The sequence below is a fragment of the Rattus rattus genome, chromosome 17, assembly GCF_011064425.1.
Source record: "Rattus rattus isolate New Zealand chromosome 17, Rrattus_CSIRO_v1, whole genome shotgun sequence".
NCBI classification, from domain to species: domain Eukaryota; kingdom Metazoa; phylum Chordata; class Mammalia; order Rodentia; family Muridae; genus Rattus; species Rattus rattus.
The window spans coordinates 14,314,490-14,373,843 of record NC_046170.1 but is presented as its reverse complement, the minus strand read 5'-3'; the positions used below and the strand labels follow the sequence as shown (position 1 = coordinate 14,373,843).

The window sequence follows — 59,354 nt, the reverse complement described above, 5'->3', positions numbered from 1 at the left end:
TAAAACCTCTGTTCCTGCCTTCTTGTCCAATGGCAGGCCTCATTTTAGCTTGTATCTGCCTTCACCAGCATAATGACATCAGCCTACAATTTTAGTCCCTATGGTAGATGCTCTCAAGTAGCTTCATGTACTTGAGCATGGGTCCCCAGTTGGTGGCACTGTTTGGAGAGGCTTAGAAGATGTGACCCTGTTGGAGAAAGTATATCATTGGAGGTAGGCTTCGAGAGTTAAAAGATGTGTCATTTCTGTGTTTCGTGCTTGTGGTTTGAGATGTGAGCCCTCGGCTTTCCTTACTGTCACCATGCCTGCTGCTACTTGCCCTCCCTCTGCTTCACCATTATAGAGAGAAACCTCCAAAGCTGTGAGCTGAAATAAACTCTTCCTTCGGTTGCTTTTGGTCATAATGTCTTCTCACAGCAACAGAGGAGTAAGTGACACTTACCATGTGCAAGCAGTTCTGTCCCCAGCTTTAACTGGGTAGGTCCAAGTTCTTCTCGTCCAAATGAGGACTTGTCACTTCTTTCTGTTCCACTCTCTCTTCTCTCCCTGTAAATATTGGTAAACAAGTAAGCAAAAACATACCGTAACCAGGCTCTGGCCTTGGCGTTGCTATCTTGAACCTTCCCCAGCCAGGCAGCTTTGCCCATCACTTTTTGGTTTTTATTGTTTGGTTTTGGTTTTTGATGGTGTCTGTGTAGCCCCAGCTGTTTTAGAACTCACTGTAGAGACCAGGCTGTGCTCAGACTCATAGAAACCTTCCTGTCTCTGCCTCCTCAGTGCTGCCTCCTGTGTGCACCCCATGTCTGGCTTTGTCCCTTGCTTTTGAATTCAGCCTGATTCAAGTTTCCAGGACACAGGCAAAACACCGATTCTTTGCCAGAACACAGCATGAATATCAGGGTCCTCTAAAGCATGTGATTACTGTCCACACTTCCTCCAACCTTCTGGTCTTTTCTCTATCCGTAGATCCGATCTTCAGCGTTTCTTCTAGAAAGCCATTCCAAAGGCCCAAGAACATGTGTCGGAACGTGGTCCGAGAACAGAGTCCTGTAAGGAGATTTCTGAACACTCGTAAGGAAGCTTCGATAAGAGTCTTGTGACCTCAGCCTCTTCAAAACCATGGAATTGTTCTTGGAATACGCCTTCATGACCCTCCCAGATGTGAGTTTACTTCAAGTCATTCATTACAACTAGCTGCTATTCATTTATATGCCTTTATGGGAAAACATGTTTTTGCCACGTGTAGCTTGTCCACCTCGTGTGGCTTGTCATCCACCTCGTGTGGATTGTCCTTGTGATTGTAGCTTTCCTCATGTGATTCTTCTTAACCCTCAATATAAGTTAGCTGATGTTCTGAGTAAGGTTGTCTATTGTATGAGACTTTAGTCCACCTCCTTTTCAGGCCTGGCTACAACCACCCACTCAGGTTTATCACAGAAACCACCCTCTTTTGGTACCACTTTTTTTTTTTTTTTTTTTTTTTTTTTAGCATTTGTACTTTTCTCATCACTGTGACAAATACCCAATAGGAAGCAACTTCTGGAAGGGTTAGCAAAATAGCAATAATCAGGTAAAAGAGAGCAAGAGGAGCTTCCAACCCCAGTCATGGGGGCAGTGATAGACAGCGGACCCACCAAGAGAAGAAAGTAAAATAGCTTAAGGATAAGATCCAGCAGTTGTAGAATGTCACGAGAGATGGCGTAAAGAAGGAAAATTAGGCAGATGGAGAAAAACTGGATTTGGTCTGGAGTGTACTGGATAGAAGTTGCGGGGGTTTGGCTCAGTGGTAGAGCGCTTGCCTAGCAAGCGCAAGGCCCTGGGTTCGGTCTCCAGCTCCAAAAAAAAAAAGAAGTTGCCAGGAGGGAAACCCAACTGGTGACAGGTCCTGGCTTCAACCAAAGGTCATTCTGGAAGTCCTTGAGGAAGGATAGCAGAGAGCAAGCAGTGGGGTTAGTTCTGTCTGACTGTTCTGGGATGGAAAGGAGCTAAGTTTTAGCTTCCTGGGTTCAGTGGGGGCTGCTCTGTGCAAGCAGATAGGTCTTCTAAGATGGAGACGTGTTCTGGTTTAGCAGTTGTGGTGTGAGGAGAATCATTTTGTGAGGTCCTGACCATAAGGGCCCAGGTGGAGCGGTAGGCCTCTGCCAGGTAAACCAGGTCTCCTATCTGGAAGGCTGTGTCTCCCTTCTCAGTGGGGCAGGAGGAAGGAGTTAAGTTCTTTCCCATAGCTGCTGAGACAGGACAGGAGTATGGAATAAATGCCCAAAAGAGAATACATGACCTCGAAGGGCCTGAAGTTTGTGGGATGTGGCGGGAGGGAGCAGAACCTCAAAGAGGCTAGCGGAAGAAGCTTTATCCAGTCCAATTTCAGTTCTAGGAGAGTTTGGTCAGTTTCCTTAACAGTTCAGTTCGTTCCCTTTGCAGAGACTGTGGGTGATAAGGGATGTGGAACTCCCAGTGTGTGTTAAGAAACAGGGTGTTACGAGATAGCGGAAGTGAACTCGTTGGACAGAATAGAGGTTGGGAGGCCAAGAGGGGAATAATCAGAGAGAAGGATCTGGGTGATGGTAGAGGATCCTATGTTGGCGCTCGGAAACTCCTCCACCCATCTGGAAAAAGGGTTGATGGCTGTGTCTTTATCTGCATATGTTATCACCAGTCCGTGGCCAGCAAAAGGCCTCACTGGCAAATGGGGGAAGGTGGTGGCCTGAAGTTAATATGCGAGCAGATGCCTCAGCCTGGAAAAGCTACCCGTAAAAACCCTTACCTTCCCGCCTCAGCCTGACGGGGTATTGTGAGGAACACGAGAGTCTGATTAGCTGGGTGGAATAGGAAGTGTAAGTGGGTAAGAACCTCTGGGGTAGAGGATGGGGAGCTTAAGGGCTAAAGTTTGTGTTACCATTATGGGGGGCGGGGGGTCCTGGTGGGTGAGAGCAGCTTCCCTAGCCAGTTTATCCACCATTTTATCAGCCAGGGAGATATACAGTCTTTCCTTTCGGTGTCCCCTGCGGAGACAATCGTAGTGAGTAGCAATGCGACTTCTAGGAGTTTCTGTGTATGGGTGGCATTGGTAATGGGTGTTCCTCTCTGTGTTAGGAATCTGGGTCTCCAGATTGGGGGTGCTGGAGTAGATAATGTCGTAGGCATACGTGGAGCCAGTATGGATGTTAACCTGTTTTCATCAGCCAGGATGAGGTCCCTTGCGAGGCCTGTCAGTTCTGCCTGTGGAGAGACGGAGGGCTTGCGGTGGGGGAGCGGGATGTCCTTGGATAATGGCATATGCAGCTGCATGTGTGTGCAGATATTGTTAGAACTGCCACACGAACCAGTGCACAGTCTGTGTGCAGAGGTGAACAAGACGCATGAGAGTGGATTTGTGGGAGACCCAGGATCTCAGAGCAGAGATGATGGGAGGCAGTGGCTGAAGAGGTGGTAGGTTCAAGGGAGCAGGGTTGAGTGAAGGAGAGAGCTCAGGGGTAAGGTTCGGATGCAAAAGAAAGATATGGAGGACCTGCAGCCCAGGGCGGGGGGGCAAGGAGAGGAAACCTCCTATGGCTTTGGAGACCCTTGATTAGCCATAAAGTAAGTTCATAAAACAGATCGCGTCGTGAAATTTTGTAAACTTCTGGAAGTTGGAATGAAGCGGTAGTCAAGGGTTGTAAGCACAGGGCCAAGCCTTTTGCAAGCATATCCGGTCGTTTCAACAAATAAGCTATGGGAGAATAGGAATCTTCTACTGCTTAACAACTGCTAGGACTTGCCTCTGAGTGGAATGAAGGAAAGAAAGAAGAGTCCAAGGAGACCAGACGTGACGGTGTAGGGCCTGGGACAGGGTGTTTAAGCTCATCTATGGAGCGCTGGTAGGACTGCAGAGAGAAGAGGTTCCTGAATGAGCCCTCTAGTGGCCTCATAGAGGGGGTGTGCTGTACATGAGACATTAGGGATCCAGGTATGGAAAGAAATGAAAGGCCCAGTAAAACTATGAGGTCTCCCTTTGTCTTGGGTAAGAGGTTTGTGAGTAGCTCCTGAATCCAAGAAGAGGGTGGAGAGACTCCTAGTGGGAAGAGACCTAGATAATGAACAGCGAGGGATGCAGACCTGGGAGGTTGAATGTCCTACAGAAGGGAATATTGACCACATAGTGCAGAAAGAAAGTGGGAGAAAGGTCTAGGGAAGATAGATCCTTTTGTAGGAATTGACCAAAGAAGTGGGGCCTGGGTAGGACCATCCTAGTAAGTTGTTAGAGTATTGGGGTCTTCTCAGGCGAAGGCATACAGAGGAGTGGAGGCAGGGTGTACAAAGAAAGTCTTTTAAGTCAAAAACTGAAAACCTGAAAGGAAAGGGGTGCTGGTGGGGATAGATGAAAGGGGGTTATAGGGGTTGGGGACTGTGGGGAAATAATTAGCCTCCTTAATTTTTCTAAGGTTTTGGACCATGCAGGAGGACCCATTAAGTTTTTTAACTCCCAAGATATCAGTGTTGTGTGAGAACAGGGAGTCCTGCCTGGAGGAGGCAATAAATGATGAGGTTTTAGGCCTCTCCAGGTATTTGGGGATAAGGAAGTATTGTTCTGTGTAGGAAGGGTCTTTAAGAGGGACAAGGACCAGGCAATGATAGCGGGCTATGGAAGGATCAGCTGTGACCTGTACCCTAAGTGAATAGAGGGTGGCATAAGATGAGAGGGGCTTCTAGGAGACAGTGGCCTGCTACCTGGGTCTGGTTCCATGTTAAAAGAAAGATGGAGGTCATTTCCAGGTGAGGTGTGTGAACAGAGGCTTTAAATTTGGCGAGAAGCTCTCATCATAGGAAGAATAGGGGATAACTTGCCACGGTTATGACATATGTTAGAGACAAGGACCCAAACTGACAGGACAGCGGGACTCTGCACACTCCCATGATTGTAAGACTCCAGAGTGGAATGTTATCTCCTAGCCATTCAGTTAGCAGAGAAAAGGAAGCCCCTCTGTTCAAGACAAAAGAGACTTATGTCCTGGACATTGTCCCTGTCACCCTGAGTTTAGAGGAGCCCGCAGATGCCCCAGTTTGAGCAACTGTTATAACCTAACATATGTGAAAGGAGCTGATAGGAAATCACCCTCAGAATGCAGTACAAGGACAGAGCCTTGTAGCTATAGTGGGTGCTCGGGCTTTACAGTGGGAGAACATTGAGGGAAAGCATCAGATCATGGGCGGCAAGATGGAGCCTTGAAGGAGAGAGTCCTCTCTAAAACTCCAGAGATCGAAGGGGTCAAGCTTCCTCTCTGTCATGTTAGATCATGGGCCCATCCCTTTAAGACTCCAGTCGCTCTAAGCTCAGATGCTATGACCTGAGCTTACACGTAAATAGCAGTAGAGGAATAAGTTCTTTATTTTTATTTGATATTTTGGGTGTTTTCCTGTTTATGTCTGTGTACTATGTGTGCCTGGTGCCTGTGGAGGTGAGAAGTCAAATTCCCTAAAGCTGGAGTCACAAACAGTTGTGAGCTAACATGTCGGTGCTAGGAATCAAATCTGGGTCCTTTGGAGTACACAACTAGTGCTGTTAACCTCAGAGTCATCTCACGTGCCTCTAGGGTCAAAGTTTTAACACAGGCTGACTTCAAAATCCTGATCCTTTTGCCTCTCTCTCCCAAGTGTTGGAATTCCAGACCTGGGCTACCGTAACTCCTGGCTCATTTGCATTTCTTTGTATAGGGAACAATTCATATGAAATAGAGGGGAAAACTTACACAGAAATAGTGTAAGCATGACTTAGTACATTTACTCAAGGGAGTGAAAGATCTGTACCCTGAAAACTAGAAAACACTGAGGGAGATGAAAAAGCCGCAAATGAGGAAGATATTTCATGCTTATGGACTTGAGTACAATGTATCTAAATGGTAACACAATTCCTATCAAAATTCCAATGACATTTTGCACAGAAACTGAAAACGGTGTTAACATGGGGGCAGAGAAAACTCCTCCCAAAGCCAAAACAAATGGCAGGTATCACATTTGTCTTTATTTTATGGACGTTTGGCCTGCATGTATGTCCGTACATCATCCGTGTACCTGGTACTCCCAGAAGCTGGAAGGGGCATCAGATTCCCTTACAGATGGCTGTGAACTGCCAAGTGGGTGCTGGGAATTGAACTCAGTGCTTCGGAAGATAGGCAGGCTCTCTTACTAATCGAGCCAGCCATCATTCCAACTCCAAAATTTCATGTGTCTTGATTTCAAAGTCCATTACAAAGCCCCTGTAGCCTTTGTGCGGCTGTGGTGCACTGATGAATGTGACAGGATACAGAGCACGGAAACAAAGCCACGGACCATGAGTAGATGCTGCCGTACTGTGCTTGTTACACTGCACACTACAGATCCTTAATGTTTTTTAGACAAGCCTACTGCAGGTTGTTTTGGAACTCACTGTGTAGCTGAGGATGGAGTAGAATTCATAACGGTCCTCCTGTCTCGGACCTCTGAGTGCCAGGATTACAAGTGTGAGCCATTATGCTTAAATGCTAGTATTTGTATGTGTAATGCACGCACACACCATGTGAGTACAACAAGCATGAAGGGGAGGAGCTCTGCTCCATCACTCTCTGTCGGGGTTGGGCATTTCTTGACCAGGGGTTACCTTGTTTGTCCTTTGTTGATCTACATACATTGGTCTTTATTCCAGTGTCGGCCTTTGTCTATTCCAGAAGGCTGGGGCCTTCTCTCTGGATTTTCACCAGCTAGGGTCTCTCACAGAAGCTGGAGCCTGAGTAATTCTCTCCACCCTGTCCACAGTGCTGGGGTTACAGGCACCCAGGCTTAAATTTACATGGGTGTTTGCATAGCAAGCTCTCTTCCCCACTGAGTCATCTCCCCATGCCCACCCACTGGTTTTTCTTTAAAAATGGAAATTTGGAGGCTGAGATGACTGGGCCAGTGAAGTCTCTCCCACACAAGCAAGAAGACCTGAATTTGGACCCCCAGCACCCATAAAAGCCAGGAACGGTGGCTCATATCTGTAACTCTAGTTCTTGGTCAATGGGGCTCCTTGGCTCATCAGGCTCAAGAAAGGGTGAGCTCCAGATAAAGGAAGAGACAGTCTTAAAAAATAGGTATGATCAGTAATAAAATGCCCAGGGCCTCCCTGTGGTTTCCACATAAGCACATGCATGGCCGCATATACCCACACACCCACAAGCACATATGTATAAACATATAAACAGCACACATATACAGGCAGTGTACCCACATACACACATGCTTGTGTGTATGAGTAAGCACACTCTTGTCGAATGTGGGTATTACTTGCAATATTTCAAACTCATTATTTCTAGTGTTGGGGTGATCTGTGACCTCCACAAACCACGCCCACACAAGATGTCAAACGATGTTGTGTGTGCTCTAACTCCTCCACTAACGGGCCGTTCTGTTCAGTCTCCTGGGAGCAATCTGAGACCACACTGTAGTAAGACCGATGAATAGCTCACAGTGGCCTGCTGGTGGTCAAGTGAAAGGAAGAGTCACACATTTCCCGAATTAAATCAGAAGCTAGATTTGATTTATTCTCAGTTGAAAACAGCCATACAGACTAAATGTTGGGGCTCTTTGAATACCAGTAGTTAACCAAGCTGTCCGTGCAAGAGGAAAGGTTCCTGAATAGGAGGCAGAAAATTTGCTTACAAGAAATCTGAGGCCAGCAGAGGTGGGCTCTCGAGGTTCAACATCCACTTCCAAAAGCGCAGGCACAAAGTGAATGGAGCAAGTTATTAACAAGACCTAGGGAGGGGGCTGGAGAGATGGCTCAGTGGTTAAGAGCACTGACTGCTCTTCCAGAGGTCCTGAGTTCAATTCCCAGCAACCACATGGTGGTTCACAACCATCTGAAATGGAATCTGGTGCCCTCTTCTGGTGTGTCTGAAGACAGCAACAGTGTGTTTATATACATTAAATAAACAAATCTTAAAAAGAAGAAGAAGAAGAAGAAGAAGAAGAAGAAGAAGAAGAAGAAGAAGAAGAAGAAGAAGAAGAAGAAGAAGAAGAAGAAGAAGAAGAAGAAGAAGAAGAAGAAGAAGAAGAAGAGGAAGAAGAAGAAGAAGAAGGACAGCGACCTAGGGACAATCGCTGTTGAAGTTAGCTGCAATACACTCATTTTCAACATAGCAATCAATAGCCTTATATTGCAAGATAATGTCTAGGGCTTTCATACCTGTATCTATGCTTGGTTTCAGAGTTCTAAAAGATCTGCTGAATGACACTAGGGACTAGGGTAGTTGAATATGCTTGGCCCAGGAAGTGGCATTATTAAGAGGTATGGCCTTGTTTGGAGGAAGTGTGTCACTGGGGGGATGGGCTTTGAGACCCTCCCAGCTGCCTAGAAGCCAGTCTTCTCCTGTTTGTCTTCAGAACAAGATGTAGAACTCTCAGCTCCTCCAGTGCCTACCTAGATGCTGCCATGCTCCCACCTTGACAATAATGGACTGAACCTCTGAACCTGTAAGCCCCAATGTTGTCCTTTTAAGAGTTGCTGTGGTCATGATGTCTCTTCATAGCAATGAAACCTTGAGCCAGGGACCACTACAACTGGGAGCTGCATTTAAGGCAACAATAATCATTCTTGAAAACATGCACAATGAATCTACTGTGTATTGAGAAAATAAAACAAGGCCTACATGACATTTGCTTTATAGCATGGTATTCTGAATCTGTTGAGCCCACTGTTGAGATCTAATGCTCAGAATTACTGCTCTTTTGACAATGCCTGGGGTCCCCTAAGACTACTAATAAAAATGTTTTCTTACTCTCACACATCCATTCTGCAGACCACAGGTCAGGAGCAATTGTGACTTTCAAATCACAATTAGTTTTGTAAGGTGCTATAGTTGTGGATTCCACTCTTGGAATAAGCCTGTTCTAGATTCGTGGAAGGTAGTGATATATCAGTAAGCATTTGGAAAAAGTTGATCCCATCTTTCATAGCTGACTTGAAGCAGAACCTAAGATGTGACTGAACAGCACAGATTAGACTTTCATAAAGGGCTGGAGAGATGCCTCAGCAGTCAGGAATGTTTGCTCCTCTTCCAGAAGAAGGAGTTCAGTTCCCAGCCCATGACCACCTATAACCCCAGCTGCAGGATCTCTCACCTCTCACCTCCATGGATCCCTGTATAACTGCAGGTTTTCCACCCACGCCCCAATTCCCAAAATAAAAACTCTGATACTTAATTATTTATGAATAAATGCCGGGGTCATAAGCTTGGGCTTGTTCCCCAACTAGCTCAGAACTTAATTAACCGTTTATTCTATGAGTGCCACATGGCTGGTTACCTCTCCTCAGCTTCCTGTGTCGGCCTCCTCAGACACCTAACTCTATCCCAGAGTTCCTCTCTCCCTGCTGGAACTCCCACCTCCTATTTCCTGCCTCAGCTCATTGGCCAATCGGCTTTTTATTGACAGATGATGCTTCCATACAGTGCACAAGAGATTCTCTCTACATTTCCCCGCCTTAGTTCAAAAAAAAGGGCCCTTTCTCTTTCAATAATAAACTATAAACAAAAATAGCAAGTATGAAAACTATCAGGTAAGGTTATGTTGAGGTCTGCTCCCCACCGCCAGCATAGCTGCAGCCATTTTGTTCCATGCCCGCCAGGTATCTCATATTGTTGCTGAAATGTGCCTGCCAGTCATCGACGCAGACAAAGAACTTGACTCAGAGCAAGGCCCTGCTGATCACGTATCCTGTTGTGATCTGTAAGTTCTGAGGTTTGTTAATCTTAAGAAATTCCATAAAGCTTTACATAGAACTCATCAAATTAAACGCCAATATGAACTGTTAATGTCTAAAACATCTTGTGTCAGAGCTGACTACTGGGCAACCCTTCCTGCAAAGCTGTGAGTTTTGTGGGTTTTTTCCTTTATAACAGAGAAAGATGTCCAATGCCATAGCTGAGCCTACAGTCTTTGTTTTTTCTTTTTTTTTTTTTTTTTTTTTTTTTTTTCAGAGCTGGGGACCGAACCAGGGCCTTGTGCTTTGGAGCCTACAGTCTTAATCAAACAGAATTAGGGTGTGCATTCGATAAACTATCTCTGTCTGACTGAGATCAATGTTTGTATGGTTTGTGGGTGACTCACGGACTCCAATAATTACATTCACAGTGTCCAGTCCATCTGTATTTGGCAAGCTTGGAGAAAGTACTCCATTGTCTATCTTGTGAGTTCAGAGTTCTGTACCTAAATTAATTCCTATTATAACTTGCATTACCAACCTAAAAAACATCTTAGACCTTAAAACATTTTCCTAAATCCTAAACAACTTTTGTTTAATGAGAGACTATAGCTAGCTAGTCAATCCAATCAGAGCCCTGAGAAGGAATAAATATTCCCTCAGTTTACAGGCAGTGCAGGCAAGCACTTGTGTAACTACAGAAGTGACAGGGAAAGCCGGCTGCCTGGACAGCCCCCCAAATTTCCCTGATTGACTGGAGCATCCATCTTCAGCCTTCTGGCCTAGAATATTGACAGACTTTTCTATGAAGCAGTAATTATGAAGGATGCCTTACTCCGTAGAATTAAATAATTGAGTAGATACTCACGGCAGGTCCGCTACCTGCCTCAATGCTTAAGGTTTCCAAAAGAAAGACACACACACACACAGCCTTTATATTTTAATATGCTTTAATTAGCATAATAGCTGGGCCACTGCCTAACGTCCTTGTGGTTAACCCACCTCCCGCCGATAATCCAGAGTTATCACTTACTAAATTCTGTACTCTCCCTTGGCTGCCCTGGACTTGGCTGGGCAGCCTTCTGGCCACACCCCCTGGGCTCGCGCATGGCAGCTATGGCGCCCTGTCCTCCACTCTTCTCAGTCGTGCGTGGGTCTCCACTCCTCCACACTCTCCCAGCGTGGTGAACCTCCTGCTCCCTCTTCTGTCTCACTCCCAAGGCCCAGATATTCTCAAGTCCTGCTTCTGTCTGCCCTGCCCAGCCATTGGCTGCCGGCATCTCTATTTACCAATCAGAATCAACTGAGGGCAGATTTCCAGTTTTGGCGGAGCATGATTAGCATTTGTAATATAAGCAGCTACACTACCCTGTCTTGACAAAGCTTCGCATCGACGGTCCTGCCCCGTTTGTCCAGTTTGGACAGCATACTGTCAACAGCTAAAGCAAGAGAAGTTTCTTGCCTAGTGACAAGCTTGCCACTTTTGAAGCAAGCTACATCTGGAGGCTCTTTCGATGCTCGTAGTCTTCTTTGAAGTAGGATAGGGTTGCTGCAAGGAACAGACCTGTCTCATTGTCAAGGAAGCCTTTTGTTAATAAAACATCCTTAAATGCCATTTTCTGTAGATCTCTGGGGTGTTTGCAGACCATCTGTCTACCCACAGTATATCTGAATACTATCTTACTATCTGTTAGCTACATACTGTTTGTTCAAGCTTAAAATCATCGAACTGTAATTAACTAGACTAGCATCTAACGTGACCATGAGTTTGACTAACACTTGCATTTTTTAATTATTCTAAAAAGGTTGCAATAGAAGCATTCCAGGACTTGAACTTCACATTACATTGGTACAATACCTTAAACAAGAGTTGAAACATATATACATAGAATGTTGTGGCAAAATATAATCCTAAATCTGTATCAATATATAAAGTATATGCCAGTGTAAAAACATATTTTATTGATGTTCTTTGGTCTAGAAGTACATCCAATAATCTACATTTTTATCCTATTACTTCTATGTCCCCATTTCTTCCCATCCCCTTCTCCTCCTCCCCTCCCCCAACACTAGATAGGAGAGAAGGAATAGCACAAAGAATGAAAAGAGGAAATCCCTGAGTCTAATCTCCAATGCTTGTTTCCTCCCCGACTGAGACCATTAACAACTTTCAAACAACCCCTTTAAATGATAACATCCATTACCCATTAAATGACCCTAACAGTCTGTCTTGCTGGACAATCTGGCTAGTCATCTAGAAATTATCTCTGATGTCGATTTTTGAGGAAAGAGCAGTGAAGCAGTCAGGTAGGATCAAGCAGGATGCTGGAATATATGTCTTAAGTGTTTCAGCACCTTCTCAGCATTCCCAAGGGTAAAAACCTTTTCAAGGTCATTTTAACTTCATTGGCGCCTGTAAACATATCAACGCTCACAGGTATTAATTAATATACATTTCTACAATAACGTATGTATGTTAAATCTTTTGATATTTGCTTGACCTGCAGGACTGTAAGATACAGCTGTAAAAAGTTTCACGCCGCGCCTAAAATACTTTTGTATTCTAATGGATACATAGGCTTGGGTATCATCAGCCTTAATTAGAAAAGGCAAGTCCAAGAGAGCCGCCATCTGCAATGAGTGCGCAATCTCAGAAGCATCTTTCTCAGAACTTAAGGCAAAATCCCATTGGAAGTCTGGATATGTATCGATAGTATAGCACATCAGCATGTCTACAAATCTTAATTCTCCAAACCCTACACACTGAGACATATAATCTATTGTCTGACATTCTAAGGTCTCATCAAACATAATTTGTACTCTTAATTCAATATATTGAATCTCTACGGGTTGCCATTCTAATTCTTCAAGCCTTTGTGGATTTTTCTCATCTGGAACTGCACTTTTTGCTGTTAACGTAGGATCTAGATTGGATTCTTCTGAAGGCTCTTTATTCTAATTTAAAGACTCCTCTAATCTCTTTGCTATGGCCTCCAAACTAGCATTTAATTTTTTAATCTTTTTCCCCCCTCTAAGTCTCTATTCCAATCTCTCTTAAAAAGGATATTTAAGAATGTAATAGTTGGGGTTGGGGATTTAGCTCAGTGGTAGAGTGCTTGCCTAGGAAGCGCAAGGCCCGGGGTTCGGTCCCCAGCTCCGGAAAAAAAGAACCAAAAAAAAAAAAAAAAAGAATGTAATAGTTGGGTTGGAGAGATGGCTCAGCGGTTAAGAGCACTGACTGCTCTTCCAGAGGTCCTGAGTTCAATTCCCAGCAACCACATGGTGGCTCACAACCATCTGTAATGGGATATGATGCCCTCTTCTGGTGTGTCTGAAGTTAGCAATAGTGTACCCACATACATGAAATAAATAAATATATATTTTAAAAAAAAGAATGTAATAGTTACTGAAAGAATGGTTATTTGTCGATAAGCAAAACAAACTCATTCGGGATCCAGATGCATTGTGTCGTGGTACCGCCCCCCCACTCCCACTCCCCATTTTTAACATAGAAAATGTTTTTCTTTTAATCTCCCTCTCTCCTTAAGGACTTAACTTTATCTTCGAACTAAATGTTTCTTCTTATGACTTTTTATACCCAGTTTTTTTTTCTCTTTTATTGTTTTCAAACTTAATACCTTACCAGTTCAGAAGTCTGGGGCTGTTCAGTCTGACTGAAGTTCCAGGAAAATGTTGCTTTTGCCCTTCTGTGTGTTTGTAAGCTCTAGGCCAGCATGTGTCTATGGAGGCTAGCTCCACCCCCTTGGCTTAGTCTAGCAGGCAGCCTGTGGTAGTTTGGATTTGCTTGGCTCAGCGGGAGGCACTATTTGGAGGTGTGGCCTTGTTGTAGAAAGTGTAGCACTGTGGGCGTGGGCTTTTAGATCCGCCTCCGGACCACGGGGGAATCAGTCTTCTCCAAGCAACCTTCAGATGAAGATGCTGATCTCCCAGCTCCTCCTGAACCAGGCCTGCCTGCATGCTGCCACTTCCTGCTTTGATAATGATAATAGACCGAACCTCTGAACCTGTAAGCCTGCCCCAATTAAATGTTGTTCTTCTAAGAGTTGCCTTGGTCATGTTGTCTGCTCACAGCAGTAAAACCCTAAGACGCTGCTCTCACCAGTTCTGTGCTGGACCTGCCATTTGCTTTTTGTGAGATCTGAGACTCAAACCTGGGAGCCGAGCCTATCAGCCCCAGCTCTGAGAAGTTTGAAAATGACTTGCTCTTAATATAAATGTAGAGTGAATTAACCCACTGCTTGGACTCATTTCCCTTATGCTAATCCCCAATAACTTCCCAAAGAAACCAAGATTTATTTAAGATATACCTTAAACTTCTAGGCTAATCTGGCTACCTCCCAGCTCCATCCCATGATTACTTGGATATTATTATTAATCTGGCTCTTCAGATCTTTCATCACTCCAATTCTTTGTCCTCCCCATGTATCTTACTCCCACCTCCCTCTCTTGGACACCCGCCCTATTTATTATCTATTCTGCCCAGCCATTGGGTTATCAGCATTTATTGACAAGGCAGAGAATAAATCGTAAGAACTATTTACACAAAGTTGATACCGGAGATTCTTGGTATAACCATTACCATGCCAAGTCTGGATTGAAACAAGGCACAAGGGCAGAGAACTCAGCTTGAGTGACCCCATGGTAAACTTTATACAGCTTGCAAAACATTAGGCCTGCCAGGCGTGCCTGAGGCTCCGAATCAACTCATAGGTGTTGTTGTAAAAATATAATAATAATAATAAGTAACGGTGTCTTTTATCCCACTGGGTGCCCCAAGATATCTGCTAGATATCTTGGCGGAAATACAGCCCAGCCACACACTTTCCTACACTCAAACCCTCACATAAAGGAACATACAACACAATAATCTTAGATCCAATTGGTAAGATATAATTGCCCACTTAAACATACAAAGCCCGATACTATCCATCCCTTGAGAACATTAATAACAACCTGTAAACACACAGAGCAGAATCTTAACATCACCTGCCATGGCTTCTCCCCTCTCTCCGTCTCTCCTCTCTCCCTCTCTCCCTTAGTCTTCCTTCAAACTTCTCTCCCACCCATCCTTCCTTCTCCTCCAATGACAGGCCTCCTTCTATCCTGTACCTGCCCCTCACCTGTACTTTACAAATTCAATGGAGAGGTGGTTCTGGTGAAGTCACCTGAGTTCTGAGTCCTTGACTAGGCAGCTGTCCTTGGGGCAGTGGAATTAGCATCAAAATACAGTAACTTCAGGGCAAACCACAACACATAGGCTCATAGGCCTCCACTAGCTCTTAAAGGAATGTAGCCTCCCGTCCAGTGAGAGACTTTCATCCATCTCTGGGAAGTGCTTGTTTCCCTGTCTGTCCCTCCGGTTCCATGGCTTTCTGAGTAGTTTTCTCAGGCCCTCTGCTTGGATGGACAGCATACCCCTCATTGGACATCGTCTGTAATTGGGGCTTCTCTACCCATGCCCCAGTTCCTGAAATAACAACTCTGAGATTTAATTATTTATGAATAAATGCCTAGGTCATAAGCTTGGGCTTGTTCCCCGACTACCTCATAACTTAATTAACCTGTTTATTCTACTCTGTTAGTGTTGGCTACCTCTTCTCAGCTTCCTGTGTCTGCCTCCTCAGAGTTTGGGGTGGATCTCTCTCCTCACCTAACTCTATCCCAGAGTTCCTCTCTCCCTACTGAAAGTCCCACCTCCTACTTCCTGCCTCAGCTCATTGGCCAATCGGCTTTTTATTGACAGGTGATGCTTCCATACAGTACACAAGAGATTCTCTCTACAAATCTGCACACATGTGGCATTCACTCACACAAATATACACATAGATAAAAATAAGTCTTTAAAATAAAAATGTGAGAGTTGTTTCTTATAGATAAACAGTGATTTCCTGAAGTAGGATCTACTACAGATGGAGATGCTCTCAACAGTGTTAGAATAGAATTCCAAGGGGCTAAAGGTAATCCAGTCTAGGGCTTCCTCAATGGCTTTTTGGTCTCACAACAAAGGCAGAAATAGGGGCTGTATGTCAGACTCAAAGTCTCCTGTACATGCAAAGGACAAACTAAAGGCAACACACAGAACAGGAAAAACATTCACAAGCAAACACATAAAGGACTTAAGATTAAAAATCCCTAAGGACTTCAAACATCTCAGTAAAGACAAATAACCTGGTTAAAAAGTAAGAAAAGAGCCAAAACAGGCATTTCCTGAGATACAAGTGGCCAAGAGGTGTCTGAAAAGGAGCTCAGGATCAAACACCCGGGCAATGCTAAGAAGCAGGATGACCTTACACCTGCTATTGCAGCAAACAAACAACAAATGCCACGTCAAGGGCTGACATGATGTGGAGAAGTGAGAATCCTTGTACACTAGGGTGAAAATATAAACCAGAACAGCCATCTAGAAATAACATGGAGGCTCCTGGACTGGCTGATGAGGTGGCGAGGTGGCGAGTAGGCCAGCAACTGGCTTCCAAACCTAACGACCCGAGTTCAACACAAAAGGAAAAGCCAATTTGCATGAGCTGTCTAGACACACACACCGACACACATATATATAAATAAATTATCCTAATTTTAAAAAAATAACATGGAAATTCCTCAAAAACTGAAAACAGAATTACTGTATGAGAGTACTAAAATGAAGAGATATCTGAATTTCCGAATTCACTGTAGCAATATCTACAACAGTCACGATATGGACTCGACCTGCCTAGTAAACAGGTAAAGGGAACAAGTCAGGCTGTCAGGCTGGTGCACACCTTTAATCACAGCGCTCAGGAGACAGGCAGGCAGAGCTCTGTGAGACCAGCCTGGTCTATAGACACACACACACACACACACACACACACACACACACACACACACACACAGCTATTAGTATTTAAAACAATAAAACTCTATTATTTATGACAACAAAGGTGAAATCTGAGATTAAGTGACCTAAGTGAAGGATGTCAAGAAACACAAAGTTTCAGTTACAGGGAAGGAAGTTCACTAGTCACATTGTTACTGTCAATTACTTAACAAATGGCTGAGAACGTTATCTTTATTTAAAATATTCCCCAGACGATATATTCTGATCCTATCCTTTCCCCCAACTTCGCCCAGGTCCTCCCCCTGCTTTGCCACTTACACAACTTCCAGTTCATTCTCTCTGTCCCTCAGGAAAACAAAAGAGAGGAGGAAAACAATTAAAAAAAGAAAAAAAGAAAAAAAGAAAAATCAAAAACAACCTTTTAAAAATTCACTAAGGAAAATGTAACAAAACAAAAAGCACACACACAAACCTTGGAGCCCGTTTTGTATTGGCCAAGTACTCCTGGGCATGGGCTCCACCCTGGAACGTGATGGATAACACGGTGATACTCCATTTCCCAAAAGGCATCAATTGCAAGTAGCATCTTATTTAGGGGTGGAGCTGTGTCCACCTGCCCTCTGAGAAGACATTTTAAGCCTATCCCGTGGGCTGGCGAGAGACAGCTCAACAGCTAAGAACACTTGCTGCTCCTGAAGAATAACAGCATTTGGTTCCCAGCATCCATATTGGACAGCTCACAACCATCTCTAACTCCAGCTTCAGGGACCTGACATGTTTTTCTGACCTCCTCAGGCACTGTGTTTCAGGACAGCCAAGGCTACACAAAGAAACAAAACAGAACAAAACAAAAAACAACAACAAAAAGATATTTAATAATCATAAATAGGTAATAACAGAAAAGGTTGGGGATCAAGTAATTAAGGAACAATTTATTCCAAGGACACTTGCTAACAAGTGACTTTTGAACACCAGAGACAAAGTAGTGTTCAGGGATTCGACACCTAGACAAATTAAATCAATTAACTTTTTAATGAAAGCTTGGAATTAAATCAACAGGAGAACAGTGTTTAGAGAAATTGACTAAATGAGTTACACTGCAAACAGGGAAAGCATAATTTAATTGGCTAACTGCCCCCCGCCCAATAAAGAGTTGAAATAACTTTACACTTTAATATTATCTGAAGTAAATTTCTACATGGCAAGCTCAACTGTCACCCTTTATCAGTCAACGAAATTTTAACTTGACTTTTCTCTAGATAATACACAGTGAGAACTTATCACTGGTGAGACACTGGTCAGGAACTAGGGAAAGAAGGGGGACAAAAAGAATAGAGGGGAGGGGAAGGTCCCTCTCCTGGACACCAATTTATGGGTGGAAAAAAATGTAAACCCATCAAGAAATGAGATGAAACTGAAACTGTGGTCCTTCAAGTAGGAGGTCCCCTCCGTAAGCCTTGGGCAGTTCAATACTTGGTCCCCGGTAAGGGACTGTTCAGGGATGATTAGGAGGTACAGCCCTTGTGGAAGTGTGTCACAGGGAGCAAGCTTTTTGGTTTCAAGCCTTGTGCCTTGTGTGTGGTTTGAGATATGGGCTATCAGCTCCGACTCCATCATCATGGATGAACTCTGACCCTCTGGAACCGTAAGCCCCAAATAAGCTTTCCTTCTATAAAGGTTGCCTTGGTCAGCGATAGAAAAGTAACTCCCATGAAACTCAGAAATATTTGTAATTTTTTGCCTCTTGTTTTGGAGACGGGGTTTCTTTGTGGAGCCCTGGCTGTCCAAGGACTAAAGGCATGTACCACCACCTCCCAGCTAAATACGTACATGTTTATATCTCAGAATAAACAGATACACACTAGAGGTTACTTTAAATAGGCAAGCATGTCTAACCAGGGGCTCGCAGGTGGTTGAGAACACTTGCTGCTCTTCTAGAAGACATTCAGTTCCCAGTCAGGCTGAACCTGTAACTCCAGCTCCAGAGATGCAACAACATCCTCTTCTGCCCTGTCAGACATTGTTATGCACATGTTGGGTGTGCATGCACTTTAATGCACACATATGTGTACGTACACACACACACACGATAATCTTTTTTTGAAAGAGCCATTTTTTTTAATTTTTTATTTATATGAGTATACTGTAGCTGTTTTTAGACACCAGAAGAGGGCATCAGATCCCATTGCAGATGGTCGTGAGCCACCATGTGGTTGCTGGGAATTGAACACAGGACCTCTGGAAGAGCAGCCGGTGCTCTTAACCTCTGAGCCATCTCTCCAGCCCCGAAAGAGCCATTTTTTAAAAAGTCATTAAGCCACGGTGGCTCATTTCCCCAGACAGCTGTGAGAGGATGAAAAGGTACTAACGCGTGTGAAGAGGGTTAATCACCACACTGGAATACCAAGCTATGAGGAATGATGAGTTGATTCTGCAAAAACTGGCTGAAATACTTTACAAACTTCACTAAGACAAAAAGCTACACCACACTATTTAATCTACTCACTTTCAATATTAAGGTTTATTTTTTTTCCAGGATGAAGTAACAGTTTAAATAATTACCAGAATTACGTATAAATGAACATTCATTCAGACAAAACATCACTGTTCACAAGTAGCTAAGAAATATTTTGCAATTTATATAATAAATATATCTGTGTTTAGGTTAACAGGCACCATCTTGATAACAGCAAAGTTTTTTTAAAACCAATAAATAAACATTCAAGAAAACAAGGTGTTTATATTTGAAATATGATACAGCCTTAAATGCTTTTCTTCATATAGCACCCAAATTTCCAAACTGTCTAGAAAGTTTCTGAAAATATAACTCCTACCTTAAATCATTAAAATAGCGCCCAAGAAAAAGGTTAATTAAAGACAGAATTTATAATCTATATTCGTAATTCTCCATTCAATAAAATATCAATTACCAACGTATTAAAAGCCAATGGACTGTATATATGCATGTTAATGGTGAAAGCCTGTAATACATACATTTAGAAGTCACTCTCCTGACAGGACTTAAGACACTGCCTCGCTGGTGCAGACCTGAAAACCACCAAGCATGTCTGTTGCTCTGGCTGTGTCTCCCACCACACTCCTATCCCCCACCCTTCCTCTGTAAATATCCATCCAGTTGCCAGGGCTTTTGGGGTAGTTTTGCTTGTTTGTTTTTGTAAATACACTTAGTAAATCCCAACACAGAACACTGATAATAATCCTTGGTAAACAGGAAATCCCAGCAGAGTCTAAGCCCGCAGCTTGGCTCCCTAAGTGTGGCAACAGACTAGAAAACAGAGAGAAGCAACAGTGGCTCTCGTTCACACAGTCTGAGAGTCCACGACTGTCTGAGCATCTGCTGACGTCATCCTGAAGAAAGTGGCGACAGATTCTGAAGACAAATATCAGAGAATAAGTCTTTGATTGATAATTTTTCTATTTATTTCTGCCAAGGCAACTGAAAACACGAAAGCCTTCTCATCAGAGAGGTTAGCATAGATGTCAATTTCCTTCTCCTGTTTTTCTGTGGAAAGAAAAGGGCAAAGGTTAATACAAAGGCAGCCGGCGCAGTAGCTGAAAAACAGTTTGGAGGCTTTCGGGTATTTACACGACAAGCATATATAATCTATAATATATAATCTATAATCCGCTAAACTGGAACTTAAAAATGACACAAGTGAGGACTGAAATGAAAACTAAGTAGAAACTATAATTCTATTCATTTTCATATTACACAATTTCTGCAAAAATCTCCTATTTTTCTTTCCATTCACTGTATAAGCTGTCTTGGTCAAAATTAAGTTTTCATCCTAGAAAACATTCCCTCCGAATAGCATCAATAATCTTCTGAATATATTAACAGCCTCCTTCCCCTCGGCCTCACCACAGAAGCAAGAACCAACTTGTTAATCGCTATTTTTTTCTACCCATTAACAAATGCAAAGCATGTTCAAAGCAGAAAATTTAAAAATTAAGCAAAAGAAATCTCCCCTATAGTCATAAAACATCATATCTGTGTATATGTCCCAATTTTTTTCATATTTTACAATAACTATTTTTGTTTTAATAGTTTGCTATCTGAATAAAAAATATATATAAAATTTGGCCAATTCATTTTGGCAAAAACTTTGTTTTAAAAAAGTGTGTCCCTATACGCATGTTTCTCAATTTCCAACTGCTTCCCCTCTGTTACTCCCTCCTGCTCTTACACAGACAAATCTGCACTAATGTGGCGCTCTTGGATGACGCGCCTTTGAGTTTTCTGCATCATGTTCTACTCTAGAAGATTAGCAGTTTTCTGCTTTACATGTCACTTTTCCACCTCAGTGTTTATCCCTTCGTCTTTTTATATTTAAATCACAATTTTTGTAACATCAATTTTCACTGTCTACATTGTGACTGTGTGATTTCACTTTTCCTGAAGTACCATTGTTTTCTCTGAAGAATTCTACTTATCTCTGTGTGTGTGCACGTGGGTGTGCACTTGGGACACTGCGCACAGGAAGAGGTCAAGGATGACTTGTAAGAGTGTTCTCTCCTTCCTTCCATGTGGGTTTCAAAGACCCAACACAGTTGGGTGGCCAGTTACCGACTGGGCTTTGCTGGCCTCCGGTGGTCCTTTTATTGGCTTAGTGGTCATTTCTGATTCAACTCACACCCTCTTCTAGTCACACAAATATCTCAGGATGTTCATACAGAACTTAATCTTCATGAAAAGATCTCTTCACACCTCCCAACTGCCACATCTGAAATGGCCGCTCTCCAGGCTTACTGGGCAATTATCATGCTGTGATCCTTCTTCAAAGGTAGATTCTCTCCATCTCTCCTTTGGCTGTTCTGTCCTAGATCCCGGTATTGTCTTGGCTCTCTTCTTCATTGTAGTACATGCAACCTCCAGTAGCTCCCTGAGAAAGGGCTGTGGGTATCATACTTTTTGAAACCCTGAATAGCAGAAAATATCTTTCACAGTAAGTTGCAGTGTGGTTGAAAAGCTTTGAAATTTCCCCTTAGAATTATTAATAAAATAAATTGTCTTCTGATTATTGGTATCATTGCTGTGAAAATCCAAATCTCTTTGTTGTTTTTTAAATTACTGCTAAACTTATATGCCATGAAATAATGTGCAAATCCTTTGGAATCTGAATGTGTTCTGACAGGTGCATATTTTTCATGCAACCCAATCGTGAGACGTGTGTTAGTCTGACTGAAAACTACCTCCTAGTCTTGACATTTGAGCACTGGTTCCCAGTTGGTTTGGGGAGGTTTAGGGAGGTCTTGTGGAGCAAGTATGACACTGAAGGTGGGCTCTGAGATTTAAAGGTCTTGCCTACTTCCTTTGTGCTCGCTGCCTCAAGCCTGCAGGTAAGGATGTAAGATTTCTGCATCCTGTGCCTGCCACACTTCTCCACCATGATGGACTCTTACCATTCTGTAAGCATAAGACCAAACAAGCTCTTCTCTGTGGCATTTTAGTCATGGAGTTTTTTGGTTTTGTTTTCTTTATGTATATGAATACAATGTCTTCAGACACAGCAGAAGAGGGCATCGGACCTCATTACAGATGGTTCTGAGCCACCATGTGGTTGCTGGGAATTGAACTCCGGACCTCTGGAAGGGCAGTCAGTGCTCTTAACCGCTGAGCCATCTCTCTGGCCCTAGTCATGGAGTTTTATCAAGGCAACAGAAAAGTAACTAACACACTACAGGAGCTTTCCCTCCTGCCACAAAATTCCTTGTGTTCTTTTTCCAGTCACTCCTCCCTACTCACACTGCCATGCTTTGTAACACAGTAGGTTTAGGGGCTTCTTTTCTTCTGTGTGCTGTTCACATAGAAGCAGCGCCCCTTGATGGCAGTACTCCATGGCACTCATTCAGACACTCTTGTGTCTATAACAGAGTGAGGAAGGGCCCTGGTCTCACCTTAACCTCCCACTGGATTGGGAAGTTCATAGGCCGTTTTATTTTTATTGTCTTTCAGGTTTGGAAAGATTTCTGGAATTCATCAACAGTTCCCTTGTCTTCCATCTTCTACATTTCTTTCTGAAACTATTTACAGACGTTAGACTTTCACACTGGTCCTTGAAGTTTCTTATCTTTGCCAGCTCTTCCTGGATTCTTCAGTTTTCTCTTTAACCCTATTAAAGTGTCCATGTTGTGACTCATGTATGCTGTGGAGTTTTCCAATATTTTATATAGTCAGTATTTGGAACTATTTTCTAGGTGTGAAAGTTCGTCTTCTCGCACACACTGCCTTTCACGTGTCACCGCGCTCCTTCTTTCCTGGACGGCATCTTTTTCTTATTAAGGATGTTAACATTTTGTTTCCTTTCCTTGAAGGAAAAAAACAACAACCTTTTTCTTTTTCAATTATCTTTTCTCCTTTTGATTTTTTCTTTATCTTTTCTACCAGATGCTTTCTTCCAGAGATCTTGGTAATTTCTGGTCATCTGTTCATATTTAAACATATAACAAAGCTGATATGTAAATATATGAAACCTGACTGTAGGTATGAAGAAAGATGGTCTACTAGGCGCTTCTCGAGAACTCCTAAGTCTTAGCGTGTTCGTTCCGTCCTGGGCTTTTCCAGTTCCCTAAGGAAGACAGCTTCTGACCTCTCACCTCAGGGCTCAGGACTCACCTGAGGGCCCAGGACTCGCATGCGTCCCTACAGACATTTATTTCTAGGTACCCTGAGCTTTCTCACAATGGCTTTGCTCTCATCTTGGTCTCCAGGCCAAGACTGCTTTGTCAGTTCCTTTTCAAAGCATCAGCTTGGCAAGTAGAGGATTTCCTTTTCCATTTTCTAATCTTCTATTCTTTTTTTTTAAATAAAGTAATAAAGCCAGATTATTTTTATACAGTATCAGGCTTTGCTCAGTTCATTGTGTTAAAATCAAATCTTAATTTAATATTAAGCTTACTTCAAGGTTGTCAAGCTCCGAAAAAGCAAGGAACAGAATAAGACAGAATAAATTAGACGAAAGAGCTGCTTTGCACCACAGAGCATTACCCAGCCAGTCTTTTGTAAACTGCATGGAAATTCCTAGAAAACAGTGAACTGTATCAGGCGGGGACCAGCCTCGGCCTCCTGCTTGTGAAGTCTCACTATCATACTGTGTTATCTACTCGCTTACAGAGGCTTTCCAGAGGTCAGCAATTGAGACAGAGTTCACTTTGGGCTAAGTCCTCATGTACACAAGATGTGATGGATATGCCTGAAACGCTAGCTCCTGAGAGGCTAACACAGGAAGATCCTGAGCAAGAGGACTTAGTTAGAGAACCTTGGTTAAATACCAAGATGCCATTTTTTTAAAAATGGAAAAAAAAAATTCAGATTAAAACATATGTAACGCTTCTTCTTCTTCCCAAATGGCGGATGACGCCGGTGCAGCGGGAGGGCCCGGAGGACCCGGGGGCCCAGGATTAGGAGGCCGCAGAGGATTCGGCAGCTGCCTTAGGGGCTGCGGTCGTGGCCGAGGTCGTGGCCGTGGTCGAGGCCGTGGTCGAGGCCGCGGCTTGTGGAGGTAAAGCTGAAGACAAGGAGTGGATCCCCGTCACCAAGCTGGGCCGCCTGGTTAAGGACATGAAGATCAAGTCCTTGGAGGAGATCTACCTGTTCTCCCCGCCCATTAAGGAGTCTGAGATTATTGACTTTTTCCTGGGTGCATCTCTAAAGGATGAGGTTCTGAAAACCACGCCAGTGCAGAAGCAGACTCGGGCTGGCCAGCCGACCGGGTTCAGGGTTTTTGTTGCTATTGGGGACTACAATGGCCAGATTGGTCTTGGTGTTAAGTGCTCCAAGGAGGTAGCCACTGCCATCCGAGGGGCCATCATCCTGGCCAAGCTTTCAATCGTCCCAGTCCGGAGAGGCTACTGAGGGAACAAGACTGGCAAGCCCCACACTGTGCCATGCAAGGTGACAGGCCACTGCGGCTCTGTGCTGGTGCATCTCATCCCCGCCCCCAGAGGCACTGGCATTGTCTCTGCTCCTGTGCCCAAGAAGCTACTGACGATGGCCGGTATAGATGACTGCTACACTTCAGCCAGGGGCTGCACTGCCACCCTGGGCAACTTTGCCAAGACCACGTTTGATGCCATCTCCAAGACCCATAGATACCTGACCCCTGACCTCTGGAAAGAGACTGTTCAAGTCTCCTTAACAGGAATTCACTGACCATCTGTGAAAACCCACACCAGAGTCTCTGTTCAGAGGACCCAGGCTCCAGCTGTGGCTACCACATAAGGGTTTTTATACAAGAAAAATAAATGAATTAAGTCTGTTAAAAAAAAAATATATGTAACATTTCCTGAAATTTGTATCAAAAGAAAAAATGAATAATTTGGCTTTTGGGGATGTAGTTCTTTGGAGTACTTGCCTAGCATGCATAAGGTTCAAGCTCCTGAACCAAGAGCTGGGACTCAGTGGCTTTCCTAGGAAACAGAGGTCTAACGGTCTCAGTCTCCCAAGTGCTGGGATCAAAGGCACAGCACTACTGTCAGCCAAAAATATCCTTACATAGAAAGTATCTGAAAAATATTCACTGACAAATAAACGCTTCCTATATGCGCCCAAGAACACAGTCTTTCTTTCCCAACTGTCAGCATCCATTTCTTTAATCTCTACTCAAAAAGCAGCCCTTCCATTTTTTTCAGCCATATTGCCTTTATTTCAATTGAAAACAATGTTCTATTTTCTGACTAAATAGAACTTTTTGTTTCTTCTTTGTGGACTTTTCTTGCCCAGTTTCTGTTCCAAAACAGCCCTTCAAATAAGTTCTGATGACCTCATTGTTAACTAAGTGTATTTAAATTAAGTGAATGGCTCAAAGCAGCTGCAAGAGTAGAACAGAAAGAAAAAGATAAGATTACTCAGAGTTGAGAAATACCTAAGAGAAGCCTTTATGGGGTTGGGGATTTAGCTCAGTGGTACAGCGCTTGCCTAGGAAGCGCAAGGCCCTGGGTTCGGTCCCCAGCTCCGAAAAAAAAGAACCAAAAAAAAAAAAAGAGAAGCCTTTATACAACAGTCCATTCTGATACAAACTTTATCTCTTTAATCACACAGTACCAAGACACTTTTCATTTTGGTAAAAATCAGAGAAATCATGAATAATTCTATGTCTCAAATAACATTTGTATTTTGATACAAAATACTTGTATACCTAAAATTAAGTATCTGAAGAAATGCAAAATGTAACTAACAAATAACAATTATAAATATATTTAATTGAAAATGAAATTGTATTGGTTGAGAGTTCTAAATAAAAAAAAGCAGCTACCCAGTTCCCATTAATTATTGGCTTCAAAGTATCAATTTGGGAGCTCGGAATATCATTCTTACTCTTTGTATGTTACATTTTTCCATGATAAAACTTTTTTAAAGATGCATCAATAACAGGAGAGGAGCTGTAGTTCTAGAGAAGTCTAGAAATAAGTTGTGAGTGGAAACTGCTTCTTAAAAGAAAGAGACCTGGAAGGAGAGACAGAGGGGACCAGGAACACACTAACCATGCAGAAGCAAGCTGGGGAGGAGGCACTCAAACCTCACAAAAGGCAATTAAAAACGCACGCCAACATCACTTTAAAAAAGAAAAACATATTTCAAATCCATAGTTAAACAGTTTAAACTAACTGCTTAGACCTGCTTTAAAACAACCAAAAACAAAACAGAAACAAAGTACAATAATTTTTACTGGCATCTGGAAGATCTGTGAACGTTTTGCCACTGGTTTATAACAATATGGACTTTTATCTAACGTAATCCTTTAGGTTTCTAATAAGAATTTGTGTTTTGCTTTGTTTTCATTTTAAAGCTAACAATGTACTGGCTGCAAGTGTGGGGTCAGTGGACCTGTGTACTGGGCTCAAAATGCAGTACTGCAATGAAAAAAAGAAAATGTTTTTAAACCAAAATATGAATTGTGATTTTTTTTTTTTAAGCTCAAAGCTCCCACTATATCACTACTATTATCTAATTATTCCCTTTTATCGGCTTGGTATTTGGGAAGCGCTGGGGTTTAACCATACCTCTCTCTTCCTCGTGTTTTTTGGCGGATGAACTTTTAGGTCTTCCTCTTCCTCGTCTGATATGATCTGAATGGCTGTTACTTCGAGATCTCTTTCTGTTTTCTAAATCTTTATTTACTGTAGAATTTATCTTTTCTCGCCTGACTCTCTCTGTTCGCCTCCTCTTGGCCTCATGCTTGTTTTCTGTATGGATAAATAAAAGTGATTTATTTCAGGGCATCACAACAACGATTTGCCAAGTACCTTCCTTTCCCTTCCTGGCATATTTTCTAAGTCTGTAAACTCTAGCTCCAGTTCCCCCATGCTCACATAGAGCAACCAATAGAAATCAGATGTATGAAGTTAGGGAAGGTCTTTTAAGAGATAGCAAATGTCTTCACCCCGCAGCTTTAATTCCAGGCCCTGCTCTACAACAACCTTTCTGTTTTTTCCATCACATTTCCAAGTTTAACACAGAGACACATAAGGGGGTGGGGTGGATCCATTGCTTTCTGCCCTTACCTCAATTACAGAGTGAATAAGTATGTCAAATGGTTAGAAGTAAAACTGGCCTGAGGCGTAGCAAAGGTTACAATAAAACCAACCACAGAGCACGCATACAACATACTCTTAAAACATAGAAAGTAAGGAATTCCCACCTAACCCACGGAGAAGGGTGATCCTTGATATAACAGAATCTTGTTCCATGAATGGAGTGGACAATCCAGGAACTCACTAATATAGTGACTTTATTACTGCAAGAGGCCACTTCCCCTATGCCCAACAAATCAAAATGTTAAATTAAAATAATGTTTTTACTTCAGCATACATCTAACTTCAAGAAACAGAAACTTAACTTCCAAAATAACTAAAACCACAATGATAACGGTAAAGATGGAGACTTAAGGACAGGTGTGAGTGGGGACTTGCACAGTGGCACCTGCCCTCAGGAAGGAAAGGCAGATGGAGCTCTGTGAGTTTAGACCGCCCTGGTCTACACTCAGAACAGATAGCACTACATAAAGAAACCCTGTCTCAAAGAACGGGGCAGGCATAAATCACTATTAACTTCCTCTACATGTCATTGTAGAAAGTTTATTCTGGGCCTAAGACTCAAGGATACTGGATTACACAAGAATATTCAATTATTCCAGACCACAAAAAGTCACCAAATATAATTGAGGACTTATTGAAAGATGTAGGATTTAATTTGAAGCAGGTTCTAATGACCATAATAGGACAATCTAAATACCATTAAGAGTACAACTGTAGGGGGCTGGGGACTTAGCCCAGTGGTAGAGCGCTTACCTAGGAAGCGCAAGGCCCTGGGTTCGGTCCCCAGCTCCGAAAAAAAAAAAAAAAAGAGTACAACTGTAGCAAAATAAAACATATCAAATATCCTAAAACCTCCAGTATATCACATTAAAAGCTCAAATACTTGTACTGTATGTAACTATGTAAGTCACTGTGTGTAAGCATCTGGTGCTTTTCTATGTCCTCCCCAGCTCCTGAAGAGTGGCATGAAGAGGATTTATTTGTCACAAGGTCTATGGCCTTGTCTTACGGTTGCTCCCATTTAGCTTGTAACTCAGTTATCCTGCTTATACTAATCTACATTCTGCCACACGGCTGGTTACCTCTCCTCAGATTCATACACCCGACCTCCTCTGCATCTGGGGGGCAAATCTCCCACACCCGACTGTTTCCTAGAATCCCACCTGCTCCTTCCTGCCTTCGCTAATAGGCCACATCAGTGGGTGTTTCAGTTATTAGACCTACTAAATAAGCACTAGAACCAGAGTGTCACCAAACTTCAACAACTGCCAACATTGCTAAACGACCGACCGACAGACAGACAGACAGAGTACCAATTATAGTCAGGTAAAAGTAAAACTAAAGAATTCAGTCTTGTGGACTTTGGTTGTTTATCTTTAGTACAAGCTCCTGATCTTGCTGTCTTCGTAACACCTAGCTTAGAAGTGGACCACGGGCCCGTTCTCCTTCTAAAGGCTCCCACTCACCACTCACACCTCTCCACAGCCCGTGCTCTCATAGGTCTGCAGCTGAGCTCAACGCACTCAACCTTCTCTGTAAGTTTAGCCTTTTTAGGGAAAACAGGCTTAGTCTGGCCACTGTCACCACACAGTCTCCTGCCATACCCTACTTCCATGCCCACCCCACCCCCCCAGAGTCCTTGTCCCTGCTGCACTGTGTCACTTTGTAGGGCTGGTGTGCCACATTTCCTGCAGAAGCCTGGCCGGTCTGAAGAATGGAGAGGGGTCACCAGGTTTGCAGGAACAATGACAGAGCCCAAGGCCAGTCACATCATTTTTAAAGCCAACTTTCAACTTAGGAACACAGATCACAGGAGGGAAGGGGATGGGCAAGGAGGTTTATGGGGGAGAAACTGGGAAGGGGGATATTATTTGAAATGTAAATAAATAAAATAACCAATAAAAAAATAAATAAAAATCAGATCGCTCAGGGAATATGTTAGCCTATGTCCCTAGGGTCCAAGCACAATATAAAGGCTTTCTGGTAATTATCCCAGCAACAGGAAGCAGAGTAGGAGGGCGGGGAAACAGAACAGAAACATGAGCTGATACAGTGCTCTGTATGAAAACAGCCCCTACAGACTTATGGGAGAGGCATTATTGGAAAATAAGTGTGGCCTTGGTGGAGGAAGAGTGCCACTGGGGGTGGGCTTTAAGGTGTCAAAAGCTCTCTTCCTGCTGCTTGCTGATCAAGAATGTAGAATTCTCAGCTCTGCAGTACCATGGCTGTCTGGCAGGATGATAATGGATTAAACCTCTGAACTATAAGCCAGCCCCAACTAAGTGTTTTTCTTATTAAGAATTGCAGTTGTCATGGTGTCTCTTCACAGCAACTGAAACCCTAAGACAGTTGTTGAACATTCAATACTAAAAAGTTATCATTAGTGTTCTATAGCAGTATGGTGTTTTAAAGGTTTTTCTTTTAGGGATTTGATGTCAGTAAAGCACTTGTCACATAAGCACTTGTCTCTCACATTTGATCCTCAGCAGCATATAAAATATGGGCATGGTGACATCTGCTTATAATTCCAACACTGGGAAAGCGGCCACAGGCTGATCCTTAAGGCTTGCTAACCAGGTACCCTACTGCAATCAGAAAGCCGCAGGTCCTATTTAAATTATTCTGCCTCATAAAATAAAATCATTAATTGTAGATCCTGTGCCCTATAGCTAGCTGCCCTGTTCTTGACTCCCTGCCCCAGGTGAAGTTACACACCCCAGACAAAGAACGGAGAAGCACCTATTGTGACAGCAGTCAGACCTGCTTCCCCGTCCTTTGCCACATAGGCTGCACCAAGGCAGGCTCAGCCCTATTGATGCAGAACTTCCTACAACCCCCTGGCGGTGCCTAGCTCCAGGCTCCCCTTTGAACCTGAGGGGCTACTAGAATTTACCTGAAGGATGAGTCACAGAGGCTCCTTTTTACGAATCTGCCTGCACTGACACAGTTCCCAAAGACCTAGACAATGGCTCCTGAGCTTGACCTCTGGCCTCTGGGAGCATTTGTATGCACACGCAAATGCCCACACACTGATACACATACATACACATAAACTTTTTAAATCTTTTTTTAAGAGAAAAAAGAAAGAAAAACACAAATCAAAACTATACAAAGGGGCTGGAGAGATGGCTCAGAGGTTAAGAGCACTGCCTGCTCTTCCAGAGGTCCTGAGTTCAATTCCCAGCAACCACATAGTGGCTCACAACCATCTGTAATGGGATCTGACGCCCTCTTCTGGTGTGTCTGAGGGCAGCTACAGTGTACTCATATATAAAATAAATAAATCTTTAAAAAAAAAACTATACAAAGACACCATCATCAGGATATTACATAAAAACAAAACAGAAAAGTGTTAGAGATGTAAAATAGTCCAGTTCCTGTGTTATAATAATTTCTAAAAAGAATTACCAAATTATTGAGCAATTTATGCGTGCCCACACACATGTTCTCTCTTAGGGACACACACACACACACACACACACACACACACACACACTCACTCTGTGGATAACCTTAACCATGTGGTTCTTAGAGACTGTGAGCTGCAGACTAGAGAAGCCCTGGTTAAACAGATTAACAGGCCTTCTGGTGGCGGTTTGGAAGATCCAAATGATAGCTCGGCTTTTTGTTTTCAGAGGAAAGCAAGGACTCTCTACTGGGAACTGGTTACAATCCATATTTGTTAAATTGTAGCAAAGAATCTGGCTACATTCTATACCTATATTGAGTTGCTGCGCAAGAATGAATTCACAGTAATGAATTAATTTGTTTCTCAAGGAAATTGCAAGCAGGGTAGCATTCAGGCGGTGGAAGTTTCTGGTAACAGGAGAAAGAACAAATGAAGCAGAACGATGTAAACTATGCAGGTTCCTGAGGAAAGAAATGTGACCTTACAGTTGTAGACAAGGCTTGTGCAAACAAAGCATCCTTACTTGCTACAGAGATTATTGTCACTAGAAAGAGACGTCATACCCTGCAATGGATCAGGAAAAGAGCCAGAGGGCAAGCCCTCACCTCCTGAAGGCCCCATCTTGTGAAAACCCGAATACACCTGAATAGGCAAAGACTGACTTGAGGATGCTGCTGAAGAGATTTGCCCAGGGAAATACTTGAATTTCACAGAGGTAGGTAACGACCCTAGGGGAAAGGGAGTCTGGCTACAACTTAAATTGGCAGTGCAGCTCAGCACTGCCATCCATGTGGTACTAGTTTTGCAGGAACGAAAAAATGCAAAAAAGGAAGTGTTTGTTCCAGAAAGTCACCAAGGCCGGGCAGAGTAGCAGGATGCCCAGGATGCCCAGGATTTTGTTGTTGTTGATGTTGTTTTGTTTTGTTTTTTTATTTTACAGAGATTCAATTAAGGCTCTCTTCAGTCTTTAATAAATAATTTGGCGTCTGACCAGTGCTGGAACTGTTAAACACTATGAAGACGTCTGAGGTTAGGATAGATGCATTTTTCCATGACGTGGCCATGAGCATAAAGGTACCAAGGGCAGAATGTTGTATCTTGAATGAGAAGTGTTTCCTGTAAGTTCATGGGTTCGAATGCTGGGCTCTAAATGCTGTTCTGGCTTACTTAGGGATTACTGTGGGCATGCTTTAAAGCTCCCCAGCCTAGCTCCATTCCCATCTACTGTTTCTTGACCTCGCACTCCTATTTACCATGCCTTCCTTCCCCTGATGGACTGACTGTACCCCTTAAACTAAGCCACGACAAAAGCTCATCCCTTAATGCTTCTTGTCAAATATATTGTTACAGCAACAAGAAAAGTAACTAATACAGTGCCAGGAAATGAAGAAAACACGAATGACCCTGCCACACACCCATAGGAAAACAGTTATTTGGTTTTTGGTGTGTGTTTGGGAGGAGGGGTTGTGTTTGTGTTTGTTGTTTGTTTGTTTGTTTGTTTGAAGACAAGGCTATTATGTAGCTCTAGCTGTCCTGGAACTCAAAGAAACCCACTTGCCTCTGCCTCTCCAGTACAGGGATTAAAAGCATCACCACACAGGGCTTGACAGAGACGTTCACAAGTTACTATACCTTAAGACTCCCTTGTAAGGAAAGTGATCAGGAAAACTAGCTCTGACTAATAATGCGTTTAGTGGGACTGGTAAGGTTTCCAGAAAGGTTTCCTTAAGCATGGCTGGTATGTCTCTTTATTCTATCCTCCCATTTTCTTCCTGGTGGGAACATTTATAGGTACACACAGATGTAAAAGTTACCTTATAACAAGCATGACAGTCCTCTTTCCTGTGAGAAAGGAACCCAGTCCTTCACCCTGCACTATTCTCACTACATTATCCACAGAGTGGTATGTACTATTGACAGACCACTAAGTACACAGAAAACAAACGGGACAACAAAGGAAGCTGTCCTGAGGCAGCTCAGTTGACACAGTATTTGCCAGGAATGCAGGAGGACCAAGATTTGACACCAGCCCCTTTGTCATCTCAGACGCTTGAGAGGAGGAGGAACTGAGATCATCCTTGGTTACAGTGAGTCATCCTGAGTTGAATTCAGGATACATTCTATCCTGTCTTTAGAACATAATTAAATTTTAAAAGATAAGTAAAACTGCCTCAACTAGTAGAAGTCTTAAACCTTCAAATGGAAGATTTATATGTATGCTAGGTAAACTTCCTACCAGAGTTATACCCCTAAACCTGAAAGAAAACACTGCAATCCAAGGAAAAGTTAAGAGTAATATAGCGTGAATGTCACAGTGGATGGTAAAAAATAAAGTGTCACGTGATTTGGGCTTTTTTTTTAGAACTTTCTTGGTATGAAAAAACTTCTGAGATACACACACATACACACACACACACGGGGAGGAAGGCAGGGAAACAGAGCAGAGAGACAGAGAATGAATGAATATACAATTATCTTGAGAGTATGTCGAAAAGTAATTCCAACACAAAATTGTACAAAAGACCTAAAAATAGTCTGTCTGGAGGTTAGACAGACAGAGCAGCAGTTAAGAGCAAAGAAGACTTGTGTCCAATTCCTAGCACCCAATGGCAGCTCAGTACTGTCTACCTAACTCCAGTTGCAAGGGATCTGACGCCTTCTTCTGGCCTTGGAGGGCACTAGGCCTGAGACACACATACAGGAAGATAAACCCATATACATAAAAAGAAAAATAAAGAAGCAAGTTTGAGGACAATCTTTATTACTGTTTGAGAGGAAGAATACAGGGCAGGCTGCTGCACACGGTCTTTCACTGCTTTTACTGCCCTAAACACTGCTTACTATTGACTGCCTGTCCTCAACTGCATGGAGGCCAACTCCTTTGATCCTAGCACTGGGAGGCAAAAGTAGGTGGATCTCTTTGACTTTGGGGCCAGCTTCGTCTACAAAATGAACTCTGGCCCAATCAGAGACACATAGAAGATCACGTCTTTAAAAAAGTTGCTCTAACTGGGCCTGTCAATCACCTAGCCAAAAGGACATATCCCTCAAGCAGTATGATTCACCTAAAAAAAAAACATACTAAGGAAATAGGAGGACTAATTATGCTCTTAATAAGATAATGTATTTAAACTTCTCAGAAGGTCCTCTCTTCAAGCAGTCACCTAGCACACATCACCTCTCAGCCTGCTCAGTTTTCTGAGTCACAGCTCAAAAAGTGTAATCTTTCCTTTACCTTTGTGTCTCTTGTTCCCACGTAAACCAAAGTCTTAACTATACTGTTCTGGTTCTGGACATGCTCACTCACTCACTCCTCTGAACAACCTCTCTCCAGTCTCTGAGCCAATCTCTCCGTGCAGCTCCCTGCCACCCTCCACTGTTGAACCTGCTTGATTTCGCTTTCTTGGCCAAAAAGCACAGCTGTCTCCCTCTCACTTCCTCTCCCCCATCTTCTTCCTTCTGCCTGCCATGCTTTTCCTCTCAAACACTAATAGCCTGGAACTTGCTTCTGGGTCTGCTTTTAAATTATTTAATTAGCAAGACTAAGAACCCACAAAAAGGGAACCCTTGACACTGCTCTTGGAGACCAAGGATGAAACAAGAGTCTCTCTCTGCATAGCAGCCCAGGCCAGCCTACAAATCTGAATCTTTCTGCCTCTGCCTGCTGAAGGCTGGATCTCTCCTCTCTCTCACTAACGTGAGTCTATCATTTTAACGTTTTTTTGATTGCCTGTTGGCCTTTGCTTGTTCATGAGTAATATGGTGAGCTGTGGTTTACACCTTTTATTTTTCTCTCAATAAAAAGTAAGGTGGTCACTTACCACTGAAAGTGAACAAGCAAGTTAATGAACTCCCATTTCAATTGTCTTCAATATTTTTTCAAGGAAGTCTTATGGACTAAATCTGATTTAGAATTTGTTTATAGGGGTTGGGGATTTAGCTCAGTGGTAGAGCGCTTGCCTACCAAGCACAAGGCCCTGGATTGGTCCCCAGCTCCGAAAAAAAAAAAAAAAAAAAAGAATTTGTTTATATTTGCTTCTACAAGTTTTATAGTTAAAATTCTAGAAAGGAAAAAAAAAGATATAGCCAGTAATTAACTGTAAAATGATACCTCTGATGAGAATCTACATCTGGAAAATAAAGATATAGAACAAATTGAGTTAATTAATACTTCCCTTAGTAATAGTAACTAGCTAAATAGTTGATTCCTAACTCCTCCAGGGAGGGTGAGATGGCTCGGTAGGGAAAAGAACTTTGATTCCTGGAAAACACATGGTAAAAGGAAAGAACCAATTTTGGCATGTTGTCTGACCCCGCCTCCAACATGCGTGCCATGCCATGTGTTCCCCACACACAAGTAAGTAAATGTAGGTTTGGTACAGATCACAATTTTAAGAAACACAGTTTTCTTTAATTCCTCTTTTAAAGAAATATCTTCAGCACTGGATGTAAGGAAAAGACTATGAATGCTAGCTAGCACTTGGAAGACTGGGACATCCTGTGCTAACACCATGTTCTAGGCCAGCAGAGGACACATAGCAATATCCTCAATTTCAAGCTTAACTGCAAAGCTTTTGGGGAAGATGGGAGATAGCTCTGCAGGTAAACATGTTTGCTGCACAAGTCTGACAATGTGAGTTTCATCCCTGCACCATGCTGGAAAGACAGCACAGCCTCCTGAAACTACCTCTGACTTCCATGCTCAATGTAGTACATGGTTGCCAGCATACGTGCATATACACACAAGAGTAGTAACAAAATCATATAATAGCAGTGATGGGCATTAGGCCCAAAGCCTGTCTATGCAAGACAGGTCTACTCCCACTAATCTCATTTCTACCCCTGCTACTACCCTTTTTAAACTCTAAATCAACTGCTCAACTTAGAAATGAAATCCTCGGGGCTGGAGAGATGATGGCTCAGCGGTTAAAAGCACTGGCTGCTCTTCCCGAGGTCCTGAGTTCAATTTCCAACAACCTTATGGTGGTTCATAACCATCCGTAATGAAATCTGGTGCCCTCTTCTGGTGTGCAGGCATATATGCATGCAGAACACAGTATACTAAATACATCTTTTTAAAAAATTATATAAAATCCTCAATTAATAACATTTTTAGATTATTATCTTATGTGTACAAGTGTTTTGCTGTCATGTATTTATTTCTAGGTACTACATGCATACAGTGCCCACAGAGGCCGGAAGATGGTGTTGAAGCCCTTGGAACCAGAATTACAGGTGTCTGTGAGCCTCCTATGGATGCTGGGAATTGAACCCAGGACCTCTGGAAGAACAGCCAGTGCTCTTAACTGCTGAGCCATTGCTCTTCTTTTTTTAAATACCTATTTCTTTTTTTAAAAAAAAAAAAAAAGCCTGAAAAACATATGTCATTTGGAAATATGTCAAAGAATAATTGCCTACGGGTCTAGGTTCCTGCACAGAGCACCGTTTATTATTATATTTCCTGTATATGTGATGTGCATGTGCACACACAAACGTGCCATGGTGCAGGGCAGAGGACAAGCTGGCTCCTTCCTTCCACCATGTGGGCCTGGGGATCACTCAGATTGGCAGGCTTGGTAACAAATGAAATGCCTTTACCTAACACAGCGAGCCTCTCGCTGGCCCCGATCATGGCTTAACACGCCTTTATTTATAACATTTATCTCTCTTCCTTTTGCCAAAGTTAATTTTAAACTTTTAAAAATTCCTCACTTTACCTAACAGATCATTCACATGTACTTCCTCTCCCCAGTGCTGAGGGATGAGATCAAAGGTGTGTGCCACAACGTCACAGTGCTTTGAAAAGTTTTCCACAGTCAATGCATAAAAATTATTATCATTCTAACTAGTACATTTTGTTCTCTAAATAATGTGCCCTATTTTAACCAATACCTACTCATGACAAATGGTTGTTAACATTTGCAACTACAATATGTTACCTTGAAAATTCACATAATTCCTGTGCTTATAAACAATTATGTGCCTATTCAAAAAGAACTCCAGATATTAGGTTAGGCACACTTAAAACTTCTAACCAGCTTTAGGATCGTACTGTAAAAGGCTTGGCCTAGCACTATTATAAATACAAAAGATCCTAAAAAAAACTCTGTGTTTTCCTGTGAACACTGTACAGGCAGATTAACTGACTAGAACTTCAGTGGTTGCGGAGAGATGGGAAGGCTGCAGGTCCACGGCCTAACTACAGTTTATCCTAGCGATCTTTTTATCCTTCTGACTCCGAGTCTTCTGGGCGTCACTGATGGCCTGCGCGTGTCCTGTAAGCAGAAGTCTCGGAGTGTGATCAAAGAGCATCCAAAGAGCATCTGGGAGTTACAGCAGAGCTCTCCTCCTTTACTTTAACCCCCTAGGCCTACAGTCCTTGCTACTAATGTATTTGAAAAGGGCCTTACTTTGTAACTTTTTTGTCCTGTTACTTTTTAAATTTCATTAAGCTGTTACCATGTTGAAACATGGGGTGTGAGGTGACCTAAATCTGTGTTCCTGGGCCATCTCATATTTGGCATCAGAATAAATTCTCTCTGCTTTTTAGATGAGAGTTATGTCTTTAAATTCACCATATTTCGATATGTTCACAAAAACACAGTATAACTCCAATTGAAAACAGTACATAGATTTTTAGCAAGCTAGCAGCATCATATGCGACTCTGTACTAGGTACTCATGCAAAGCAAATGAAATGAACACAAAAGAACTGTCTGAACTCCTGTGTTTACTCCAATACTACTCAAGCATAAATCAACCCAACCATTCATCAACAGGTAAACTGGTAAAGAACCTACACACCACACACACACACACACACACACACACACACACACACACACACACACACACTGAGAGAGAGACAGACAGACAGAAGACACAGAAAGACACAGAGATTGAGAAACAGATACAGACACACTGACACACCCTAGCATGCATGAATATTATCTGGCTACTAAACCTAAAACCCTAGCATACTTAGCAGTGTGACAGGACCTAAAGAGAAAACAGCTGCTTTTCCAGTTGCAGCACAGTGGCATGAGTACCAGGCAGCAGGTCACGCCGAGCCTGCAGGAAGGAAGCAGAGAGCACTAGAAGTCAGCTCTCTCCTCTCTTTCCTTCAGTCTAGGACCCCAGCCCAATAGAACTGTGCTGCCCACATTCAGGGTGGATCTTTACTCCTCAGCTAAACCTCTCTGGAAAACCCCTCAGACATGCCCAGAGATCTGTTTCCTAGGTGACTGTAAGTCCAATAAAACTGACAATGAAGACTACTCATCACAAAGAACATCACATTAAATAAGTGAGGAACAGAACAATGTTGTCACTCATGTTTGCAGAATAATGGTTATAGGAAGATACAAAGAAAATGAATAAAGAGAGGTTAAGTAACATGTACCAAGATACGATTTGACAGAAAGAATTCATTTTAGCATTCTATAGCTAGTTTGGTAACTACAGTCTATAATAACTTACTACAGATTTCCAATAACTGAATCTGAAAGCTCCCACACCAGAAATAATAAGTATTTGATGAAATGCAAATGCTAATAGCTCTGGCTATTTCAACTGTCTAGAAAGCAGTTACCATAAGGTGGCTATTTTCCACTTATCTGTTCACTGTCTACCTTATACTCATGATAATGTAAATTCCGTGAAAGCAATTGGTATGTCTTCCTTAAAAGAGTCAAGGCTGGGCTGGAGAGATGGCTCAGTGGTTAGGAGCACTGCATGCTCTTCCAGAGGTCTGGAGTTCAAATCCCAACCTCACAACCATATGTAATGGAATCTGATGCCCTCTTCTGGTGTGTCTGAAGAGTGACAGTGTGTTCACATACATAAAATAAATGCTTATACAACTTACTCTTGCTTATTAATTTTTGAGACAGGACCTCACTATGTAGCCTTGACTAACCTGAAACTCGCAGACATCTGCCTACCTATGCCTTCCTGAATGCTGGGATTAAAGGCATGTACCACCAGGCCAACTTACTCTTACTTTGAACTCACTGTTGTAGTTTTATCTTTTAATAAATATGCATATTGAATAATCCAAGTTGTTTGCATTAACAGACAAGAAACTGGGAATAACAATAAAAATTCTGATCATACTGAACCAAGTTACATTTTTTCTGACACTACTTTTTTAAAAAAAGTTACCCATCAAAAAAACCTTCTCTTTACAAAACCAGATGGAAACCATTGCAGAAAACCACAGCCAATTAAAATGCAGAGTCGTGGGATCCAGTCCCAAATGATACATGTGCGATGTCACACCTGCGCCTTAGACTGGGGGACCACTGAGGAAAGGGGGACAGAAAGAGTCTAAGGGCCAAGGAACAGGGAGTCTGTTGTGAGGGTGTGTCTCTTAGAAATGTCAGACACTGGGCTGGAGAGAAGGCTCAGCAGCTAAGAGCTCTGACTGCTCTTCCAGAGGTCCTGAGTTCGAATCCCAGCAACCACATGGTGGCTCACGACCATCTGTAATGGGATCTGATGCCCTCTTCTGGTGTGTCTGAAGACAGCTACAGTGTATTCTTATACATAAAGTTAAAAAATCTTTAAAAAAAAAAGGTCAGAAACTACGCCCATGAAGTCTCACCGACATGGCTTGCCTAAACAAGACCCGAATAGGGATGAAGCCAATAGTGCTCATTTGGAGAAGGGAGCTCATGTGGCCTCAACACAAAGCTAAGGACACTGAGAGAAACGGTACTCCTCAAGGAGGAGCACATCAGTGAACTATCTAGTATCACGGTCAGCCCTGAAAACACATACATACACTTAACATTATATGGACTCAGCAGGATGCGCTTATGTATTTAGAATTCTCTGTCTCTCTGTTTCTCTCTGTCTCTGTCTCTGTGTGTGTCTCTCTCACAGACACACACACATGCACGCGCGAACACGCACGCGCGAACACACACACACACAGTACAGGGGAGGGAATCAGGGGAGGGAAGGGAAGGGGGAAATGATGTAATTATAATCTTGAATAACAAACAAAAAACTTCCAAGTTATTACAAATTTTACCAGCATTGTGAAAGGAAACAAAAATGAAGCCAATGGCCCACCAAAAGGTGAAGTGCTAACTGGAGGCATAGTCATACTATCCAAATAAAGAACGGAAGCAAGAGAGACAAGTATGTAAACGTTAAACACTGTTCGATAACAGAAGCCAAACAAAAACCCTCCCACACGGTGACTCCACTGACGGACAGGAAGGAGGAGCAGTAGTGGGGGCGGAGGAACAGGGGGGTCGGTGCTGGCAGACTGGTGCCCCGAGTGTCAGAGCTCATCACATGATAGATTAGGAGCTGTCCGTCACTAATTCAACGCCAACTGTCATTCTTCCTAAGCTAAGCCTAATGTGTCTAAGGACAATTTTAAATAGATAAAACTAGGACTGCATTACCTACTGCCAATATTATAAAGGAGTTAACATTCATGTGAAATGAACCAGGGCCACAAGTTGAGTTTCAAGAGCTGAGCTGTTGTGTTTCACTTTTACAATTACCTGTAGATGGTGGTGATTTCTCTGAATGTTTTGCATTTAGTAGTTTTCTGCTAATAAATATATAACCACAGGGACATGATTTACACGCAACAGGAATCTGCAGGGAAAAAAGAAAAACGGGATCACTCTTCTTCCACTGTTACGTCCTCAGTACTTACCGAGTCTCCTGCTGAGTGAACTAGCTGAGGGCCACAGGTTAACTGAAACCTCTGCCTGAGATAGTCACAAACACTCACATTTCCTCTGCCTGAGAGAGTCAGTCACAAACACTCACATTTCCCTAGTGCCTGCGACACCTGAGTATCTGGGATGCAGTGTCATGAACACTGGCTGCAACGTGTGTGTAGACGGGAATGCCCAACAGAAAACCTTAACACACCAGGCCAAGGGAGGTCAGCGATGACAAAAGGCAGTGCTTCCGAAACTGGTAAGAGTGACCGCAGTCGAGGCGAATTGAGAAAAAGAAGGTGGTGAAGATAAACAGAAGGTTGTGAGGCACCCGCTGGAAGAACGAGAATGGAAACTGAAAGGCAGATCAGCTACATGTCACAAAAGGAAGAAACAAGAAATGGTACTGATCATGTGAGTACAACTCATACGACTGAGGGTTAATAATGACAGGAGAAAAAATAGTTCTACTTTTGCACTAAAGTACTAAACCACTGGATTTTTTTCATTTGTAAAGTAGTTGTTGTTATTATTATTATTATTATTATTATTATTATTATTATTATTATTATTATGTGTAGAGTGGGGCACTGGGCAGTCCATTCTTTCCCCCTGCTTTTACTCCATTTCAAACTCAAGTTGTAAAGCTCGCATTCAAACCCCTTCAACCCCTGAGCCAACGACCTCAGCTGCCCTGGGTTTTGCTTTATTTTATTTTTTTTTTTTTTAAGATTTATTTCTTATATATAAGTACACTGTAGCTGTCTTCAGACACACCAGAAGAGGGCATCAGATCTCATTATAGATGGCTGTGAGCCACCATGTGGTTGCTGGGATTTGAACTCAGAACCTCTGGAAGAGCAGTCAGTGCTCTTAACCACTAAGTCATCTCTCCAGCCCTGGGTTTTGCTTTATTGAGACAGGGTCTCCAGTGGCCCAAACTGGCCTTGCTGTTTATCAAAAGCTACCCTTGAATTCTTGATTCTTCTGCCTCTACCTCCCACACGCTGGGATTACAAGCATGTGTCACAATGCCCAGTACAACACAAAATCTTTAATTTCTACTTAAAAGACAACAATCAGGCGTGCAAGATGGCTTGCAGGTCTGACAGTCTAAGTTCAATACCAGATAAGAGGCAGGAGAGCGAACTCTCAGGAGCCCTATTCTCTATACATCATGGGAGCAGCTGTACACACACACAATTAACTGATTAGCTAATTAGTTAAAAAGGGAGAGGAGAAGGGCAGGGCCTGATGATAGGACTAGCACAGAAGGCTGAGCCAGGGAGGCCACGAGGCCAAGGCCTGCGTGGGCTGCACAATCAGTTCAAGGTTAAGTGTAGGTAGCCTGCTTAGACACTGTCTCAAAAAAGGTAAAAAGTTAGGAATATAATAACTGAGTGGTAGAGTACTTGCCTGGATTCAACATTTAATATTGCCAAAGGAAAAATAAAAATAAAATAATATCATATAAACCTATTACCATAATTAACAGGTAAAATTGGTTTTGAGACCCAGGTACATACTACCTAATTCAACTCATAAGATGGTTTCCTTTAATGAGTTCCACTCAAGATACTTTCTGTGTCTAAGCTAATTTGTTCTAAAGTCCTGTTTAAAAATGAAATGTTCCCCTCAACTCCTGCCCCAGAAATGCAAAACACTGCAACCAGATCCTATAAAAAGAAACTTCAGGCAAGTTGAACAATTTAAGTACTGTTAGTATCATTAAATTACAGCACTAGGAGGTTTGTAAAAATGCACTAAACACTCATCCAATTTCACTTAAAATAATTTAAATTCTAGTGCTAAACTTTTAGGTTTTTAATGGAAAAATCCAAAGTATTGTTTACTAAGATGTATTATTTATCGATCCTTTCTTTGAAAAATATTATTTAGGCTATATATTTTAAAGGGGAAAAGAAAAAACAGGGTCAGCTACATATTTACTCAATGTCATATTATTGGTGACTACTAGACCACATCTGACTACTAAAGCATGTCTAGCACAAAATAAACATTCAATAAATACTTGTGGAGGAGGAAGAAATCCTATTAGATATAAAAATGGTAACACTGCTAGAATCTGCAAACAAGAATTTGGACTTGAAATCATCTAGGATCAAAAAATAAATAAAATAAAAAAGTTAAAAAGTTTTTTAAATGTTACCCAAAAAACAAAACAAAACATCAACAACAACAAGAGGATTTGGGCAAAAACTAGTAAAGAAAACTCATTTATAGAAATCTCACTATTTTTGCTTTCTGAGGTTTCAGTTACCCAACGTCAGTAAGAAGGATAAAAATGGCAAAGGCTATTTAGAAAAAGATTAAGGTTGTCAACGCAAAAACACGGCACTTACATCACGAAGAGAGTTCATTCTGGAGCTAAATATGAGCACCCAAGGCCTAGGAACAGATTTGGGTTACCCCAAATTCTACGTTCCAACATGAAAGCAGCTCCCTGAAGTTTTTATAGAACAGAACAAAGAGTCATAGATCAAAGCTCTTTCCAAATACATTAACTAGGACGCTACAGCAAAGCGCAGAAGCCTTCGCTATAGGCCTCAGACGCTGGCTGATACAGCCCTTAGCCTTTTGATTGGTGGAAAATTAGGGTTTTAAGTTAATTCATCTCAAAAGCTTTGTCTTTTCAGATGCAGGCCTGGCACAGAGACAGGCAGGGAGTGGCTCCAGTGGAAACTGGGCCTGTAACACGGCATCCTTTCTACAGCACCCAAGGTTGAATCAATCAGCCTTTGTGGGCAGATTCTTTTCAGGAATTGCTCATTCAGACAACCCAGAACGTGTATTAGAACATATTGTTCTAACTGCTTATGTCTAATTTAGGTTCAGCGCTGTCTGAGTTACTTGCAATTATAATTTTTTTCTCGTTTAAAACTAAAAGCAGCTACTTTTTAAGTAATTAGAAAACTAAAATTAACCTATTACTTTCAACTCATCTACTACAGGTCTTAGACTGCATCTGCCCAAAATAAGGGGAGAGTACTAAGACTCTTTTCGTGATAAACAGGTCAGACACCCACAGCACACACGCTTGCTAGATGTGACACACATGGAAAAACAGTGCATTGCTTTTTAAAATGAAAGGAAAACCAAGAATGAACATGAAAAAAGAACTCTGCCAAATGCCTTGAAAAGAGTTTGGTAATTTCCAGCCCGCGAACGAGACCCCCATGAACACAAGAAGCACGAAGGTTTAGAAGTTACACAACTATGTGTGCTTTTTTTTTTTTTTTTTTGGTTCTTTTTTTCAGAGCTGGGGACCAAACCCAGGGCCTTGCGCTTCCTAGGCAAGCCCTCTACCACTGAGCTAAATCCCCAACCCCCTTTGTGTGCTTTCTTAACGGCCCACACAGGAACGCTGGAAGCTGCTGAAATCCTGCCTGCTTGCTTCCTTGTGCCAGTTTTTCACACTTAGGGCCTGTGCCTGTCTAGTCAGCTGCAGAAACTCACTTTAAAGCTTTGACATTGATGTCTCTAAGCTATAACCTAATTCAATATTCATGAAATGACTTACAATCTTGGCAATATTCTAGTGTTTTGTTTAAAAAGTTACTTGCAGTTCTAATTTTTTCTCGTTTAAAACTAAAAGCAGCCACTTATTAAGTAATTAGAAAACTAAAATTAACCTATTACTTTCAACTCAATTACTATTTATATATAATATATACTTAAATTAGTATATACTAATATAATATATGCTATAATTAATACATAAATCATGTATAATTTATAACTGATGTATAATATAATTAACATTATATATATATACATATATATATATATATATATATATATCTCATATCAGCAAGGGGCTCAAGGCCTTGGTTTTAAACACCACCATTGGGAAATCAAAAATTCATTTGTCGTCTGGCATATTCTCTTCAGTATTAAGAATAAAAGACAGGGGTTGGGGATTTAGCTCAGTGGTAGAGCGCTTGCCTAGCAAGTGCAAGGCCCTGGGTTCGGTCCCCAGCTCCGCAAAAACAAAACAAAACAAAACAACAACAACAAAAAAAACCCACCAAAGAATAAAAGACAAATACAAAAACAAAAAAAGAATAAAAGACAAAACAAACCTAAACCAATTTACTCGTTCCTAAAAGATTAAATGTTCACTGTCCAAAATTTACATAATGAATCCCTAGACCCCGCTGTGATGGTATTTCCAAGTGAGGCTTTTCCAAAGATAATTGAGTTTAAGTGAGGGGATGCTCCTAATGGGATTAGTGACCTTAAGGGGACTAGAGCAGACACTCTTTGCCACAGGAGAACTCCAAAAAGGCAGCTTGGCATCTACAAGCCAAAAGAATTCTCACTAGAACACAACCTGGCCTTGAACTTCCATCAGAACTGTGACAAACACATTAATGCCGATTATTATATCCAGCCTGCGGTACTTTATTACTGCATCTGAAACAAGCCAAGCCAGAGCTGATTGTATAGGAAGGAATGCGTGTGGAGCCTGGGACTCGGCTCAACAGGAAACAGCATCTGCCGACAAGTCTCAATTCCAGCCCTGCGAACCTTACTGGAGGAAGCAGAGAGCAGACTGCCCCAGGCTGCCCTCTGACTCCCAGGGACAACACAAATACTTACAAAAAGAAAATGGAAAAGAAATACGCGTATGTTGTACACCAAGGTAAATGTCGTCTTTCCAAATAAAACCCTGATCTGTTGAACAGTCTCAAGGACTCCTACAAGCTAAGGTCTTCTGCTCTTCCTTTACTCAGGGTTTTTTCAGTCATTAGTGTGTTTATGAGTGTGTAGGTGTTGAGCAGCACAGATGTGGAGGTCAGAGGTTAACTTTGTGCAGCCAGTTCCCTCCTTCCACCTTCACACCGGCTCTGGACTCAGGCCTGAGCACCTTTACCAGCTAAAGCCTTCTCACTGGCCAAAAACCAGGATATTAAAAACAGATTATTTTCCCCAAAGGATTATTTTATGCCAAGTAATACAAGGGGCTTGTGCTCTACAGAAACAGAATGCATAATTCATACTGTATAAGCCTTAACTGAAAATTATTTAAACATCGAAGTAATCTGCCAACCGACAGATCACAAAGTCCAAGTTTGCTAAAATTTAGTTTGGTTTCGGAAAGAATGAATGTAAGTCTACTTTGGAGAACATGACTGTTTTTATATTGCAGGCTGGTACGCTCTATCGACTAAACTTGCCCAACTTTCCAAGATCAGCATTTTTTAACACTGCCTATTAATCATACTGAATAAAATATGTAATTTTGTTAAGATTTTAGTAAACCTACAAGAACACGCCCTAAATAGTATATTTAAATCGGATTACTTTAAGTCTCCACCCATTTCAAATTACTCCAGAGAGAAGGAAGGGGGAGGGGAAGAGAGAGAAGTAGTCATTTTAGGAAGATTCGGGAAAAAGCAGTATATACCCAGTTCTGCATGCCGGCATGAAGGGCCTAAGGATGGTTTTAATTGAGCGAGTTTTTGTTCATCACGCTGTTATTAGGCGTACTTAAATGTAGGAAAGAAAAATGATTTTTTAAAAACTACGACTATTACTCCATGAACTCAATCTAAATATGATTTCAAATTCACGTACCCGCATATTAAAAGAAAACCTTGAAGCAGACACGTCAAATTTACAACAGTTAATAGTACGTGTGGGACGGGGCACACGCAGAGAGGAAGAGCCTTAACGCTGACTTTATTCAAACCGTGTTCCGTTAACAACGCAATGGAAGGACTAGAAATCACACATCAAAACTGGTTGGTTTTTTACAGCGTTCCGGAAGTCCACAAATTTGCAAAAAAAGTTAGCACCATTACTGTCCTTTTGTCTGCTTTATGCTGCCACCCAGGTGGCAGGGAGCGACAGCTGAGAGGCAGCACCGCACTCTACCCGACCGCGAACAAAGCCATCAGGGACCGCAGGGGTCCGCGGGCGAGCCCGGGACTACAAGGGGCAGCACCGGGTCCCCGCTCCCAGGCCCCCCGCCGTCCGCGGGCCGCCACGCACCGCCAACCGCCGCCGAGCAACGGCCACCCGCCCTGCCTGCCCCGCCCGCTCGCGCCGGCCCAGCCCACCTGTTGGTCGCACTCCGGGCACGATTTGGTGGCCATCTTCACTTTCTTGGCTCGAGTTGCAGACATGCTCCCCTCCTGAGCAGCTGTGGAAGCAGCGCCTTGGCTCCGCTGCTCCACACAGCGCGTCCTCACTCCAGCCGCGACCCGGCCGTGGAGGCGCGCGTGCGCGTGCGCGGGGCTGCGTGCGGGTTGGAGGAGGAGGCGGCGGCCCTTCCAGGGAAGTCCCATCGCCACGCCCTCCAAGGCGGCGGACCGCTCGCTCGGGGGCGTGGCTCCAACGAGACTCCACCAACCAACGCACAGGTGGGCCGAGCCGTGGTGCTGGGCACGCCCCTTCATCGGCCCCAGAGCCACAGCCTGAAAATGGATACTGGCCACCGAATACCTCTGCAAATGTCAGCAATGCTAATGCCAGAGAAATTATAATAGACGTTCGATGAAACCCCTAGTCTTCCAGAGTCAGAGATTCAAACTTCATTATTCAATAAATAATTGCCTACGATCCACTATTAAGCACACCGAATTAGAAATATCTGCCTTCAAGTAACAGTCACAATGCTTTGTTTTTGGAGGGGGACGAGAGGTCGCCCTGGTTTGATCTCATGTATCACTCGTACTGAGTAGATTAAAATTAAAAGCCAATTATTTGAAAAAATGCAACAAAATGCTGCGCGGTCCTGCAGTCCCAGCTTTTACTGCTCTTGTTCAGATCTACAGTGAGAGAGCAGAAGATATTTTTAAAATGTAGTTTGATGAAGAAAGGAGCGTGAGCTGGGTATAAAGTTGCAGAAAAGGGAGGGGTAGCTCAAAAATCACCCGCGATTGTTAAAGAGAATCCTCATACTCTGTACTATAGGAAAGGTACCTTAGGAGGAAGACACTACCTGTCAAAAGAAATCTAAACTTGTGAAAATGTAAAGTCATTTAAAAGAAGTGTGTGTGTGTGTGAATATAATCCTTAACACAGAGGTTCCCGATCCAAAATGGCCCCCTAAGGAAGTCTCCAGGATCAGCCTTGAAGGGACACAAAACTACTGCCACTTTGGATCAAAAGGGGCAGATGACAACTGGAGCTGACATCATCATCTTGTGATACTGGCCTGGCAAGGAAGAGAGGTAAGTATGAAGGGCCACAGAGCCTTGTGCTACACGGCTGCAGAGACCAGGCAATGAGTGGCAGGATCAGATTTCCTTCAAGGAGGCACCAAAACACCATTTTAAGAAGCTGGCAAGGCGAACCCTTAGTTTCTACAGAGACCCCAAGATATTAGAGATGCCACAACCATGATACATCCACGAAGAAAAGGTCTGGGTGGGCTGGAGAGATGGCTCAGCGGTTAAGAGCACTGACTGCTCTTCCAGAGGTCCTGAGTTCAATTCCCAGCAACCACATGGCTTACAAGCATCTGTAATAGGATCCGATGCCCTCTTCTGGTGTGTCTGAAGACAGCAACAATGTATTCATATAAAAGTAAATAAAAACTAAGGGGGAAAAAAATGGGCATGGAAAAGCACTGGACCAGAAAAAGCATTTTATGTGCTGTAGTTGGGATAGCGGGAAGACTGGGTCTGTCCACAGATCTCAGGTGAGTCCATCACAAAATGGAGAGGCTGCTCAAAGAACTACAGAGCATGGTGTTTGATCTGAAGGTTTTAGTCTTGATTTCGTCAGATTTTTCTTTGCTGTGGGTCATTCTTCGAGAGGATGTTTACTCTGTACCATTGTGTATTAGAACTCTGTAACTTATTTCAGTTACTTTTTATTTTACAGAGATGCACATTTAAGAGCATGCCTTGAGGGGCTGGAGAGATGGCTCCGTGGTTAAGAGCACTTGACTACTCTTCCAGAGGTCCTGAGTTCAATTCCAGCAACCACATGGTGGCTCACAACCATCTGTAAAGAGATCCGATGCCCTCTTCTGGTGTATCTGAAGACAGCTACAGTGTACTTATATACAATAAAAAAATAAATAATAAATCTTTTTAAAAAAAAAAAAAAAGATTTATTTAAAAAAAAAAAAAAAAAAAAGTGTGCCTTGAATGATTAGCAGGATTTGGACTCGGGCAGGTTGTTTGCTTGAGACACAGGATCTTCATGAGCCAGGGTGGGCGCCAAAAGACTGTATAACTGAAGTAGGAGGCTCTGATCATCCTGCTTCTACCTCCCGAGTACGTGGCTTGTACTGTGGAGACTGCTAAGGCGCTGATGACTTTTAGAGAGAGCTTAAATATACTTTAAATCATGAGATGAACACAAGAGATTTTTTTTTCTTTTCTTTTTTTTGGAGCTGGGGACCGAACCCAGGGCCTTGGGCTTGCTAGGCAAGCACTCTACCGCTGAGCTAAATCCCCAACCCCGAACACAAGAGATAAATGAATGTGGGCTTTGGTCCCAGGTGGAACCATAGGGTCAAGGACATCAGAATCATAAAAAGAAGGAAATTACAACATAGGATACAAGGCGTATGAATCTTAAAGACATTTTCCTAAGTGAATTATTTCATTTATAAAATGTACCAAACGTAACCAAATTAATGGAACCTGGGAGTGTATCCAGTGGCTTGTTTCTTGCTTAGCACATACAAGATGACTTCAGTCTGAGCTCTAAACACTTTTTTTTTTTTTCGATGGAGATAGAAAGCAGAGGCATGGTTAGCAGACCGTTCGGCAGTGCTTCTCAACCTTCCTCGTGCTGCAAATCTTTAACACAGTTCCTCAAGTGGTGGTTACCTCCAACCATAACATTATTTTATTGCTACTCCTAATTGTAATTTTTGCTACTGTTATGAGTCATAAGGTTAATATCTGATATAGAGGATGTCTGACATGTGACCCCCCCAAAGGGGTCTCTATCCACAGGTTGAGAAAGACTGACTTAGGGAAAGATAGGGAGCAGAGATATTTTTAATAAATATGGAGTTTCGATGACAAAGAAAGACAGCAGTAAAGACTATACAACATAATATAATTAAAGGACTAAGTCATATATTTAAAAATGAAATGGCTAAATCGAAGTTTTTATTTTCTACATATTTTTTTTTCTTTTCTTTTTTTCGGAGCTGGGGACCGAACCCAGGGCCTTGCACTTGCTAGGCAAGCGCCCTACCACTGAGCTAAATCCCCAACCTCATTTTCTACATATTTTACAAGGTTAAAAAGGAGGAGAAAAACCTAATAAACCAGGGATAGAAGAACATTCTGCAGTGTGATAAAGACCATATATGAAAAACCCACAGAAAAAAATTAAAATTTAAAAATTTAAAAAAAGAAAAATCTCACAGATAATGTCACATTCCATGTCATAAGAGAAAAGTCATTTCCCTTAAGCTCAGGAACAAGACAGCAATATCCGGCTTAATACTCTAAGTCCTAAGCAGAGAAATTAAGCAAGAAAAGGAAACGAGAGGCATTTAAGTTGTAGAGGGAGAAGTAAAATATTAAGATAACTGAAAATAAACAAGATAAGGGTAGGACCGGATGAGGGTAGTGTGCTCAAATGCGCAGGGATCAACAGAACTGGGAGGAGAATTCAGAAGCTTGGATTAAGACCATTGTTACCAGTGTAGGGCTCCCAAGGTTGAGGGGGAAGCACAAAATACAATGGAGAAGCACAAGTAGGAAGTAAGCCACACTTGACCCAGAGTAGGGTGACCAAAGCACATGGGAACCCACAAAATACATCCAAGATAGTAGCAAGCAGGAGCACCCCCAGAGTAGGGAAGGAACCCAGGTCCACAGAGACCACAACACATAGAGGAGGTAGGACTAGCTCAGCTGGCCAAGGGTAGTGTTCCCAGGGACTCACAGCATACAGAGGCTGATGTTACAAAAGGCATTTGTTTCAAAGGCAACAAAACGATCAAGACTTAATACACTTTGATCAACTGTAATTCAATATTGATAGTATCAACTTCTCCAGGAAAAAGATGCAAACTAGCAGATAGGATTAGAAAATAGGAACCATTTTTCTTGGGGCTTCAAAAAAGCCATACCTAGGGGGCTGGAGAGATGGCTCAGCAGTTAAAAGCACTTCCAGAGGTCCTGAGTTCAATTCCCAGCAGCCACATGGTGGCTCACAACCACCTGTAATGAGATCTGTTGCCCTCTTCTAGTGTGTCTGACGACAGCTACAGTGTACTCACATACATAAAGTAAATAATATTTTTTTTAAAGGCGTACCTTACCTCACCATCAAAGATAAAAGAATGGGAAGTGTCATTCCAAAGAAAAAAGAAACTAGGAAAGAAACGGGGACAGCTATTCTAAATTCTAACAAAATAGGTTTCAAACCAAAACTAGTCAGAAGAGATAAAGAAAGTCACTTCATACTCATTAAGCAACAATCCCTCAAGAGGTAATTACAGTTATATATACATGTACAGACCAAACTCACTTGTAACAATTTCCTTAAGCAAATGTAGCTTGATGCAAAGTCACAGACTTTGTTTATTATGGAACGTGATACATTAAAGCCAATACAGTAACAGTGGGAGACTTCAACATCTCTCTCACCAAGGGACTGGTCATCTGAGAGACTCTGAAGTTAAATGATATCATAAGGCAAATGTACCTAACAGATATCTACAGAACATTTCCCTCTAACACTAAAGATACATTCTTAAAATGAAGGCAGACCTAGAAAGAAACTTTAGAGCTTTAAGTACCTACAATAAATAAATAAACAAACAAAAACTCAAATAACTTAATGATACATCACAAGATACTGGGAAAATAAGAATAAATTAAACTCCAAAACACTAAACAGGGAGAAACAATTAAGACCAAGGAAGAGACCGGTGAAGTAGTACATGATTTGGATATTTTTCTAAAAACGTTGAATGATGTGTACTCATGTGCTTCTGTGTATGGGTATGTGCCCAGGAGGACAGAGGGATTAGGTCTCCTAGGGTTGGACTTACAGGCAGTTGTGAGCCACTCGGTGCTGGGAACCGAACAGTAGCCCTCTGCAAAAGTGCAGAGCAAATAACAAGATTGACAAACCCTTAGCCAAAGTAACCAAAAGAGAGAAGGAAAACTCTAATAAAATTAGAGGTAAGCAGGTGCCACCAAGCAATCATAAGGGTATGATTTAAAAGCCTATATTCTACTAAACTGGAAAACCTAAAAGAAATGGGTAAATTTCTAGATGCATATGACCTATGGAAAGTAAACCAAGATGAAAAAAATAAACCAAGATGAAAAAAAATACATGCAGATATAACAGTTGAGCAGTAATAATAATAATAAAAACAACAACAACAATCATCATCATCATCTACCAAATAAAGAAGCCTAAGGCCAGATAGACTCCCTGCAGGATTACATCTAGCTACCAAAGAACTAACACTAATGATATAATTATTCCACAAAACAGGAAGGTACAGAATGACTGCAGCAGGCTCCAGAGATGGCTCAGGGGTTAGGAACACATACTGCTCTTCCAGAGGACCTGAGTTCAGTTTCCAGCATCCACATCAGTTCACAAATACCTGTAACTCTAGCTCTAGGTCCGTGCGGGCCTGCATTCATGTGCACATACCTACACACAGACACAGATATATACACAGAAATTTAAGGGCTGGAGAGAAGGCTCAATGCTTAAGAGCACTGACCGCTCTTCCAGAGGTCCTGAGTTCAATTCCCAGCAACCACATGGTGGCTCACAACCATCTGTAATGGGATCTGACGCCCTCTTCTGATGTGTCTGAAGACAGCTACAGTGTACTCATGTACAATAAATAAATCTTAAAAAAAAAAAAAAAAGAATGCCTACAAACTATTTTACAATGTCAATATTGTCCTGATAACAAAACCAGATCAAACACACACACATACACAAAAATTATAGGCTGATCTCCCACAAGAACATACATGCAAAAATTCTCCATATATTTGCAAACTAAATTCAAGAAAGCATCTAAATGGCCAAGTTGTCTTCATTACAGAGATACAGAATAGCTCAATAAACGCAATACAACACGTAAATGGAATCAAAGGCAGAAGTCACATGATGACCTCAGTAGGTACAAGACGGCCTTTGATGAAAACAAACTTCCCTTCATGGTAAAAGTCATGGAGAGACTAGAAATGAAGGTATCATATATGAACAAAATAAAGGTTTTATACGACAAACCCATGGTCAACACATTGCTAAGTGGAGAAAACCTCAAAGCATTCCCACAGATCCAGAACAGGACAAGGGTGGTCATTCTCTCTAATGTATTTCAGTAAATACTTTGCTTGAAGTCTTTTTTTTTTTCTTTAAGATTAATCTATTTAAGAGTGCACTGTAGCTGTCTTCAGACACACCAGAAGAGGGCATCCGATCCCATTACAGATGGTCGTGAGCCACCATGTGGTTGCTGGGAATTGAACTCATGACCTCTGGAAGAGCAGCCGTTGCTCTTAGTCACTGAGCCAGCTCTCCAGCCCCATTGCTTGAAGTCTTAGCCAGAGCAAGAAGACAATGTAAATGAATAAAAGGAGTATTTATAGGAAAAGGGAGTCAAAGTATTCCCATTGAAGAGAATATTACTAGCTACATAAGAAACCTTAAAGTCGGGTTGGGAATTTAACTCAGTGGTAGAGCGCTTGCCTAGGAAGCGGAAGGCCCTGGGTTCGGTCCCCAGCTTCCATATGTATGTATGTATATATATATATGCTGATAAACACCTTCACACTTTCAGCCAGATGGCAGGATACAAAAATAATACATGAAAATCAGTGGTCTTCCTTATTTATTTCATATATGTGAGTACAGAAGAGGGCATCAGATCCCATTACAGATGGTTGTGAGCCACCATGTGGTTGCTGGGAATTGAACGCAGGACCTCTGGAAGAGCAGTCAGTGCTCTTAACCACTGAGCCGTCTCTCCAGCCCCAGTGGTCTTCCTACATACCAATGACAACGTAAGTGGAAAAGAAATCAGTAAAATAATCCCACTTGCATAGCCACTCCAAAACTAATAAATTTTCTAGGAATAAATCTAGCCAAAGGAAACAGAAGACCTCTACAACAAACACTTGAAGAAATCAAAGAAGGTGCTTCATAGAAACGCCTCTCATCCTCATGGACTAGAAAAATAAATATTATGAAAATAATTTTCCTACCAAAAACAATTTAAAAATCAATACAACCCCAATCAGAATTCCAAGCCATTTTTCACAAGCATTAAGGGGAAAAAAATAAGACAAAACAAACAGAATGCAGTCAGGTTGTGGTGATGCATCCTTTTCATCCAGCATTCAGGAAGCAGAGGCAGGCCAATCTTTTAAGAGTTTAAGGCCAGCGTGGTCTACACAGATAGTTCCAAGACAGCTACACAGAGAAATCCTGTCTTGAAAAACCAAATAAGGGGTTGGGATTTAGCTCAGTAGGGTAGAGCGCTTGCCTAGCAAGCAAGGCCCTGGGTTCGGTCCCCAGCTCGAAAAAAATAGAAAAAAAAAAAAAAAAAAAAAAAAAAAAAAAACCAAATAAACTAGCAAAAAGGGCCCTTGAATACACAAAAGATAAAGGAAAGTCAAACAATATTGAACAAAAAGAACACTGGGTGTTGTAATAACCGTTTAAGAACAATTACATTGGGGCTGGAGATATGGCTCAGCGGTTAAGAGCACCGACTGCTCTTCCAGAGGTCCTGAGTTCAATTCCCAGCAACCACATGGTGGCTCACAACCATCTGTAAAGAGATCCAATGCCCTCTTCTGGTGTATCTGAAGACAGCTACAGTGTAATCATATATAATAAATGAATAAATCTTAAAAAAAAAGAACAATTAAATTATAGAGTCATAATAACAAAACCAAAATAGTACTGACAGAAAAACAGACCTGTACTCCAACGGAAAAGATAAGAAAACCCCGAAATGAAAACACACAGTTACAAGCACCTAAACTTGGACAAAGGCATCCAAAGCATGCATTGAAGAAAAGGCATCCTCTTTAATAATGAGGAAACTCAATATCGGCACGTAGAAATAAAAAGAATTCTCAAAAAGAGAAGTACAGGGCCAGAGAATGGGGGCTGGGATGAAGTGGACTCTTTACTCCTATACAATGGGAAAGAAACAACCATGGGAAGTAAAACAAATGCTTGCCCAGAAGTAGATTCTGTAGATAGAAGTAATACACAGAGAGGAAGTTTGAGAGGAAGAAAAGTTTATTGGGCTTACAGGTTACAATCCATCTTCCAGGGAAGCCAAGGTATTAATTCAGACAGCAACCTAGAGGTAGGGACTGAAGCAGAAACCATGGAAGTGTGTTTCTTACAGGTTTGCAATGTTTGGTTGTTCAAACTACTTTTCTATAGTACAGCCCAGACAGAGCTGCCTAAGAATGACTCAACTTACATAGACTGGGCCTCCTATGCTAATTAGAAGTTAAGAAAATGCCTCCTCCACGGACTTGCCCACAGGTTAATCTGATAGAGGCAAACGTGTTTCCTTCTTCTCAGGTGACGCTGGCTTGAGTCACGTTGACACATCTGGTAAGGGTGTTTGCCACCAAGCCTGATAACTGCAGTTCAATTTCCAGGAAGGAGAGGACCCACAAGTTGTCCACTGACCTTTGTACAAGTGCTGTGTGTGTGTGTGTGTGTGTGTGTGTGTGTGTGTGTGTGTGTGTGTCGTGTGTCATTAAAATGCATTTTACATTTAAAAAAAAGAGGACATGTGGGTCTAGAGCCAAGTGGTGATGGCATCCGCCTTTGATCCCAGCACTCAGGAGGCAGAGGCAGGAGGATTTCTGTGAGTTCAAAGCCAACCTTGAACAGAGCAAGTACCATAACAGCCAGGACTACACTGAGAACCCCTCCCTGCCTTGGAAAACAAGCACGTTCCACACGCACAAGGGAGGGGGCTGGAGAGGTGGTCCATAAAAGACCACTCGTGATTCTTCCAGATAACCTGGGTTCGGTTCCCAGTAACTATGTCATCTGATCTAATGCCTGCTTGTGGCCTCTGTAAGTGATATTTGTACACCAAGCTACACACACATAAATGAGAAAATTTAATTTAAAAAAAGGAAAGGAAAAATGGCTATTAAATGCTTACAATGTGTTTGCCATCCTTAGCCATCAGGGAAATACAGGTTAAACTACTTTAAGATTGTACTTTGTGCGGACGTGACAGCCAGCACTATCCTGAAGTCACTGTGTTACTGCCTGCTCTGTCCAGGTCAATTAGTGACATTTCACCTAGAGTGCTCAGACCTGTGTAATAATTTACACATAACTCCCCGGTAATAACTAAGGAAACTTCACGTGGGGAAACTTCACGTGGGACCAGGCATCGCTTAAGGGCTGTTGACCTTTGCCAGGAAATGACTGTGAGGTCCTAGTGGCAGGAGGTGATGTAAGAACAGCCTAATGGTGTCCCTGCTGTAAGGTATTTAACCAGTTAGCTCCTGCTTTTGTAAACTTATCGAGGTGGGACTGGAATGAAGTGGTCTTTTTATTCCTATATAAAGGAGAAGAGAAACGACTGAGAAGAGTAAACAATTTTTCGGCCCAGGCACAGATTCCCATGTAATTATAATGTACACCTTGAAAGGCCACCTTTATTCACCTTTCTAAACTGTCCTTTAGCGTCTTTCCGCCGGGTACACGTAAGACTGCCGTCCTTCTGCTGATAGCAAGAATAAATGCATTTAATTTACATTTGAATTGAGTCTAAGTCTTTGGTCTTGGTCTTTGGTTTCCATCTGAACACCCCCGCAACTTCTTCACCCAGTCCATCATCAGAAATACAAATTAATACATTAAATTCTGGTGTGAGTGGGGGTGGGGTGGGAAACGGAATCCTTATATATAGTTAATGGGAATTTAAGTTGGTACAGCTACTTTGGAAATCAGTCTACAAGGTTCTCAAAAATTAGTAGTAGAGCCACCAGAGGACTCAGGGTCACCATCTCTGTGCATGCTCCCAAAGGACTCTCCATCTTACCACAGGGATACGTACACATCCTTGTTCACTGATGCTCTATTCTCACTCTATTCTCAGTGTCTAGGAAGCAATCAACCTGGATGCTCGTTAATAAATGAAAGGATTGGGAAAACACGACACATAATGCACAATGGAATTTTATTCAGCCATAAATCAAGATGAAATTATTAAACTTATAGTAGAACGGATGGATCTGGAAAAAAGTCTATTGAGTGAAGTAGCATGAACCCAGAATATCTAATGTGGTGTGTTCTCTCTCATGGGGATCCTACAGCTCTGAAGTTTTAGAAATGTATTATCTAGGGGTTGGGGATTTAGCTGAGTGATAGAGCGCTTGCTTAGCAAACGCAAGGCCCTGGGTTCGGTCCCCAGCTCCGAAAAAAAAAAATGTATTATCTAGTATATGTTTACTTTTAGATTCAAATATCTGTAGAAACCTGTAAGCAATAAAGAAACCATAGGGTGTGGAGGAGGGAAGGGGGGATCAGAGACCTTAAATGGGAGATAGACCGTAGAAAACATGTATACAAAAATGGAGGGAGGGGCTGGAGAGATGGCTCAGTGGTTAAGAGCACCGACTGCTCTTCCAAAGGTTCTGAGTTCAAATCCCAGCAACCACATGGTGGCTCACAACCATCTGTAATGAGATCTGATGCCCTCTTCTGGTGTGTCTAAAGATAGCTACAATGTATATAATAAATAAATAAACCTTTAAAAATTTAAAAAAAAAAAAAAAAGAGGACGTGATCTTCATTTAAAAAAAAATGGAGGGAGAACTGGGCATGACAAGGTTTAAACATGGGTGTGTGTGGGGGGGACGACAAAGAGGTACTTCAGGGTTAGCCAAAATAAAGCTATACGGGGAACTACATGGAAATCCACTACTTTATAAGCTAATTAAAAACATAATTTAAAAAAAAAAGACTTTGAACGTAGGTAGCGTCCCTTGAGTTGATGATGCTGATCCCAGAAGCAGGGATTTGCTGTTTGGCTTTTTCCTCTAAACTAGATCATTTCTTCCAGCGGGGAAGAGTTGGATCACAGAGTCAGCAGGTAAACAAAAGATGTGTCGGGGAGAACAAAAATAGAAAAAGCAGTAAGCGGGGTTGGGGATTTAGCTCAGTGGAAGAGCGCTTACCTAGGAAGCGCAAGGCCCTGGGTTCGGTTCCCAGCTCCGAAAAAAAGAACCAAAAAAAAAAAAAAAAAAAAAAGCAGTAAGCAAGCGCTGCCAGGCTGAAAAAGAGAGATTTGGATAAAGGAAACTTCAATCCCCAAACCCCAAAAGGCAATCTGCAAATCTAAACATTACCTGGACAGTAGGGGGATTTCTGGTGCTTAGATAAAAGCCAGCATTCCTCTGGAACTTGTAAAACCAGTTTTCATCTACCAGAGGAGAGGTCCCCTACGGCTAGCAGAAGGGACACTCTGACGCCTATCAGCATATCAAAGCACAGGATGGCCTGCGGGAACCCTCAGTACTCCAAGTCCCTGTTACGCATTTCAAAGTGCAAGCTAGCTAGCGTCCAGCTCTTCTCACCTCCTCTCCAACCCTAAATTCCCTCCAATTCACCGGCTTTCCTCTCCCTAGATACGTGCGCGCTCTCTCTGTCTCTCTGTCTCTATCTCTGTCTTTCCTCCTCCTCCTCTTCCTCCTCCCCCTCCCCCTTTCTCTACCTGCTTCTCTTGCTATGCTCTCTCTATCCCTTGCTATTCTTTCCTCTCTTGCAGATAGCCCTGGGCATGTTCAGTATTTCTTTCTCTCTCTGTTTTAGACTCTTCCAGATACCTCCAGCTGTGCTCTCAAGTCTACAATAAAAACCTTCCCTTTAACCATACTACAGAGCGGTCACGTCCACAGTTTATACAATTTACTTCAGTTAACTTGATATCATGTAAACAGTATGAACCGAAGCATATGTAAATAATGTATGTACACGTAGTCATTACATAGATTTTTTTTTTTTAAGTTGGACAAAATAACCTTGTTTTTAAGAGGGGCTAAAAGGTAGACAGGAAATGTTTCTTTTTGGTTGTGAGCCTAGCCTTTAACGGCTGAGCCATCTCTCCAGCCCAGGAAATGTTTCTTATCACTCAATGTTTAAGTCTAAGTTGAAATGCATCTGTGCTGCTAGCTTTATGCAAACTTGACACAAGCTAGAGTTGTTAGGGTTTCGAGTCTCCGCCCCTGTCCGGACAGAACACACCAAGCCACCATGGTTCCACGTGGAGAGGTTTAATGAGAGAAGAGTAGAAGAGCGGAAAAGCGCCGACCATGGGCTCGTGGGGGTGGGGGATGTGGGCAAGACCAGAGAAGAACAAAGAGCAAGAGGGGCTAAGAAGGGAGGAAGAGAGGGTGAGAGGGCAAGCAGCCCCATTTATAGTGTCAGGCACAGCTGGCTGTTGCCAGGCAACTGTGGGGCGGAGCATACCTGGCGGTTCCCAGGTAGCTGTGGGGGTGGAGCTTAGACAGAATACCAAGAGTCCTTTGATTAGAGAGAACCTCAACTGAGAAAATGTCCCTACCAGACTGGCCTGGGGGCAAATCTATGGTACATTTTCTTGATTGATAATTGGTATGGGAGGGCCTAGCTCGTTGCGGGCAGTGCCGTCCCTAGACAAGCAGCCCTGAATGGTATAAGAAAGCAGGCTGAGCAGGCCCTGAGAGCAAGACAGTGAGCAGCTGTGTTTGATCACAGCAATAGAAACCCAAACTAAGACAGTGTCTTAGCGATGTAAGAGACTAGTGACCACTTAGCACAGCTGTTTCTAGTCTGTACAGACTATTTTCCTAGATTTTTATTTGTATTATAGCTCCTGTAATCCCCACCATATGAAAGGAATTTAACTGAGATCTTTGAAAAACAACTTTTTAGAGATATTACAGTCTCAATTTAAAAACCTCATAGTTATCATTTTTATATTGAGAATATCTGGGGGGAAAAAGAATATCTGGGGCTGGAGAGATGGCTCAGCGGTTAAGAGCACTGACTGCTCTCCCAGAGGTCCTGAGTTCAATTCCCAGCAACCACATGGTGGTTCACAACCATTCATAATGAGATCTGATGCCCTCTTCTGGTGTGTCTGAAGACAGCGACAGTGTACTCACATAAAATAAATGAATCTTTAAAAAAAAAATTCAAA

The 59,354-nt window shown here is 42.4% G+C and overlaps 1 protein-coding gene and 1 pseudogene across 1 annotated transcript; one reads left to right on the top strand and one right to left on the bottom strand.

Moving 5' to 3' along the window:
• Positions 1 to 19,024: 19,024 nt before the first annotated feature.
• Positions 19,025 to 46,455, bottom strand: C17H16orf87 (chromosome 17 C16orf87 homolog). Its single transcript, XM_032887753.1, has 4 exons — positions 46,273 to 46,455; positions 40,019 to 40,115; positions 26,556 to 26,738; positions 19,025 to 20,055 (listed from the first exon to the last, which is right to left on the bottom strand). Exons 1-4 carry the CDS (start codon positions 46,336 to 46,338, stop codon positions 19,937 to 19,939), a joined length of 465 nt encoding a protein of 154 aa, XP_032743644.1. The 5' UTR covers positions 46,339 to 46,455; the 3' UTR covers positions 19,025 to 19,936.
• LOC116886310 lies at positions 23,901 to 24,774 on the top strand (annotated as a pseudogene).
• Positions 46,456 to 59,354: the final 12,899 nt, after the last annotated feature.

Excerpts from the sequence above, each read along its gene's own strand:
- C17H16orf87 (XM_032887753.1), bottom strand. The coding sequence starts at position 46,338 with ATGTCTGCAACTCGAGCCAAGAAAGTGAAGATGGCCACCAAATCGTGC. Across the intron at positions 40,116-46,272 it reads GCCCGGAGTGCGACCAACAG|ATTCCTGTTGCGTGTAAATC; the intron begins GTGGGCTGGGCC and ends TTTTCCCTGCAG. Across the intron at positions 26,739-40,018 it reads GAAATCACCACCATCTACAG|AAAACAAGCATGAGGCCAAG; the intron begins GTAATTGTAAAA and ends TTATCCATACAG.